The sequence below is a fragment of the Podarcis cretensis genome (assembly GCF_951804945.1).
Source record: "Podarcis cretensis genome assembly, chromosome: 4".
Lineage (NCBI taxonomy): Eukaryota > Metazoa > Chordata > Lepidosauria > Squamata > Lacertidae > Podarcis > Podarcis cretensis.
Window position 1 is genome coordinate 12,423,089 of NC_137173.1, and position 67,660 is coordinate 12,490,748.

General features: G+C 45.7%; 1 protein-coding gene across 1 annotated transcript; it reads right to left on the minus strand.

Moving 5' to 3' along the window:
* Positions 1 to 43,913: 43,913 nt before the first annotated feature.
* Positions 43,914 to 47,170, minus strand: FAM181B (family with sequence similarity 181 member B). The gene has a single exon (XM_079974587.1). It carries the CDS (start codon positions 46,537 to 46,539, stop codon positions 45,370 to 45,372), a length of 1,170 nt encoding a protein of 389 aa, XP_079830713.1. The 5' UTR covers positions 46,540 to 47,170; the 3' UTR covers positions 43,914 to 45,369.
* Between the last annotated feature and the right edge of the window lie 20,490 nt (positions 47,171 to 67,660).

Sequence of the window (67,660 nt, forward strand, 5' to 3'; positions counted from 1 at the left end):
TGTTCTTAACTAGAGGGGTGCTTTCGCTAATGGGGCCTCTTGCTGCTGCTGCTGCGCCGCTGGCACATGATTTCAGTTCTCATCTTGGGGCAAAGTTCTCAACTCGAGGTAACTCTTCCAGGTTAGTGGAGTCTGTAACCTGAAGTGTTTGTAACCTGAGGCATTTGTAACTCAAGGTACCACTGTATTATGACATGGAAACAAACAGAGAGATTCATAGGACTGTAGAGCTGGAATAATCATCTAGTTCAACCCCCTCCAATGGCTATCTTAACTCTGATCAAAAACCTCCAGTGAAGAAGAAGAAGAAGAAGAAGAGGAGGAGGAGGAGGAGGAGGAGGAGGAAGAAGAAGAATTTTATTTTTTATACTCTGCCTATCTGGCTGGGATTCCACAGCACATAAAAAATTGTAAAACATCAGACATTAAAAACTTCCCTAAACAGGGCTGCCTTCAGATTCCTTCTAAAAGTCAGATAGCTGTTTATTTCCTTGACAACTGATGGGAGGGTGTTCCACAGGGAGGGCGCCACCACCACCAAGAAGGCCCTCTGCCTGGTTCCCTGTAACCTCACTTCTCGCAGTGAGGGAACCAGCAGAAGGCCCTCGGAGTGGGACCTCAGTGTCTGGGCTGAACAATGGGGGTGGAGACCCTCCTTCAGGTAGACTGGGTCAAGGCCATTTAGGGCTTTGAAGGTCAGCACCAACACTTTGAATTGTGCTTTGAAATTTACTGTGAGCCAATGAAAGTCTTTCAGGACCAGTGTTATATAGTCTCGGAGGCTGCTCCCAGTCACCAGTCTAGCTGCTGCATTCTGGATTAGTTGCAGTTTCCAGTTCACCTTCAAAGGTAGCCCCACATAGAGTGCATTGCAGTAGTCCAAGTGGGAGATAACCAGAGCATGCACCCCTCTGGCGAGACAGTCTGCAGGCAGGTAGGGTCTCAGCCTGCATACCAGATGGAGCTGGAAGACAGCTGCCCTGTACACAGAATTGGCCTGTGCCTCCTTGGACAGTTGCGAGTCCAAAATCACTCCCAGGCTGCACACCTTCTAAGGTATACTGTTCCATTGTCAAACATCTCTTACCATTTGAAAGTTCTTCCTTTCTCCTTTCTTGTCACTTGACTCCATTGGCTTGGGTCCTACCCTCAGGAGCAGCAGAAAACAAGCTTCCTCCCTCTTCCAGACTTTCCGCTATTTGAGAATCTGAAGGGGTTCAGATCTTCAAATCTTCATCCATCCATAATAACACAGTTGATTACAGAAGAACATAAAAAGAGCCTTGCTAGAATAGACCAAAGGCTCGTCTAGTCCAACATACTCCTTTCACAGTTGCCAAACAGATACCCACGGACAGAATACAAGCAGGACCAATTTCCATCCATCTTTGGCTGTTTTAGTGAGTAGCAGCACTCAACCTCTCCCTTTCCAAAATAGATCGACATAAATGCTGTTTGCACTGTGGGATATCTCCCAGTACCTGACTACAATTGCATTTTCATATTTTTTTTGAGGGGGGCGGAATACTGCAAAGCAAAGTTATACACACACACACATATAGCCATCCATAAGAGAAGCAGCTGACTCCTGGTTTCAGTCAAATCTTCAGCAATCAATTAATAGCTTGATCGATCCAACGTGGTGCAGGGCAGCTTAATTGAAGAGATTCAGCACTTAAGGAGCTCGTATCGTTGGAAGGACGACCACTGTCAGCAAAGTAAGCAGCCTTTTGAAATGCAGCTGCCTCGCTCAGTTCCAGAACAGTGCGAGAGAGAAAGAGAGAGAGAGAAACAGTGTGAAATGAGTTATAAAGGCCATCACAGATAATTGACGTCCAGAGTGAAACCCTTTAACAGGAACATCGCCTACCAATAGTTCACGGACACCCACTGTCTCGACCGGAGATGTTGCCAACATATTGCATGTATATCCACATTCGGTAACTAACAGCAGGAAGGTATGAATTTTTTATCGTGCCATCCCAATGCTGGAGCCAATTCTTCCCGAAAAGCAGCGGCATTCTTTTAAAGACAAAGGGTAAGAAGATAATAAACATCCCTGCAGGGTTTTTTTTTTAATTATGATCTAGCTGTTGCTCCTTGTCAGCCACAGGAGAAGGTATGTTTTATTAAAAATTGTTTACAGTCAACGTGAGGATACAGAGAATTTGAAAGGATGGCAATAAAGAAAGCATAATTTGAGACACGTGGGATAACCCAGAAGTCTTGCCTGTTTAGGGCATCTTTGGAATATATTGCCTGAGATCTAAAGAGCCTGCGGATATGTGTTTAAGTGTTTCTACATGTGTACTGGGATATCACCTTTCAACCTTGCCTAATCGTGTTGCATCAAATGTGAGATCCTCTAAATTCATTGGCAGTGACATTGTTGTTTTTTAGTCGTTTAGTCGTGTCCGACTCTTCGTGACCCCATGTACCAGAGCACGCCTCCCACAGTTTGGTCAAACAAATGCTGGTAGCTTCGAGAACAGTGTCCAACCATCTCGTCCTCTGTCGTCCCCTTCTCCTTGTGTCTTCCATCTTTCCCAACATCATGGTCTTTTCCAGGGAGTCTTCTCATGAGGTGGCCAAAGTATTGGAGCCTCAGCTTCAGGATCTGTCCTTCCAGTGAGCACTCAGGGCTGATTTCCTTCAGAATGGATAGGTTTGATCTTCTTGCACTCCATGGGACTCTCAAGAGTCTCCTCCAGCACCGTAATTCAAAAGCATTATTTCTTCAGCGATCAGCCTTCTTTATGGTCCAGCTCTCATTTCCATACATCACTACTGTGAAAACCATAGCTTTAACTATACGGACCTTTGTTGGCAAGGTGATGTCTCTGCTTTTAAAAAGTTCAGATGTTTAAATAATAATTTATTATTTGTACCCTGCCCATCTGACTGGGTCGCCTCTGTCACTCTGAGTGACTTCCAGCATATATAAAAACATAATAAAACGTTAAAAAGCTTCATTACACAAGGCTGCCTTCAGATGTCTTCTAAAGGTTATATATTTACTCATCTCCTTGACATCTGATGGGAGGGCATTCCACAGGGCAGGCACCACTACTGAGAAGGCCCTCTGTCTGGTTCCCTGTAACCTCACTTCTCGCAATGAGCGGACTGCCAGAAGGTCCTCAGAGCTGGACCTCAGTGTCCGGGCTGAACGATGAGGGGTGGAGATGCTCCTTCAGGTATACTGGACTGAGGCCATTTAAGGCTTTAAAGGTCATCACCAACACTTTGAATTATGCTCGGAAACATACTGGGAGCCAATGTAGATCTTTCAGGATGAACCTTATATGGTCTATCTGCTCCTAGTCACCAGTCTAGGTGCCACATTCTGGATTAGTTGTAGTTTCCTGGTCCCCTTCAAAGGTAGCCCCACATAGAGTGCATTGCAGTAGTCCAAGTGGGACATAACCAGAGCATGCAGCACTCTGGTGAGACAGTCTGCGGGCAGGGAGGGTCTCAGCCTGTGTACTAGATGGAGTTGGTATACAGCTGCCCCAGACACAGAATTAATCTGTGCCTCCATGCACAGCTCTGAATACAAAATGACTCTCTGGCTGAGCACTTGGTCCTTTAGGGGCACAGTTACTCCATTCAGGACCAGGGAGTCCCCCACACCTGCCTGCCCTCTGTCCCCCAAAAACAATACTTCTGAAACCCCCGATGATATCTGTCCCAGCAGCTTAATAAAGTGGTACCTCTGGTTGCGAACGGGATCCGTTCCGGAGGCCCGTTCGCAACATGAAAAGAGCACAACCCGCAGCGGTGTGTCTGCGCATGCGCGGGTTGCGATTCACCGCTTCTGCACATGCGCATGGCGTCATTTTGCGCGTCTGCGCATGCGCAAGCGGCAAAACCCGGAAGTAACCCTTTCCGGTACTTCCGGGTCGCCGCAGGACGTAACCTGAAAGAACGTAACATGAAGCAAACGTAACGTGAGGTATGACTGTATAGATGTTGAATATTGGCTTAAATGTAACACCTACTATGAGTCTAGTACTGACCCCCCAAATAAGAGTATTTTCATACAGTGGCGGACAGCAGGCGGGGCTGGCACAAGTCCTGGGGGGCGTGGCATGCTGCTGGGGGCATGGCACCCAGCGTGGGGGGGCAGCCGTGATGGCACCCCACCAGGATGCACTGCCAGGGGCAGTGAGCTCCCCCCACCCCCATCTTCCTCCACCAGTGTTTTCATAAGTTTTCCCCTTCCTCCATTCCATCCTTGATGCTGTCTGACTTGAAAGATGGAGGTCTTTCCTGCCTGTGCCTCCGAAGCAGGAGATAGCTCTGCCGTCCTCCAGCAACTCACTCTGGAAACCCCACCGGAGGTAAAACAATTATGTATTTCATTTCCTCTTTATTTCTTAAGCGGACCCATCCTCCTCTCTCAGTCCATAAAGGCGTTTTATGGGGCGCCCTAAAAACGCTGGAGATGATAAAGCAGAAACGTATATTTACAGCAGCCTTTATAGGCCGCCCAGCCCTTTCAGCAAGTACATACTGAAATGTATTTATTCCTTCTTTACTGCCTTCATGGCCGATTCTTTTTTCCCCAAAATGTACTCGCGGAGTAAAAGGAAAGCAAGAGACAGTAGAAGGGCAAAGAGCTGGAGTGGAAATGGGAAAAGCATGAATTTGAGGCTGCTGGGCCTTTTTATATCCAAGATGGCCATTTGCCCCAGGGCAGCGATTTAACTGTTTGGCCTCATCTGTCTGTCTGAGATATATGCATTTAGACTGGACAGGTCTGGCTCCAAGATGGCATGCCTTCCTCAGCAGGAAGGCAGGGGCCAATAGTCCTTGCTTACCTGCCCTGCCTCTCTCCACCTGGCTTGGGGCGGGGCCTGACAGGCTCCACAAAGGACAGCTGCTGCTGCTTGACAGAGAGGGCTCCTTTTTCAAATTGTTTTTATCTATGTCATTTTGAATTGTGTTTGATATTAATGTTATGTTTTTAGTTTTAGATTTTTATTATTTATGTGGAAATTGATGACTTCCATTATGTTGGTAATTATGTACCGTATTTTTCGCTCTATAAGACGCGCCAGACCACAAGACGCACCTAGTTTTTGGAGGAGGAAAACAAGAAAAAAGATATTCTGAATCTCAGAAGCCAGAACAGCAAGAGGGATCGCTGCGCAGTGAAAGCAGCAATCCCTCTTCCTGTTCTGGCTTCTGGGATAGCTGTGCAGCCTGCATTTGCTCCATAAGACGCACACACATTTCGCCTTACTTTTTAGGAGGGAAAAAGTGAGTCTTATAGAGCAAAAAATATGGTAATTCTTGTTGTGTTGTGAGCTGCCTTAAGCATTGTTTTAACTATGGAAAGGTGGCATACAAATTAAATGATGATGCTGATACCAGGGTGATGCAATTGTGACTTCTGGGCTGCAGCAAGATCTTGCAAGAGGTCCGTGACGTCACTGACATCTCACTGGAACCCGGAAGCCACCGCCATTCCTCCTTGCTTCTCCAGAGGCAGCAAGAAGGGCAACCCACCGCCGTTGGAACTTAGACCACAGATATGAGAAGTGGTGGCAGTGGCGAGATCTCATGCAAGCTCTGTGAGATCTCGCAAGAGTTCCATGAGATCTCACGAGAGTTCCGTGATAACTCTCAGTACCTCACCGCAAGCTGCTGCCACTACTGCTTCTCCTTGCTTATCCGACAGCGGCATGAGTGCATAGGGCACCCATGGGGATGCTGCCCCTGTGGGATTCTGGCACCCGAGGCAGCTGCCTCAGTCCGCCTCATGGGCGAGCCAGCCATGATTGGATCCCGTCCCAGCGCAGTCCCCTCAAAAATGTGGGCTGAATTAAAACCTTGAGCCTCTCTGTCTATAGCCCTCCAGTTCTGCCAGGTTACAGCGGCTAGCATCCCCAACTCTTGGGTGTTACTAAGCTTTAGTTGTTCCGCCTGGCCTTTGGCTTGGAATCCATTTGATTCCCTTCCCCTCTTTCTTTTTTCCTTTCTCCTTCTGTGTTGGAACTCCTATTTGGGGACTTCCCTGGCTTTTTTCTGGCCCATGTAAGACCAGTCTGGATAGTTAGCCTTGGTGAAGACTTGATATTTTTATCCCCCCAAAAGTTTTTGATTGAGTTTCCACTGAAATGAGGCTGCATTTTAATGTTTTAATGTTGTATTTTAATCTTGTGTTTTAAGCTGTATTTCAATCAATTGTTTTTATATTTGGTGTTAGCCAGCCTGAGCCTCGTTTTGGCTGGGGAGGGCAGGATATTAATAAAATTTATTATTATTATTATTATTATTATTATTATTATTATTATTTAGGAAGAGGTCAGGAAGGTGACCCCTTAGCTCAGTGCCCTGTGGGGGGGACACCAGTCGCGCTTCCCTAAATCCACCTCTGATGGTACAGTGGTTAGAATGTTGGACTAGGACCTAGAAGAACCAGGGTTCAAATTCCCACTTAGCCATGAAGATAACTGGATGTGGCCTTGGGCTAGTCACTAGTTCTCAGCTTAACCTACCTCACAGGGTTGCTGTGGGGGTTAAAATAGTGGGAGGATGCTATTATTCTAGAGTTAAGAATAAAATTGGTTCTGGAAGAACTATGTGTGCTATCCTGAGCACACGAAAGCTCATACCAATAACAAACTTAGCTGGTCTCTAAGGTGCTACTGGAAGGAATTTTTTGTTGTTGTTGTTCCGGAGGAAAGCTGCGATATGAATGTAAGAAATGAATTAATTTTGAAGTGGGGAGAGAGAAACATTGTCATATATAACTCTGTAGAAACAACTGGCTGTGTTTTTAAAACCTCTTCATGTTCCTGAGTGCAACTAGAAGAGATTGCAACCACACACACACTCCAGGGGATAGTCTGTGCAATGGTAATATTGAACACTGCATACCAGGGAAGCAAATTTGCTCTGCCTGCAGTTTCTGTCTCTGCAAAGGGTGTTCGGTTTGGGCACCTTGCAATACATGCCTCTGCCTCTTGTTCCTCATGAAAGAAAACAACTTTCGCACTGGAACTACCAAAGCTACATTTGCAGACACGTTGCTGCAGGTGGAGGAAGGTCAGTTTGCTCAGGGCAAAGTCAGGAGACAATCTTACGCTGCTTCTGTAGGGCCATCCATCAACAAAACCGTGACGTGTGTTCGGGGGGGGGGCGGAGGATGGAAAGTACACACGGTTATAGTTTTATGCGCTGGGGGGAGATAATCATAACCGTATCCCCGTAGGTGAAATAAAATGAAAACAAATAGCTTCGATCTGCAGCAAAACCTACAAACAGGACTGGTTTCCAGAACTCCACAAGTCGGCAGGATGATAAGCAGAAACAGTAGGCCTTTCTCTGCATATCCAACCCAATACCTTGCATCAAGGAATCTGCTGGATTTGTTCGAAGGGCATGTATGCCTGACTGCTTATGTGCTAAGCAACATCAGGAGATTGGGTCAACCTGAATTATCTTACTCTTGGAAGGCTGGCAATACTGGAGGATGCAAAACCAGTGGGCTAGGGAGCCACTAGGTCAGGCATAGGCAAACTCGGCCCTCCAGGTGTTTTGGGACTACAACTCCCATGATCCCTAGCTAACAGGGCCAGTGGTCAGGGATGATGGGAATTGTAGTCCCAAAACTTCTGGAGGGCCGAGTTTGGCTATGCCTGCACTAGACCACTGGAAGTGCATAGATATGGACACAAGACCTACCCACTCTGGAAGAATGGCAGATGAAGGTGATGGACTATATGGGACTGGCAGAAATGACCGGCAAAATCCGAGACCAGGGAAAAGAGTCGGCGGAAGAAGACTGGAAGAAATTTAAAGACTATTTACAGAAATACTGTAAAATTAAAGAATGTTGGAACGATGTTGGACAGAAATTAAGTGGTTTCCAGCTGTAATGCTTAAGAGATATGAAAAAAAGGTTTAGAAATAAGTAAAAACTACTGGTGAGGATTTGCTGAACTAACAATTTGAATGGGAATACAAGAAAGGGAGGTATGAGGAGGTCTGGAAAATAAGTTAAAAGAAAATAAGTAATGGAAATTTTATGTGTTTTTAATTATTTTTGTATTTTTGTATTTTTGTTATTTTTTCTTTTTCTTTTACATTGTATTATTTTTTGAAAACTTCAATAAAATATTATTTTAAAAAAATGGAAGTGCATAGATATGCTTGCGGGAGAGGAGTATCCAGTTTCCAGGACTGGGTCATGTTGTGCCCTGACACATTTTCATATCATGGTTCCATCAGGCTGCCTCAGACACAGAGGTGAGATAGCATCTCCCTGTCAGCTTCATTGGAACACTGGCAAGCCTTGGGGTCTGTGGCATCCTGTGCAATGCCAAAATTTGGGGGGCGCCTCTTGCCTTCCATTCTATATGATAGTTGCGGAGCCCCCTGCAGCACCCCCAAGGCTCTGTACCCAGTGTGACCAAACCAGTAGTGCTCCCCTAAATCTGATTGCAATCAACTCCCATATGGTTCCTCCACTCTTCAGACTGTTCCTTGCAATGGCTGTCATGTCTGAATCAAGCTGTTTCATTGGACCGGTCATGTTGTTCGGATGCCTGATCATCGTCTTCCAAAGCAACTACTCTATTCCGAACTTAAAAATGGAAAGCGTAACGCTGGTGGTCAACAAAAGAAGTTCAAAGACTCTCTCAAGGCAAATCTTAAAAAATGTAGTATAAACACCAACACCTGGGAAACACTGGCCTGCGAGCGCTCCGGTTACCAAAGGTGTCATGGGCTTTGAAGACTCTCAAACTCAGGACACAAGGGAGAAACGTGCTAAGAGGAAGACACGCTTGGCAAACCCTTACCATGATCAACTCCCACCCAGAAACCTAGGTCCCCACTGTAGAAGAACGTGTGGATCCAGAATTGGCCTCCACAGTCATTTACGGACTCACTGCTAAAACCCTGTTTTGGAAGACAATCTTACTCAGCTACGAGTGATCGCCAAAGAAGAAAGAAATGAAGCTATTTCCCTCTTCTCTCTTTGTCACTTTTTTTTCCTTTTGCAGAGGCAGGGCATAAACATTATAGCTAGTAGCCACCGAGAGACCCTCTCCCCCATAAATTTGTCTAATTCTCCTTTAAAGCTATCCAAGTTGGTAGCCACCTCTTGTGGGAGTGAGTTCCATAGTTTAACTCTGAGGACACCAGTCAAAAATTGACACACAAAGCCTACCAAATAATTACTCCTGTGCAACGCCAGCATGAGTAAAGGCTTTCCTTGTCCTGTCCTCAGATCAGGCAGGCCGCAGCAGGTAATTTATTGGTTGGTCCAAATCACATCAGCTAAATCAGAGTCCCATGACAGCACAGTTCCGGAGATATGGGCTGGCACAAAGAGATCTGTTGTCTCAGCAAGGTGGAGAAGGCTGCTGAGACTTAGGAGGTCCAGCCAGTCTGGTCTTGCCATTAGCCCCACCTCAACCCAAAGCTCGATCTGAACCCTTAAAGGACCACTGACAGCATTGGGGGTGCTGGGAATTCCTTCAGGGGTATGTTTGCCGAGACAGAGGAGTCTCACAGGGCCCTATCCTCTGGTCTGGAGGGTCCTGCAATGGCTCTTTGAGAGGCAGCCCTTCCCCATCTGAGTTATCCTCTGAGATTAGGGGTTGAGATCAAGGCCAGAAAACCTTGGTGAAGATTTGACATTTGCATCCCCAAAAAGTTTTTTGATTTGAGTTTCTAATGAAATGAGGCTGCATTTTAATGTTGTATTTTAATCTTGTTTTTAAGTTGCATTTTAATCAGTTGTTTTTATACTTAGTGTTAGTTGCCCTGAGCTCGGTCTCAGCTGGAGAGGGAGGGATATAAATAAATAAAAATTATTATTATTATTATTATTAAAACATGTCATACCCACATCAAGCAAGATTCGGCCTCAGAATCATAGACTCCAGACAAGTCCACCAGCAAAACCTGTAATCTTCATCACGATGCCATATAAAGGTTAATAGAATGTTAAAAACAAAAAGAGCATTCACTCACCGGTTTTTCCTCCAATTCATTGAGATGCGGGCTTCTTGAATGCAGTACGTCAATAACCTGCAGTATATTTTAAGCGATTGAATAAAAAGTTATATTTAATTGGGAAATCAATGAGCAGGAGTAGGGCACTGAGGTCATATAGATCGTCTCATCCCGACCAATCTAAATCAGCTTGCCCTTTCCGCTGGTCTTCCATCATTGCATTTTGCCTGCCAGTCCCTCAAACAACTCTTAATTATGGGCCACGGCAATTTGTCTTCAAATATCACACTACGGTGGAATCTATGCATCAATAAATACAACTCAAAAGCTGTTTTCCACCCCACTGGAGAGTTAATTGCTTCCACGGCTGAAGCAGAGGCAGTAATTCTTCACATTTTTTGGAGTGGGGATTTTCAAGGTCCCACAGTGATTGACGACAAATATGAAAAGCAAACTAAAAGGGGGAGGAGAGCGTTGGTGGGAAATACGAGGAGCTGTCCAGGGTGCTGGATCTATGCAGAACATTCATTACAAACTAAGGGAAGAGGGTCTTCTATCTCAACGGCAAAGAACATGTTTTGCATAAAGAAAGGTCACGGTTTTGATCCCTGGTTCTCTCCAGATGAGAACAGGGGGGGTGACCTGCTTGCAATGGCTCACAAACCATAACGAAGCAGCAATAATCCATTAAATTTTACAACAGTGAAAGACAGCACTGAAAAGAATCTCAACGGAAACAACAAAATGCATCAGAGGCTAAAATTACTATATTTTATATAATGAGTTTTTAGTGTTACTATGTAAAAAAGCAGAGACATCACCTTGCCAACAAAGGTCCGTATAGTTAAAGCCATGGTTTCCCCAGTAGTGATGTATGGAAGTGAGAGCTGGACCATAAAGAAGGCTGATCACCAAAGAATTGATGCTTTGGAATTACGGTGCTGGAGGAGACTCTTGAGAGTCTCATGGACTGCAAGAAGATCAAACGTATCCATTCTGAAGGAAATCAGCCCTGAATGCTCACTGGAAGGACAGATCATGAAGCTGAGACTCCAATGCTTTGGCCACCTCATGAGAAGAGAAGACTCCCTGGAAAAGACCCTGATGTTGGGAAAGATGGAGGGCACAAGGAGAAGGGGACGACAGAGGACGAGATGGTTGGACAGTGTTCTCGAAGCTAAAAGCATGAGTTTGACCAAGCTGTGGGAGGCAGTGGAAGACAGAAGTGCCTGGCATGCTCTGGTACATGGGATCACGAAGAGTCGGACACAACTAAATGACTTAACAACAACATTAGGTGCTGTCAACTGTTGAAATAAAAAATTTGGCCACTTCATGAGAAGAGAAGACTCCCTGGAAAAGACCCTGATGTTGGGAAAGATGGAGGGCACAAGGAGAAGGAGACGACAGAGGACGAGATGGTTGGACAGTGTTGTCGAAGCGACAAACATGAGTCTGACCAAACTGTGGGAGGCAGTGGAAGACAGGAGTGCCTGGCGTGCTCTGGTCCATGGGGTCATGAAGAGTTGGACACGACTAAACGACTTAACAACAACAACATGTAAAATTATGTAAAAATGTCGTATAAAAGTATACATAATAAAATGGAGTGTCCTGGAAGGGGGCATATCTGGCTGGTTGCTTGGCTGGACACCTGAAAGATCATCTCGCCCCTTATATACCCAATAGATTGCTGTGCTCTGTGGGTGACGGACTCTTGAAGATATTGTCTTAGCAGGAGGTCCATTCTGTACAAAAACTGCCCTTTGCAACTGCCCTCTCCTCGGATATTAGATGGGTGTCATCTCTGTTGTTCTTTCAGTGCCTACTCAAGACCTTCCTCTTTCCAAACGCCTTTTAAAGTTGAGATCTCTTTTCCAACCTGCACCAAGCTTTGGAATTGCTGTTAGAAGTTTGAATAGTTTTATCATTCATTCGTTCACTGCCAGAGCCTCCTTTGGGAGGGAAGGTGGGATATAAATTTAATGAAGAAATAAAATAAACAAACAAACAAACCCTGAAGATGAGAACCCTCTTTTTGGGAGAGAAGTGACTGTTGGTTTCTGCTCTCTTCACTGTGCAGCGAAAGGCTTGTCACAAGACAATGTTTACATTCCACAGAGTTACTGTTGGAGTTTTCCCACGGGAAAAGGAGACTGGATGTGACGTACACTGGTTTCCTGTTTTTCACTGTTCAGTGTGATTCTCTCTGTGCTTCAGAGGAGAGAGGATGCATTTTTCTGCTTCGGCAGAGACAAGATGGTTTTCTGTAATCTACCAGCTATGAAATGTAAATAAAGCAATACAGAGCATGTTGGCACGTATTCCTCATCATTCCGCTGTGCACTTGGATGCTACAAATCAACATTCTGGTTATGGCCCAGAAGACGCAGTCATTGGAATTCCGGAAAAAGGATCGGAATGCAGAGGGACGGATCGGACGGTATCTGCGCGTCAAGATGATTGATGAGGTATGTGCTACTGCTCCGGGCAGCCTGCCAGCTTCTATTTAATGGCTTTATGGCTGGACTTTGAACTTTTATGTCCGTTTGCCGGCTACAGGCAGCGGCTATGGCTATGCTGGCGAAATCGAAAGTAACTTTTAAAAGGGCTGAAGCAGCTGCAGAAGTGACGCAGCATGATTTAGGGCAGAGAGAAAGCTGTTTTGAACTTGCCTTTGGAATGAGGCTTGAAGCAGCACAGACGCAGCTTGTATAAAGCAGCTTGTTTAAAGCAGCAGAGATGCTGCAGAAGGCTGGCTGATGCGAGTGGGGAATCTGATGCCAATCAGCCACATGCTCAGCTCAGAGTAGCCTGTGATACTGCCATGATTCAGGATGAAGCAGATTGCCAGGGTGATAGCTGCATGGGTAAGGGGGAGACTTCACAGTCGTCATCCCAGAGTGCAGTGGAACCACCAGATGGCGCCAAAGCTTTGAAGGCAGTGAAATGCTACTCCTGTGGACGTCTAGGCCATATGAAGAGGGAATGCAAATATCCCAGGGCCAAGACAGAGCAGCGCAGCGGAAGCTCATCGCGTGGAAAAGGCCAAAGCAGAGGCAAAGGTCTGGTGTCCAGGACAACGCAGCACAAGGCAATGGTCTCACGCTTCACTCCAAAAGTTGCAGAGGTCCAGAAGACGTCTAGATCTTTCTTCGTTGTTGATTCAGCGGCTACGCACCACATGTGCAATGATAAGCGACTGTTCGTGTCTTTTACACCGCAGGAAGGTGCGATTCACCAAGCGGATGACCACACAATTCCCAGTAAAGGCTACGGAACTGTTGTTCTTCACAGTTTGGACTTATCGATACAGAATGTACTTTATGTTCCGGATGCCAAACATAATCTGCTCAGCGTTGGACAGCTGAATGAGCGGAACATTGACGTTTCCTTTAAGAACAAAAGGTGCATCATCACAAAGAAAAATGATTATGTATTGTATGCTGAATATGTTGATCGTTTATATGTTTTGTATTATGATGATGTTGTGCAGGATGACACTTGTTGCATTGCAGGTTCTAACGAAAGTTTGCATGCAGAATGTATTCATGATTTTCATCGAAAATTTGGACATTTGGGTTTTGAGGCAGTATCTAAAATGCCTGCCTTGGTTGAAGGTATGACTATTAAACCCTGCAGGTACCACATGAAGTGCAAGGCATGCGCAGCAAACAAGGTGAAAATGGCTGCGAAAGGTAAGGTGTCTAGTAGGCAAGCTACAGAACCATACCAAATTGTTCATGCTGATTTGGTTGGACCACTAGCGCCCTCTTTGGGTGGAAATAGGTACTTCATGGTTCTCATTGATGCATTTTCCAGGTATATTTATGTGTACAATCTCAAGCAGAAATCAGAGGCTTTTCCTAGGTTCAAGGAATTCTGTGCTTGGTTGGAAAATGTGCATGGTAAGAAGGTAAAAACTCTTTTCAGTGATCGCGGAGGGGAATTCACTTCTCGGCAGTTTGAAGCTTTTCTGACTGAGAAAGGAATTCAACACGATTTGTCCAGTCCTCGCTCGCCATGGCAGAATGGGCTTGCAGAACGAGCAAATCAGACATTGCTTCAAGGGTTAAAAAACCTTGCTACATGATGCCAATCTTCCAGAGAGTTATTGGGCCGAAGCTCTCTCATGTTTCACTTACAGTTATAATCGCAGGTTGTCTTCAGCGATTGGTTGTACCCCCTATGAGAAGATGTTTGGCAAGAAGCCATACATCAAACACATGAGAATTTTTGGTTCTGACATGTGGGTTCACTCACCACAAAACTCCAAGTTAGACAAGCGTGGTTTGCATGGTATCTTTCTAGGTTATGAGAAAGGTTCTTACAGAATAAGGATGACTGATTCTAAGACCATTAAGCTCACAAGAAGTGTTGAGTACAATGCCAAGTGGGGGGAGAATGTGGGAATTTTCCAATGTTACCCTGATGACAGTGATGAGACTGAGGATAGTCAAAAGCAACCACAACCACCCACACCCACTGATAAAAGTTCTGATTCTGAGACTGAAACTGATTCTGAGTCTGAAACTGAATCGGGTGATTCAGAGGATTTCAAGAGTGCGAAAGCCTCTATGCGACCCTCTGAAAGCTCTGATCAGGAATTGGAGGAACCATTGTTCACAATAGGTCGCTTTTCTCCCAAGAAGGAAGAGGAGAGTGTTGAAGACTTAAGGCTAATTCGCAGGTCACAAAGAGCCACAAAAGGTAGACCTCCAAAGAGATTTGCTGATGAGTTTGCCAAGATAGCAGTAACAGCTGTTAAAAGCTCCAAGAAGGTATTTGAACCTTCAAGTTTCCAAGAAATCCAGGATTTGGATTCAAAGGAAGCTGAGCCATGGTTAAATGCCATGAAGGCTGAGCTTGATTCCTTGGAAAGGAACAAAACATGGGAACTTGTTCCAGTAGTTCCAGGAATGAAACTGCTTGGAAGCAAATGGGTCTTCAAAGCGAAGACTGATCAAAATGGCAAGATAGTCAGACACAAAGCCAGATTGGTAGCCAGAGGTTTTGCACAGGTACCAGGTGAAGACTATCACGAGACCTACTCACCCACAGTAAGGTATGAGAGCATTAGGCTTATGCTCAAGCTAGCTGCAGAGGAGAATCTACACATTAGTCACCATGATGTGAATACAGCTTTTCTGTACGGATCTCTAGGTGAATCACTTTATATGCTTCCACCTGATGGCGTACAGGTAAAACAGGGATTTGTTTGTGCTCTGAAAAAGTCCCTTTATGGTCTCAAACAAAGTGCACGGTGTTGGCACACAAAACTCACTGAAGTATTGTTTTCTCTAGGTTTTAAGCAAGGGAAAGCTGATCCATGTGTCAAAGAGGAGGGGCAAAAGAAACTGTATTGTTTGTTTTATGTTGATGATCTTTTATTCTTTTGGGATGATGTCACAATGTACAATAACGCCCTAGCTCAACTGAAGGAACACTTTGACATGAAAGATCTTGGTGAGGTAAACAACTACCTATCTCTGGAAATAGAGAGAGATCAAGATGGTAACATTCTAGTACACCAGTCACAGAAAATTGCTGATGTGTTAAGCAAACTAAACCTGATGGATGCTAACCCTGTAGACACACCGATGACAACAGGTTATCAGGTAGATGACACTGAAGAAGCATTTTCTGACACTACACTGTACAGAAGTGTGCTAGGCAAGCTAAACTTCATTGCCAGATGTTCAAGACCAGACATTGCTGTTAGCTGTAATTTGCTAAGCAGACAAGTCAACAATCCTACTGTTAAGGATTGGAAAGCTCTGAAACGCATAGCGCGGTATTTGAAAGGCACTATGCATTACAGGCTGAGATTTAACAATCAGAAGTCTGGTGGTCTTGAGATATTTGCAGATGCAAGTTTTGGAAGTGACACTACAGACAGGAAAAGCACGTCTGGAGTTTGCTACATGTACAATCAGGGTCTTTTTGATTGGTCATGCAAGAAGCAAACAACAGTTAGCTTAAGTACTTGTGAAGCTGAACTGAATGCACTGTCTTATTCACTTAAGGATTGTGAATGGTTGTTACAATTGTGCAAAGACATGAAAATTCCTGTCAAATGTCCAATCCAGGTTTACCAGGACAACAAAGCATGTTTGGCTTTGCTGAATTCTGAAGGTTGTAAGCAAAGCACGAAGCACTTGCAATTGAAGTTGCAACATGCTAGGGAACGTATTCAAAAGGGACTCGTAACGGTGTCCTATATGCCAGGTAATGAAATTCCTGCTGATGTATTGTCCAAGATTGTATCAAGGGATCAACACTGCACCTATGTGCAGAAGTTGGGTTTGTACTGATATTGTACGAACATGCTGCCCAGTGGTGTTCACAGAAAGGGGGAGGATGTTGGTTTCTGCTCTCTTCACTGTGCAGCGAAAGGCTTGTCACAAGACAATGTTTACATTCCACAGAGTTACTGTTGGAGTTTTCCCACGGGAAAAGGAGACTGGATGTGACGTACACTGGTTTCCTGTTTTTCACTGTTCAGTGTGATTCTCTCTGTGCTTCAGAGGAGAGAGGATGCATTTTTCTGCTTCGGCAGAGACAAGATGGTTTTCTGTAATCTACCAGCTATGAAATGTAAATAAAGCAATACAGAGCATGTTGGCACGTATTCCTCATCATTCCGCTGTGCACTTGGATGCTACAAATCAACAGTGACGTGGCAACAGTTCCTTGCAGGTCCCAGGCGTTCCACACTAATTGCAAAAGAAGCATTTTGTTCCCTCCACCCCCATTCCCTGGAAAACTCATCCTCTATATGTGATGTGTTTATCTGTTCAACCACCTTGTGGAAATGAGATCTCTTCCCACCTTGCCTTTATAAGTCCTGCCTAATCGCACCCCAGACTCATAAAAGTTTAATTCGGTGGGAAACAATTGCCATCCCTCTCGGTTAACAAGGCTCCTTTGCTTTCCTTCGTAAAGTTTGTTCATTATCTGTTATCTCCAAAAACCTGCGTATCTCCTCTTTCCTTCCTCCATTATCAGACTTTATGGGCTCAGATTTGGGCCTCTGTGATGCTAGAAGCCAGCAGTAAGCTTGACTCAGTAAACAACTTGCATTTATTTCACTGTAACGAGTTCAGCTTTTCCTCTGTGCTCTCACAAGCCTGTACCTCAGTGGGGCAGTGAATTTGTACCAATGGGTCACACCATTTTGGGGTGCAGGTGGGGCTCGGGTGATGCAATTCTCTTCCGTCTGGGCATCCTCTTCCCGCTGGGATGTTAAGGAAAGGGCTAGACTGCAATTCTTCTTCCTGGCATGCTATTTATCGGTATGGAGACATTTTAATTAATTAATTGAGAGCATTCAGTTACATGAGCATTCACCACCACCACCCCAGGCAATATGAAGTGGTACAGCCCAAACACAGCTTTTCCACTCTGGTTAGAATTAGGTCTCAAACACAGGCCTACTTTACACATTCTGCAATTCAATGATTCTATTACAGTGGTACCTTGGTTCTCAAACTTAATCCGTTCCAGAAGCCAAAGCGTTCCAAAACCAAGGTACACTTTCCCATAGAATGCAAAACGGATTAATCTGTTCCAGACTTTTAAAAACAACCCCTAAAACAGCAATTTAACGTTAATTTTACTACCTAATGAGACCACTGATCCATAAAATGAAAGCAATAATCAATGTACTGTACTATAAAATAAATAAGACAGTATTGTAGATGATAAAAATTAAAATTAATTTTTTTTCTTACTTGCACTGATCATTGTTTGGACCGGGGGGCTTTTATCCATTTCCGCAGTCACACAATCAATCAATCAGTAGCTGAACTGGGTTCCACACAGTCACAAAAACAAATGAACCGAAAAAGCCTCAAAAACAAAAACGCAAAATAAATAGCAAAAACAAAAGCACCAAATACAGTAGTACCTTGGTTCTCAAATTTAATCCATTCCGGAAGTCCGTTTGACTTCCGAAATGTTTGAAAACCAAGGCGCAGCTTCTGATTGGTGTAGGCGCCCCAGAAGCAATAGCCAACAGCCCCATCGGCTGTTCAGCTTCCGAAAAACGTTCAAAAACCGGGACACCTACTTCCGGGATTTCAGTGTTTGGGAACCAACGTGTTTGAGAACCACTGTATTCTAAGCAAGTCAAAAGCAGAAAAGAGCAGGAGCCTGGATAGTGAGCCCTGCTGGCTGGAGTTCTCTCCTACTAAGGGAGCTGTAGGAAGGTATTGCCCCAGCAGAGAGGTGAAGCTGTGTAGGCTACATTGGCTCCCAGTACGTTTCCGAGCACAATTCAAAGTGTTGGTGTTGACCTTTAAAGCCCTAAACGGCCTCGGTCCTGTATACCTGAAGGAGCATCTCTACCCCCATTGTTCTACCCAGACACTGAGGTCCAGCACCGAGGGCCTTCTGGTGGTTCCCTCATTGAGAGAAGCAAAGCTACAGGGAACCAGCCAGAGGGCCTTCTCGGTGGTGGCGCCCGCCCTGTGGAACGCCCTCCCATCAGACGTCAAAGAGATAAACAACTACCTGACATTTAGAAGACATCTGAAGGCAGCCCTGTTCAGGGAAGTTTTTAATGTGTGACATTTTAATGTATTCTTCATCTTTGTTGGAAGCTGCCCAGAGTAGCTGGAGAAACCCAGCCAGATGGGCGGGGTACAAATAATAAATTATTATTATAGGCTGACACAGCCTTTGGTGTGGCTAGCTGCATCTTCCTGGCAGAGCTACCTGGGTTATTAAAGGATGCTCCTTTGATTTTACAGTCCTTGAGGCTATGGAGATGGAAGTACTGCTTGGAATGATGGTAAGGCTGAATCACAGAAGAAGGCACCGTCAGTTTTCTCACACACATAAAAGAAAGCAGACACAGCCTACTTATAGCTGTCAACTTACAGATTTGAAAATAAGGGATCAGCAGCCTTGAAAATAAGGGATCAGCAGCCAAAATAAGGGATTTTCAGAGCGCGGGTATGTTCAACTTCTGAGCCCCTCTGAGCCAAAGGCAGAAAGCCCAGCCAGCAGCCAAACGAAGCCTCAAGCGGTGGTTCCCATAGTGCAGCAACCCGGCAAAGGGGATGCAACAAGGAAAACCACCGTCACCTCTCCGCTGGGAAGCGCTGAGCAAAGGCGAGTCCCCAGGCAACACGGCCAATTTGTTCGGCACAAGGCATGCAAGCTCCACCCCCCAGTCGTTCTTAGACTCCTTATTGGGTGAGCAACGCAGCCAAGCAACACAGTTGGAGCCGCTTCCTTTGAAACCCAGGAAATTTAAGGGACATCATCAATAAGGGACAGCAGCGGGACACAGCGCTGGGATAAGGGACTGTCCCGCCAAATAAGGGACGGTTGACAGCTATGAGCCTACTCCACACTGAATTCATCCACTGCACTTGGCAGTGACCAAGGGGGAGGTCAAGCCAGAAAAATAGACACAATCCCACAAAGATATGCAGTGAGACACACGCTGGCTAAGAGTCAGGCCCTCCACACAAGGATGCAGAAGTCTATTGGCATAGTGTAGTCCCTTCAATAAATTATACAAGCCTTTATTAACATATGAAGGCATTAATGCTCCTAAGGAAGACTCCAGCTCAGTCTCCCTTATCAACACCATGGCCCAACAAGCCACACCACGGCGCGTTTCCTGCCACAAATCAATCCAGCCTATCAGATCCTACAAGGGCATCGGGGATGAGGCAGAGAAGCGAAAATAAATAGCTTAATTACCTGCTATAATTTATTGGGTATAGGCAACGGAGTCAATGGATCTCCAAAATTAATGCACGCTGCCCTTGAAAGCACGCAGGAAATATAGCCAAGAATCTCTGTTTTTAAAGGGTGCTTTTTTAAAAGGGGAAAAAAAGGAACAACTTTAAAAGTTCATTTAAATACATTGGGCTCCTCTGGGGGAAAGGGTGGGATACAGATTAATAAATAAATAAATAGCATTTCTCCTACCAGTCAAGAACTCCTCGGACAGCAGAAGCATTTTTGTGGATCATTTCTCTCCTATTTCCAATGAACATGCTCTAGGTGCTAGGGTAAATGTTTCCATCCATGCACAAGAGGAAAGTATCAGCAAGCTTGGGTGGACCCCGAGGTTTGCAGAAGTATGCGAAATCTTTAGCAGGGAATGGGAGCTCAAAATAGCCCAACAATAAGTGAGCCTACTCAGGGGGCACAGAGTGTTGATGGGGGTGGGGACAAACCAAGGCGAAGAGGAATGGAATCTGGTTCGCTTGTTTCCCAGACGCATCAGATTGGCCACTATGATAACAGAATGTTGGTCTAGACGGGGCCATTGGCCTGACCCAGCAGGTCTCTGCTTATGTTTTTATGAAGTGATATGGCCAGAATCATGAACAGGGTATCTGAAGGAGCATCTCCACCCCCATCGTTCAGCCCAGACACTGAGGTCCAGCGCCAAGGGCCTTCTGGCGGTTCCCTCCCTGCGAGAAGTGAGGTTACAGGGTAAACTGGCAAGAATGTACAGGACGAGTAGTAAGACATGTTGGAAATGTAAAGATAAAGATGGAGATTTTTACCATCTGTGTTTTGGGAACAGATTTATAACAAATTGAAAAAAGATATTTAAATACACTTTCCCAAAAAAGCCAGAAGCTTTCTTGCTAGGCTTGATGGGAGAGGAAATAGAAAAAGCAGATCAAAGGCTACAACTGCTGCCAGAACTTGGTTAGCCCAAAAATGGAAAGTACCAGAATTACCAACAATAGAGGAGTGGTAGACGAAGATGGTTGATTATGTGGAACTAGCAAAACTGACCTGTAAGATCCGAAATCAGGAGGAAACAAAATTCCAAAGAGTTTGGAGTAAATTTATGGATTATATAAATTTATGGATTATATAAATAATAACTGTAAAAATTTGAAGACTCTGGCAGGATGGAAACAAATCTTACGACGTAGATAGGATTGGATACAATAAGAAACTGTGGGAAAGTAACTGACATAATAAAACCTGTTGAAGGGAAGGAAGGAAGTCAATGCTCAGCAGAGTGTGGGGAAAGAATGTGGGTAAATGATGGTTGAATTTTACTGTATTTTGTTTGTTTGGATTAAATGAAACACCAATAAAAAGCATTTTTTTAAAAAGAGAGAGAGAGAGAGAGAAGTGAGGTTACAGGGAACCAGGCAGAGGGCCTTCTTGGTAGTGGCACCCGCCCTGTGGAACGCCCTCCCATCAGATGTAAAGGAAAGAAGCAACAATCTGACTTTTAGAAGACTTCTGAAAGCAGCCCTGTTTAGGGAAGTTTTTAATGTTTGATCGTGTTTTTAGTATTCTGTTGGGAGCTGCCCAGAGTGGCTGGGGAAACCCAGACAGATGGGCGCGATATAAATTGTTGTTGTTGTTGTTGTTGTTGTTGTTGTTGTAGCAGAGTGAAACATAGGAAGGTGTTTTTGGAACTTCCTCCCACACAAACAAGCAACCCATCTAGCTCAGTGTTGTTGACACTGGCTGCCAGCTGCTCTCCAGGTTTTCAGGCACAGAGTCATTTGCAGCCTTCCCTAGGTGCCCTAATTGATTTTTGCAGGTGGCAATGGCATCGCCTCAATGCTACTGCTAATCATCTCCCCTACTACTGATAAAGCACATTGGAAACGGAAGGAACAGTTAGTACTGATGTAAAAGTCGCATCTACAAAAAGCAGCTCAATTTGTGGCGAGTGTCTCCAAGCTTGGAATGTCTGTTTCTTAACTTTATGGGGCCCCTTTAGGCTTATCTTTTATAAACTGGAAGCACTTTGCATGCCAGCAGAAGAACCTTTGCCTTCAAGCGTGCATGGAGCAACAATTCCAGCTAGGGAGGGCAAGATTTGGATTCAAGAGCCAGAGACAACTTTCTGAAGCAAGTCCCCAACCCAATACCAGCCAACTTGCTCTCAGGTGAGCATTGAGAAGGAATGGTAATGTACACAGCATTAAAATGTTGTTCTTGTTTAGTCGTTTAGTCATGTCCAACTCTTCGTGACCCCATGGACCAGAGCATGCCAGGCACTCCTGTCTTCCACTGCCTCCCGCAGTTTAGTCAAACTCATGCTGGTAGCCTCGAGAACACCGTCCAACCATCTCATCCTCTGTCATCCCCTTCTTCTTGTGCCCTCAATCTTTCCTAACATCAGGGTCTTTTCCAGGGAGTCTTCTCTTCTCGTGAGGTGGAGGCTCAGCTTCAGGATCTGTCCTTCCAGTGAGCATTCAGGGCTGATTTCCTTAAGAATGGATACGTTTGATCTTCTTGCAGGCCATGGGACTCTCAAGAGTCTCCTCCAGCACCATAATTCCAAAGCATCAATTCTTTGGTGACCAACCTTCTTTAAGGTCCAGCTCTCACTTCCATACATCACTACTGGGAAAACCATAGCTTTAGCTATATGGACCTTTGTTGGCAAGGTGATGTCTCTGCTTTTTAAGATGCTATCCAGGTTCTGCGTTAAAATAGACTTCCCAAAAAATCAAAATTTGATTCAAGATGCATGATTTCCCCCCAAATATTCCTAGGAAATGTAGTTTACCCCCTCACAGAGTGACAGTTCTAAGTACCCTTAGCAAACTACAGTTCCCAAGATTCTTTGCAGGGAAGCCATGTGCTTTTAAGATGTCATTTAAAGGTACGAAGTTGGGTGTGCCTTTAGGCAGCGGTTCTCAACCTGTGGGTCCCCAGATGTTGTTGGACTACAACTCCCATCATCCCTGAGCTCTGGCCTTGCTAGCTAGGGATGATGGGAGTTGTAGTCTAACAACATCTGGGGACCTACTACTTGAGAACCGCTGCTTTGGAGGGTCCTCCCCACTGACTTCTGGAAATCACCCAGCAACATTTTTTTAGCGTGTGGGATTATCCACACAACAGCAAGAATATCTTAACATCCTTAACGGCTAGAAACTTGCTTTTTAAAAAAATGAAACCTAACAACCAACACCATGTTCAGGACTCCCCACCACCACCAACCTTGCATTCTGTGAAATTTCAGCATACAGTGGTACCTCGGGTTAAGTACTTAATTCGTTCCGGAGGTCTGTTCTTAACCTGGAACTGTTCTTAACCTGAAGCACCACTTTAGCTAATGGGGCCTCCTGCTGCCACTGCGCCACCAGAGCACGATTTCTGTTCTCATCCTGAAGCAAAGTTCTTAACCTGAAGCACTATGTCTGGGTTAGCGGAGTCTGTAACCTGAAGCTTATGTAACCTGAAGCGTATGTAACCTGAGGTGCCACTGTACACCCAGCCAGCCCTGGATCTAAGGTCTGAATGGAGGAAGAGCTACAGTTTGAGAGGGAGACATAGATAAATGATTTTTACACCTCTGCACCATGTTAAAGCGTTTCGGTACTGAGATTTCCACACACCCAGACCATTTTTCACTGACTTCCCGATATCAGCACTCCTGGAATTGGCTCTGTTTCACGTTTCTTTCCTTCTTTCCCAGGAATCACGGGGCCTCGTCCATCATTCGAGAAGAATAAAACCCTTGCCTCTGTTTACTTGCCTTTTCTACAACCTCACTTGCATGTTAATCCCCCATAAAGCTCTGGTTGCATAACTTTTCCCAAGGAGAAGTCAATAAGCTCCTCCGGTCCTCATTTATCCACATTAGCCGGCAACTCGGTAGATCTGTAAACAGGAGTATGAATGTATGGAAGAGCATAGGTCACTGGTTCTCAAACGTTTTTCTCTGGGCCACACTTTCAGGATAAAAAAACATTTTTTTATAACATAGAGCAGTGGTTCCCAATTAGCTAAGTACTGCCGACTCCCTGTTTTTCAAAAGCCAAGCCATCTCTATGGTAGTTTTAGTTATGTGAATGGTGTTAATTTTATATATACAGTGGTACCTCGGGTTAAGAACTTAATTCATTCTGGGGGTCCATTCTTAACCTGAAACTGTTCTTAACCTGAGGTACCACTTTAGCTAATGGGGCCTCCCACTGCCGCCGCGCAATTTCTTTTCTCATCCTGAGGTAAAGTTCTTAACCCGAGGTACTATTTCTGGGTTAGCGGAGTCTGTAACATGAAGCGTCTGTAACCTGAGGTACCACTGTGTATTAAATTTTCTGTTTTACAATCTAGAATATTCATTTAAACAACCTTAAAATATCAATGACTTCCTTTCTTCTTTTTCCATGGTTCATTTTACATAGCATAAATCCCGGCATATTTTATATAAACTAGACCAGACTTCCGCAACCTCAGCCCTCCAGATGTTTTGAGACTACAATTCCCATCATCCCTGACCACCGGTCCTGCTAGCTAGAGATCATGGGAATTGTAGTCTCAAAACATCTGGAGGGCCGAGGCTGAGGACGCCTGAACTAGATCATTCAGTATTCCATTATTACATCCATCGAAACTTATTTACACCATTCGATTTATCTTAATGCTGCCAACATTTTCCATTGTGCACAATTCTCCCCCATATAGAGTGGTACCTCGGCTTAAGTATTTAATTCGTTCCGGAGGTCCCTTCTTTTTTTAAATGTATTTTTATTAAAGATTTTCTTGATTTACAAAGGTATGTGCAATGTCTCTCTCTCGTATTTTATTTTCCACGTAATACTTTTTTAAAAAACCAAAAAAACCAAATTGGTTTCATTTGTTGAGACATTAGGAAGAATAGGGGGAAAGAGGTGTAGGGGGGAAAGATGAGTGGGGGTGGGGGTGGGTGGTGATGTTCGGAGGTCTGTTCTTAACCTGAAACTGTTCTTAACCTGAAGCGCCACTTTAGTTAATGGGGCGTCCTGCTGCTGCCACACCGCCGGAGCACAATTTCTGTTCTCATCCTGAAGCAAAGTTCTTAACCTGAGGTACTATTTCTGGGTTAGCAGAGTCTGTAACCTGAAGCGTATGTAACCTGAAGCGTATGTAACCCGAGGTACCACTGTATTCAATAAACATTTTCCAATCTTCTTTAAATGTATGTTCTTCTTGTTCTCTTATTCTATAAGTTAGATCTGCAAGCTGCGCATATTCCATCAGTTTAAGCTGCCATTCTTCTTTGGTTGGGACCTCGCTCGTTTTCCAGTGCCACCATACCCTCCAACAGGTCCCAGCGCAAAACCAGAACATGTGTCTTCCAGGCTGTGCCTGCGCAAGTCACATGACCCACGCATCCAGCCACGATCTCACGTGTTTTGGGGCACCGTGCTCTCACATGAAAGCATGGCCACCCAAAACGGGATGTCCCAGAGAGTTGATGGGCATGTGCTATGGACCTCATGGAGTGGTTTACGCAGACCCCTGGGGTCCACGGACCACCAGTTTGGAACCACTGACACAGAACACAACTACTTTATATTATAATTAAACACGAAACCCCCAAATCTAACAGAATCTCATCACCTACAACTCACATTACTTCCAAAACTTTTTGCCACACCCCTTTTTCTTTTCTCTTTTGCAATTTCAACACATGGAACAACAATACTTTGTGTTTACTTTATATTATAACAGGGGTCATATAACACCTGAACATTTATTTTTTAAAAGTTTTCCCTTATTTTCATTTTCAGCAAGCGTCTATGAGCTGCAGTCCACAGTTTTCCTGGATAACCTATTCCTGGAAAAGTTTTTACCTATAGCCTGAGCCTATTTCACTATGTATATTTGAACCTGCTCTGGCTCCATGTCCTATTGTAATAACAAACTGTAGTTTTTAGATAATGTATGCGCGCTAGTTTTTAATGATTGCTTCTTCAAACGATCAATAAAATTATTCAGCTGTTGATGGACCCTCAAATACTTCTGCAGGAAGTATTTGACCATATGTCAGGAGTGCTCTGATGGTGTTTCCTGCTTGGCAGGGGGTTGGACTCAATGGCCCTTGTGGTCTCTTCCAACTCTATGATTCTATGATTCTAGGATGCAGCTGGTCTGAAATGAATATGTAAATGTTTTAGCACCATCTGATGGAGACAGGGCAGAACTGTACCATTTTATAAAGCAGATCGGACTAAGATTGCTTCCAGATAACCTGTTCATTCAGCATTCAACCTGATTTGTTTGCACAAAGTTTGTGGGAAGGTTAAACTACATCTACTGTTTATTGAGAATTATTTCTATTTTGTCAAACAGTTCAAACCCCCCCCCCCCCGACTTCCCCGACCGCAAACGCACAAACATTTTCCCATTATTTTCCTTAGAGCAAAAAGTCGATTGGTTTATTGTGCAAGAGTGCCAAATCCACTTTAATTGTACAGTGGTACCTCAGGTTACATACGCTACAGGTTACTGACTCCGCTAACCCAGAAATAATACCTTGGGTTAAGAACTTTGCTTCAGGATGAGAACAGAAATCATGCTCCGGTGGCGCAGCAGCAGGAGGCCCCATTAGCTAAAGTGGTGCTTCAGGTTAAGAACAGTTTCAGGTTAAGTACGGACCTCCAGAACGAATTAAGTACTTAACCCGAGGTACCACTGTAAAGAGCTTACAGCCCACCTATTCTCTGCAGCCAGAAGCATCATAGCTAGACACTGGAAGGAGCTGCCGGGAGTGAACATGGGCCACTGGTATCAAATCATTTGGGTCTTTTTTTCAGGGGGAACTCACTGGAACTCAGTTCCGGCACCTCTTTGGTGGGTTTCATTGCCATTATAAGAGAACGAGGGAGGTGTTCGTGGTGAGTTCCAGCACCTCTTTTTCTAGAAAAATAGCACTGGGTAAGTTACTTATAGGGACGCAGGTGGCGCTGTGGGTTAAACCACAGAGCCTAGGACTTGCCGATCAGAAGGTCGGCGGTTCGAATCCCTGTGACAGGGTGAGCTCCTGTTGCTCGGTCCATGCTCCTGCCAACCTAGCAATTTGAAAGCACGTCAAAGTGCAAGTAGATAAATAGACACCGGTGTGGCGGGAAGGTAAACGGCGTTTCCGTGCGCTGCTCTGGTTCGCCCGAAGCGGCTTAGTCATACTGGCCACATGACCCAGAAGCTGTACACCAGCTCCCTCGGCCAATAAAATGAGATGAGCACCGCAACCCCAGAGTTGGCCACGACTGGACCTAATGGTCAGGAGTCCCTTTACCTTTTAAGTTACTTATCTCCTTGGTTCGGGGATCACATAACTCCATACCCTCCAACAATTCTCTGATGAAAATAGAGACGTCCCAAGAAAAGGCGGGACATTCCGGGATCAAATCAGAAACTTTGATGGTTTCTATAAATCTGGGGCTGTCCCTGGAAAATAGGGTCACTTGGAGGGTCTGGGCATGGCTTAGACGTGCAGTGTAAATATATGCAGCCCTCAGCACAGATCCCCCAGAGAAAGAAGAAGAAGAGTTTGGATTTGATATCCCACTTTATCACTACCCTAAGGAGTCTCAAAGCAGCTAACAATCTCCTTTCCCTTCCTCCCCCACAACAAGCACTCTGTGAGGTGAGTGAGGCTGAGAGACTTCAGAGAAGTGTGACTAGCTCAAGGTCACCCAGCAGCTGCATGTGGAGGAGCGGAGACGCGAACCCGGTTCCCCAGATTACGAGGCCACCGCTCTTAACCACTACACCACACTGGCTCAGGTCCCCCAGTTAAGAGGAAGCTCACGCACTTGCCCATAGCTCCTGGGTCGTGCATGCACCCAGAAAGCCTGGTTATGGGATGTGGGAAGGCCTATATTGATGGACGCTTAAGAAAAATTGTTTCCTGTTCCTAACAGCCTGCTTGATCCGTATAAGAGCTGAATCTATGAGAACAGCTCGTTCCATATCTCTCTCTCCACACACACACACACACACACAGAGAGAGAGAGAGAGAGAGAGAGAGAGGGAGAGAGAGAAACATGGCTCTGCGATTTCATTCCTTAACAGTTGCGCCCAGCATTATGAATATGGTAATTGTCGCCATCTGGCTTTGTAAATATCACCTGCCAAGAAGGAAGTGCAGCCATTAGCAAAGTCAGGACAATTCATAATCAGCAGTCGGTTTTGGGCCTCCTGAGGTGGCGCATGCCAATTAAGGAGAAGTAATTAGACTTTAGTCCAACCGCCCTTTCCCTGGAATTTATTAGAAGGAAAGCCTTTCAGAACAATTTGTCCCAGCACATTTAAAGGGGGAGAGAGATAATGCAGAGGGGGAGCAAATGGAATGTAGTAAGCACAGATTTAACTTTTAAAGACCACTGAAGCATATTTCACAGCAGAATCGTATCCATCAAGAACATCTAGCTGCCTCTTCTGATCGTCAGCTGTTCAAAGCAAGCCGGCACCAGAAGCGTATGTAACCCGAGGTACCACTGTATAAGGGTCTGGTAACTTCTGTTTCAGTGTATGACGTGTGTATGCACACGAAAGCTTGGGCCCATAACAAACTTAGTTGGTCTCCAAGGTGCTACTGGGGACGCTGGGTGGCCTGGATGGCGTTGTGGGTTAAACCACTGAGCCTAGGGCTTGCCAATCAGAAGGTCAGTGGTTCGAATCCCCATGACAGAGTGAGCTCCCATTGCTCAGTCCCTGCTCCTGCCAACCTAGCAGTTAGAAAGCACAAAGTGCAAGTAGATAAATAGGTACCACCCCGGCGGGAAGGTAAACGGCGTTTCCATGCGCTGCTCTGGTTCACCAGAAGCGGCTTAGTCATGCTGGCCACATGACCCGGAAGCTGTACGCCGGCTCCCTCCGCCAGTAAAGCGAGATGAGCGCCACAACCCCAGAGTCGTCCGCGACTGGACCTAACGGTCAGGGGTCCCTTTACCTTTAAGGTGCTGCTGGACAATTTTTTAAAAAAATTTTATATAGAAATATTTATTATGAACAATTCAAGGGACACTAGTTAGGGCTGCCAGCTGAATAAAGATGATCAATTATCTGAATTTTGGCTGATGGATGAGGGGATGGGCCCCTCCTGTTGCTCAGCAATGTGCAGGATGCTCCTCAAGTGGGATGTTAGAGGCGGAGGAGAGCCAACAGGACTGGACAGCAAGGGTAACCTCTGACTCCTTTCTGAGTCTGCAATCACGTTGAGACTCTCAGCCTCTAGCTCTGTTCTGGAAGACCTTGTTCTACCTGGAAAAAGCATGCGATACCAGGGTCTTGGGTTCAAGCCCCAAGGCTGGGTGAGAGATTCCAGAATTGCAGGAGGTTGGAGCAGACAGCCCTTGTGGTCCTGTCCATGTTGATATTTTCACCCCTCCCATTGACAGAATCTCCTGATCTGATGTTTTGAGAAAGGAGGGGGAGGAAACTGCTCTTCTGCTCTTCCACTCCTGACTGAGTGGGAGATGTAAAACTCATGCAAGCCAGTACAGTGGTACCTGGGGTTACAGACGCTTCAGGTTACAGACTCCGCTAACCCAGAAATAGTACCTAGGGCTAAGAACTGCCTGACTCTGTGTGTGGAGAGAGTCTTATCTATGTAGAATCATAGAATCATAGAGTTGGAAGAGACCACAAGGGCCATCGAGTCCAACCCCCTGCCAAGCAGGAAACACCATCAGAGCACTCCTGACATATGGTTGTCAAGCCTCTGCTTAAAGACCTCCAAAGAAGGAGACTCCACCACACTCCTTGGCAGCAAATTCCACTGTCGAACAGCTCTTACTGTCAGGAAGTTCTTCCTAATGTTTAGGTGGAATCTTCTTTCTTGTAGTTTGGAGCCATTGCTCCGTGTCCGCTTCTCTGGAGCAGCAGAAAACAACCTTTCTCCCTCCTCTATGTGACATCCTTTTATATATTTGAACATGGCTATCATGTAGTGACCAGACAGCTGAGTGGGAGATGTAAAACTCATGCAAGCCAGTACAGTGGTACCTGGGGTTACAGACGCTTCAGGTTACAGACTCCGCTAACCCAGAAATAGTACCTAGGGCTAAGAACTTTGCTTCAGGATGAGAACAGAAATTGTGTGGCAGCAGGAGGCCCCATTAGCTAAAGTGGTGCTTCAGGTTAAGAACAGTTTTAGATTAAGAACGGACCTCCAGAACGAATTAAGTTCTTAACCCGAGGTATCACTGTAGTTTGTTAGTTTGTAGTAGCTATTAGAAATAAATAGAGTTATGCTTCACAGCTAGTTTCCGCGTTATTTATACTTTGCTGAGTCTGGCGCTCACAATGCACACTTGTGGGTTCAGTGCACTGGGACCTGCTTTCCAGGATTGGAAGGTCTCTGAAAGTGCTCCAGTCACCTTGCCCAGTAGGGGCAGAACCAGCTATCAAGTCCAGTCGCTGACATCGGTTGAAAGGTGTACTGACATCCCAAACTCTACAGTACTATGATTCCATGAGTCGCTTGACTCCTCTTGATCTCTCAACCCCCTTGCTTCTATCACCTCCCACCTCGTCCCAGTTCTGCAGACTGCTCTTCATTGTCCCACCACCGGGATCCGGGATCTAGGGGCGGATCTACACTTGTGGTTTTTAACGTTAAGGAATGGTTTCGATAACCATATGGGCTCATGAAGTTCTGCTTTTAACATTCATAATGAGTTAGTAAAAATGTGACACCAGAGGGCACTGTAGAGCAACCAGTGACTAGCAATAGGGAAGCTTTTAATGTTTAATAGGTTATTGTATTTTAATATTCTGTTGGAAGCCACCCAGAGTGGCTGGAGAAACCCAGCCAGATGGGCGGGGTATAAATAATAAATATTATTATATTATTACGGAGATAACCGTTTTGACGGGGGGGGACAGAGGTAAGAAACCCTTTAATTTACAAGTATGCCCAGCGACATTTTAGAACAAGGTATCTAATATCGTTCCAATAACGTTAAGGAAGTCAGTGTAGATCCAGCCTAAGTCGTCATCTTCTGTGCCCTCCTGGGGCAGCCGACTCCCACCACTCTTCCTTATCCAGCCAGTCACATGTGGCAGACCAAACATAAGACTGAAAAAAATGGGGAACAGGGAAAAACCAACATCAATGTATTCTTCCAACCTTGTGCTGTGAATTTTCTCATTCCCTGCTCAGTCTGTTGGCGTCATGACCTCGTCATGACAACAGGACACTAGTAGATTGAACTCAGGGGAAGCAGGACTCGTTCCTGGGGCTGCCATTTGCCTTCTTCATAACATGCAGTTCAAGCCTTAAAACCTCACATTGAATGAATTGTTATTATTTAAAGCCGGAACTGAAAATAAAGTGGGCTGTAATTTTCAGATGTAGCCACATGGTGGCACCAAAGGACTTTGTCCCTAGGCATTCCTGAAGGTGTTCTATTCAAAGTTTTATTTACTCAAAAGTGAGTTCTGCAGAGCAGGACTGCATGTTTGATGTGTGTGTGTGTTGTATTCATCCACAGTGAACCGACAACCCAGTCTTTGGACTGTCCCTTCCTTCCTTTCCCTTGGCTTATTAGAAACCGTGCAGCAGCCTGCATCAAAAGCCCAGCTAGGGAACTGCCAGGAACCATATTGACATAATTGATTTGGTACCTGAATTGATGGAGATGGTTCTAAAACCAGGAAGTTCTCCCATTCAAGCCCCACGGAAGTGAATGGGAGTAGCACCACAATGCAGTGCGTGGAAAGGAAGTTGATAAGCTGTGCAACAAGAATAAGAATCAAGTATTGGGTGTTCCAGGCAGCAGGTTAGGTTCATGGATGTTACGGGACTACAACTCCCATCATCCCCACTGGTATGTACTAAGCTTGGATCCTAGAACAATAGGCAAGTAGGATCCTAGAATGCAGTGGCGTAGCATGGGGGTGCAGGGGGGCCAGGCGCAACATCGGGGGGGGGGCGCTCGCCGCCTCCAGAGTCACCGAAGAGCCTCGGGCACAGGCTGTAGCAGAGTCCCATGTCTCGCGGAACCGACGAGCTGTGCACGCGTCCGGGCTGAAGGCGTCCGGCAGGCAGCGGCTCTCAGCGCTCACCGCAGTCCCGCGCGTCAGGGCCGCGGAGGGTGCGCCAGGCAGCCCCTCCTCACAGCCCCGCTGCCGCTGCTGCTGCTGCAGCTGCTGGGCCATGTTGCATTTTCCTCGCCTCTCTGCCCTCCTCCTCCTCCGGGCAAGCGGCGTCGTTTGGGTGGCAGCGCCAGCAGCAACTCGCCTCAGATCACCTGACACGGACCCACCGCCGCTGCCGTGGCTACCTTACCGTAAATACCCCAGCCCAGGCAGCAGCAAGAAGAAGCTGGCAGCGGCAGCAGGTTAGGGGTTAGGGGCGCAAATTACTTGCCTTGCCCCAGGTTAGGGGGCACAAATTACTTGCCTTGCCCCAGGTTAGGGGGCGCAAATTACTTGCCTTGCCCCGGGTGCTGACAACCCATGCTACGCCACTGCTAGAATGCAACAACTGGTTGGCTTGCAGCAGCTGCCCAATCAGGCTCCAGGAGGGAAGCATAATCAGCCAATCAGACAGGACTCATTGTGTAAATAATGTACAGTCATACCTCAGGTTACAAACACTTCAGGTTGCGTTTTTTCAGGTTACAGACCACCGAAACCCGGAAGTACCAGAACAGGTTACTTCCAGGTTTCGGCAGTCGCACACGTGTAGAAGTGCTAAATCACGCTTTGCGCATGCGCAGAAGCGCCGAATCGCAACCCGCACGTGCGCAGATGCACCGCTGCGGGTTGCGAATGTGCATCCTGCACGGATCATGTTCGCAACCCGAGCGTCCATTCTATATAAAAGCCTGAGATTTGGGGGGAAATTCAATCACCGTTTCACAAGCTGCAATAAAGAGCATGAAATCACTGCAGGACTCTAGTATATTTCACCCACCTAGCTGAGACAATGGTCAGGGGGGATGAGAGTTGTAGCCCGACAACATCTGGCGACCCAGTTTTGAAGGAGACTGCCTTAGGAGGCCTGAGGAGATGGGATGGTGGAGAAAGGGCCCAATTCGCACACTGAGTGCCTTGAACATCTGAGGATGCTGCCTTGAGTGTCATGGCATTCAGGGGATGTGGGAACTATAGGGACTGAATTTCCCACGGAACAGAGTACGCTGGACACACTGCCAATGTATGGTGACATGCTATGCTCCCCAGCACCCTGGGTCTTCAGGCAATAATAATAATAATAATAATAATAATAATAATAATAATAATAATTTATTTATATCCTGCCCATCTAGCTGGGTTTCCCCAGCCACTCTGGGTGGCTCCCAACAGAATTAAAAGCATAATAAAACATCAAACATTTTTTTAAAAAAAAACCTCTGTAAATTACTTGAAGTCTGATGGGCCTCTCTGGTATTATTTTCAGGCCTGGGGGTAGGGTGCTGATGTAATCTGGGTACAGCTAATGCTGCCTTGAAGCCCCTTTACACTGGGTGAGCTCATTCCAAAGTGGAACACTTAAAAAGAAAAAGCAGGCCCCAGATTTTGCTGCCAGATTCCTATCGCAGACCCAGCCTTACATGAAAGTGGTTTGGAAGCTGGTGTAGAATGCTGCAGCATGAATATTGACTTGCTGAATCCATATACAGTGGTGCCCCGCAAGACGAACGCCTCGCAAGATGGAAAACCCGCTAGACGAAAGGGTTTTCCGTTTTGGAGGCGCTTCGCAAAACGAATTTCCCTATGGGCTTGCTTCGCAAGACGAAAATGTCTTGCGAGTTCCTGCGGGGGGTTTTCCCTCTTTTTCCCCCTTTTCCTAAGCCCTAAGCCGCTTATCAGCTGATCCGCTAAAAGCCGCTAAACCGCTAATAGCGCTAATCCGCTAAGCTGTCAATGGGCTTGCTTCGCAAGACGAAAAAACCGCTATACAAAGAGCCTCACGGAACGGATTAATTTCGTCTTGCGAGGCACCACTGTAAAACCAGTTCTGAAGAGCCCGCGCCGGCCGCCATACCTGCTTTTACAACCATAAATGACTTAGGATCCAGTTACGTGAAAGAGCACCTCGCCCTGAGTGAACCTGCTGAGGCATGAAGATCTGCAAACGATGTATTTGTTAGTTCATTGCCAAGTGAGGGTCATATTTCTACAGGGACTTCCCAGTGGTGGCTCCCTGTCTTTGGAATCTGTCTGGCTCCGCAGTACAGTAGATGCTCGGGTTGCGAACATGATCCATACGGAAGGCACGTTCACAACCTGCAGCATTCGCAACCCACAGTGGCACGTCTTGCGCACACGCAGGTTGTGATTCTGCGATTCTGCTCATGCACAACCCCCAAAACCCGAAAGTAACCCGTTCCAGTACTTCTGGGTATTGGCGGGTCCATAATCTGAAAAAGCATCTGTAACCCAAGGTATGACTGTAGTTAGTTTTCAGTGCCATCTAAAATAATCTTACCCCTTTAACCAGACTTTGAATTATGAGGGGTTGTGATGTGTCAAGCTACTATACTAAAGAGAATGACTTACTATACTGATTGATTTTGTGTTGTTTTAATGGGAATTTTTTTTAACCTGGAATTGATTTTATACTTGATGTACCCTTCCCTTGCATCGCGTGAAATGACACAAACAAGCCTCACTCTGATCCAGGAAGGCAAATCTGAGTCACTCTTTCGATCCTACAAAAATAACGTCTAAAGAAGGAGGGGAAACAGCTTGTGCCACTGGTTTTAAGTGAACCGCATGGCCCTAGATCCCCATTTTATTTATTTTCATTTTCATTTGTAAGGACCGATCATCTTTCCAAGCTCAGGATGTTCCCTTTCATGCTGTCCTTGGAAGGCGACCCATTCAAGGGCTTGTCTTAATCCCACGCTTTGTTGCTGTTCTCTGGCTTTTGTTTTCGCAAGCACTTCATAAGACCACTGACCTTTCCGTCCGGGAAAGGGAATCTTGATAAAATGGCTAATTAATGGCCTGCTTTGGCTCACCCACTGGAGAGATTACGAGAAAACACACAGGGGACGAGGATGTTAAATGGGATGGCAACAGGGAGGAGGGCAGTATAGAGCCAACCTCTTACTTACCTCCTAAGAACCTTTTACTGGGACATGGGTGGTGCTGTGGTCTAAACCACAGAGCCTAGGGCTTGCCAATCAGAAGGTCGGCGGTTCGAATCCCCGTGACGGGGTGAGTTCCCGTTGTTTGGTCCCTGCTCCTGCCCATCTAGCAGTTCGAAAGCAAGTCAAAGTGCAAGTAGATAAATAGGTACCACTCTGCAGGAAGGTAAACAGCGTTTCCGTGCGCTGCTCTGGTTTCGCCAGCCTTCCGAACTCTCCTGCCCACACCACCACCCTTCTCATAAGCACATAAGAAGAGCGTGCTGGATCAGGCCAGTGGCCCATCTGGTCCAGCATCCTGCTCTCACAGTGTCGAGCCAAATTGCCCCAACAGGAAGCCTCCAATCAAGATTTGAGCACAGGTTCCCTCTCCCCTTTCCCAGCAACTGGTACTCGGATAATTGCTGCCTCCAACCATGTAAGCAGAGACAGGTAAAAAGGTCAAGGACCCCTGGACGGTTACGTCCAGTCAAAGGCGATTATGGGGTTGCGGCGCTCATTATTGATTTGTTGCCCTAGCTGGAGCAAACAGAAGAGAATACCATCCATCCAATTCTGCCTCCACAAAATTTTAATACTTTTGATGTAACTCTCAAACTTTTCATTTTCATGTAGTCAGGGGAGTATTAGATTAGTTTAATTAGTAACATTTAATGCATGGCTGGGGGACGCAGGTGGCGCTGTGGGTTAAAGCCTCAGCGCCTAGGACTTGCCGATCGAAAGGTCGGCGGTTCGAATCCCTGCGGCGGGGTGCGCTCCCGCTGCTCGGTCCCAGCGCCTGCCAACCTAGCAGTTCGAAAGCACCTCCGGGTGCAAGTAGATAAATAGGGACCGCTAACCAGCGGGAAGGTAAACGGCGTTTCCGTGTGCGGCTCTGGCTCTGGCCAGAGCAGCGATGTCACGCTGGCCACGTGACCCGGAAGTGTTTCCGGACAGCGCTGGCCCCTGGCCTCTTAAGTGAGATGGGCGCACAACCCCAGAGTCTGTCAAGACTGGCCTGTACGGGCAGGGGTACCTTTACCTTTTACTAATGCATGGTCACGATTACTCCTATACAGATGGTGCACAATTTTGGTTAATAATAATAATAATTTATTATTTATACCCTGCCCATCTGGCTGGGTTTCCCCGGCCACTCTGCGCGGCTTCCAACAGAACACCAAAATACAGTAACCTATTAAACATTAAAAGAGTATATGTCAGGGGATCCACCAGACTCCTTAAAATCCCATGTTTCATTTAGAAACCAATGTATCTAGTGCTCATGAATGCTGAACTAAGTTACTGAAAGCAAGATCAGTCAGAAAAAATCCTGTTTATTTCACTCAAGGGTAAGGGTAGGTAAAGGACCCTTGGATGGTTAAGTCCAGTCAGATGTGACTATGGGGTTGTGGCGCTCATATACCTTTCAGGCCGAGGGAGCCAGAGTTTGTCCACAGACAGCTTTCCGGGTAATGTGGCCAGCAGGACTAAACCGCTTCTGGTGCAATGGGACACCGTGACAGAAACCAGAGCACACGGAAACCCCATTTACCTTCCCGCCAGAGCAGTGCCTATTTATCTACGTGCGCTGGTGTGCTTTTGAACTGCTAGGTTAGCAGGAGCTGGGACAGAGCAATGGGAGCTCACCCCATTGCAGGGATTCGAACCAGCAGCTTTCTGATCAGCAAGCCCAAGAGGCTCTGTGGTTTAGATGCAGAGCATGGCCATCATGGTTAGTAGTCCCTGATCTCCCTCCCTTCCATGAATTTGTCTCCTCCCCTATCAAAGCTACTTGAGTTTGTGACTATCACTGTCTCCTGTGGGAACAAGTTCCATGGTTTAATTCTGTAGTGTATGAAGTGCTTTCTTTTTTCTTTCTTTTTATCTGTCCTGAACCTTCAAACATCCAACTTCTCCCCTCCCCCCCAAAGATCATTTTCAAAGGAACAGGAAGGAAATTGAAGGGGGCAAGGTGAATCATTTTGTGCCTGGTTTACAGACCCCCTGAAGCCCATCTATGGACTCCTGCCCCGCCAGGTCCATGTTGCCACCCTCTGAACTTCCCTAGGGTGGGGGACATAGAGAAGGGCCTCAGAAGACAAGGGCAGGGTATGGGTAGGTTCATACGGCTGGGGGGCGTATGGCTCCCTTCCATTGTACTGAAAAACAGCCAATCGTTTCATGGCAAAGCCTGAACAGGAGGATATTCTGAGAAGCTGGAAGGACTAGGTTCTGTCTTCAAACTGTAAAGCAACAATGAAAACCCCCTCCATAGCTGCCACTTCCCAAAATTGGATTTCAGGAATATGGAAAGCTTTGGGATGGAAAAACAGCCGTCCGTTTTCATGCAAAAGGGTTTGGTACAGAAAACAAAGCCCTGAGCTGAGCATGTATTCAGAGGCATTGCTGCTCCTCTATTCTGGGGACCAAACTAGGTGATAAACCCAGTGTCATTTCATGTGTCTTTAAAATAAATTTTAAAAAGCTGCCTTGCTGCTTCAAAGTGTGTGAACTATGCAATTTGCCAGCACAACAAGAGGCAGTGATAGCCACCAACTCGGATGGCTTGAAAAGAGGATTGTGGATTTGTGGAGAGCTACTGTTGGCTACAGGGACACAGGTGGCACTGTTGTCTAAACCACTGAGCCTAGGGCTTGCTGATCAGAAGGTCGGCAGTTCGAATACCCGCGACGGGGTGAGCTCCCATTGCTCTGTCCCTGGTCCTGCAAACCTAGCAGTTTGAAAGCATGTCAAAGTACAAGTAGATAAATAGGTACCACTCCGGCGGGAAGGTAAACAGCGTTTCTGTGCGCTGCTCTGGTTCGCCAGAAGCAGCTTAGTCATGCTGGCCACATGACCCGGAAGCTGTACGCCGGCTCCCTCGGCCAATAAAGCGAGATGAGCGCCACAACCCCAGACTAGACCTAATGGTCAGGGGTCCCTTTACCTTTACCTTACTACACATGGTCACATGTCCCTTTACTTTACCTTTACTACACACGGTCACATTTTAACCAAACGAGAGGATAATTCAGATGGGCGATCCAGAGATCTCTGTCATTTTGTTTGGTCTCAGATCATTGTTGCTGAATTTGGGCAGACACATAAAATGTGTTGGCATCCGCCTGTCTCAGGAGACAACGGAGGAGTGTGCCTTTGGGGGCAAAGTCCAGCTGTTAGAAGATCACGGCGCTTGCTGTGGCTGTAGAGGGACATGTTTTGTTGCAGCTGGGGGCAGATGAAGATGTCCGGTTGTGCTGACGCAACATGCCGTTTCTTCTCTCTGCACTTCTCCCAGAGGTCATTCCTCCTCTATAAAACCCTCAATATCAAAGAGCCTTTCAGCCCCACTAAATGGCACTGCTGAATCTGGAAATGATCAAATATTGGTTTATCTTCACCAAAGCATCTAGAACAGGGATGGAAAACCTATGGCTGCCCAGATGTTGAATTCCCAACTCTCATCAACCTCAGCCAGCATGATCAATTATCTGAGATGATGGGGTGTTCAACATCATCTACAGATCCACAAGTTCCATTCTACCCAATCTAGAACCCTGGAGGAACTGAGTAAATATTATATATTGATTACATATTTTGTGGTTTTATATTTTGATTTTGTTCTGAGACCTCTGCGTATAGGGTGGTATATAAATAATTACATTACATTAGAAGACATCTGAAGGCAGCCCTGTTTAGGGAAGCTTTTAATGTTTAATATTCTTTTAATATTCTGTTGGAAGCTGCCCAGAGTGGCTGGGGAAACCCAGCCAGATAGGCGGGGTATAAATAATAAATTATTTAATATGGACTAAGAATTTGCTCCTGGGTTCTGTCACACTCAAGAGCAGAATTTTTTCAGTGGCAACAACTAGGCTGTGAAACCTAGAATGATTTGGGCCTTCTTAGTCTAGGTGGAAGAGAAAGATCAACAAATAAAAAACAAACCATAGAAGAGATTTATAAAACTATGGACTGTATGGAAAGAGGGAATAAGGAGGGTTTTTCCTCTTATTCTGTATCCAAACAAAAATACCCCTGAGGAAGAATTCAAACCATATTGCTCAATACAGCCGTCCATCTCTCAAGCACTGTGCGCCATGTAAGTTTTATGACATCTCATAGACTTTAATGAACATAACTTTGATGAACATAACTTAATCGTCAAATTATATTCTGCACGCAAGAGAACACAACGACATTTGCTTTTACTGCCTTGGAAAGTCCGTGAAAGCAGTCTGACGACTTCCATGCGTGTTGCCATTGACATAGATGGTCCAAGCTTGCTTTTGTCTTGCTGCGCAGAGCAAGACATTACTGATTGCAGTATCTTCCGATACGTTGTTAACAGGGCGAGCCTAAACAGGTATGCTCAGGAGTAGGTCGTACTTAAGCCCTGCAGATATCACTCCCTAGGAAGCGTGTTTAGGGCAGTGTGCGCTAAAGGGTCTACTCAGGAGCAACCCTGCCTGAGGTTCATGGCCCACGTTTTAGTAGCAATAGGTGTGAGTAGATGTTGTTTCTTTAAATTAGAAGAAAAGATTCACATTGAAAGGTCCGGCGAAATTCAGGGATGAAAAGAGAGTTACTTGCAAAGTCAGAAAGTCACGTACAATTAGTCATGGCTGCCGTCGAAAGAACAGCCCCCGTCATAACAGGCTAACGTCAGACACATCTAGCAATTGATCACTGGACTAGGAGTTAGAACAAACACTGCGCCCTAAGGAAAAATATAACCAGGGACTTCTCACATTCAGTAAAAAATAATGCCCAAATGAATTAAATATGTTTCAAAATGCACAGAAATGTCATCAGGATTAAGGAGGTGTAAAGTCGGTGTCATAATTTAGCCACTCTTGGATATGGTTGTATTTTCCCCCCCAACCAGTATAAGCAACATTTACCCCATTGGAGATGCCATGTACATTGGTACCTTGGTTCTCAAACACCGAAAACCCAGAAGTGTTCCAGTTTTCGAACATTTTTCAGAAGCCAAACGTCCAATCCGGCTGTCGGCTATTGTTTCCGGGGCACTTGCACCAATCAGAAGCCGCGCCTTGGTTTTCAAACAGACTACCGGAACGGATTAAGTTTGGCGCTTTTGTTTTTGCTATTTATTTTGCATTTTTGTTTTTGAGGCTTTTCCAATTAATTTGTTTCTGTGACTGTGTGGAACCCAGTTCAGCTACTGATTGATTGATTGATTGATTGATTGTGTGACTGTGGAAATGGATAAAAGCCCCCCATCCAAACAATGACTATCATCAGTGCAGGTAAGAAAAAAAATTAATTTTGATTTTTATCATCCACAATACTGTCTTATTTATTTTATAACGCAGCACATTGATTATTGCTTTCATTTTGTGGATCAGTGGTCTTGTTAGATAGTAAAATTCATGTTAAACTGCTGTTTTAGGGGTTGTTTTTGAAAGTCTGGAACGGATTAATCCGTTCTGCATTACTTTCTATGGGAAAGCGCGTCTTGTTTTTGGAACGCTTTGGTTTTAGAATGGACTTCCAGACTGGATTAAGTTTGAGAACCAAGGTACCACTGTAGATGCATCTAACAAGAGATGCAGAGGAGAATTGCACCATCCCACCATGGCAACATGGACATTCCTGGTTCCCTGCTGATCTTCCGGAGGCATCTTTTAATGCAAGGACACCTCTCTCTGTCTCTCCAGGAAAGTCACTGTTGCATAGGACTCGGAGTGCACGCCTAGTTAGATGTGTTTCCTGAGTTCTCTTAAGTGCCCCATCAGAAGCGCTCAACGCCTGATACTTCAAGGGAGGGGTCATCCACAAAGTGCGACATATCCCAAGGTCCTCTTTAATGCCCGCTTGCCACATGTCCCGCCCTTTTGACCAACGCCCAATTCTCCTTCGATGGCACTTTTGCCAACTCATCACACACTCCCAGGTGCAGGGTGGGCCCTGAAAGCGTATTTGCTCCTTGACTTTGCAAATTTCTCTTTTAAAAAGTTGCTGGCCACCATGGGAAGGCAGAGCGGAATACCACAAGATCGGCTTACGGAATGGCTGATGGACTCCATCCTTTCACCAGCATATTCCATTCATCATGCCACTACTAAGAGCACCTCAGACCCATATGAACACTATTTCATGTGCCAATCCATCGGTTGGCAATTAATTCTGTTCCTTGGGCATCCTCCCTGACCAGATAATTCTCAATTCTCTCAATGCGACAAGAGTACATTTATTTCTCTTTTGCGGGGGAAGCGTTGTGCCAGAAAAAATAACAGACACTGGGCATATTGGTCGTCTTTTCAGTGAAGGCCAGTTCCGTTTGCCAATTCTCGTGGCACCAGGTAAACCACACTGGGCACAATCCAACAGGGAAGTACTCACTGAAACACATTTTGTAAAAGGACTTCTGTCCCATGCATTTCAATGGAGCACAATGCCATGCGTTCCTAGCAGACTGATGTCCCTAAAAGGACCTGGTGTGGGCAGAGGGCTTGCTGTGTCACTAGCAACCTGAATAGTTCAAGGGAACTGGAGCTGGCAGTCATCTCTGACTCAAAATGAAGACCTGAATTATGGCTGCTTCAGATGTGAACCGTTTTCTTACAGGCTATAGGAGAAAAGCTAATCGTGCGCATTCCACCTGCATGAAAAACGGCCTGGTGTATACACTCCTTATGACAGCAATAACAGCCAATCTACACTTTAAGGACAGAATAAGGTAGTAAAATCCTGGAATGTACCACTTCAGCTGGCCCCCGGGGGGGGAGAGGTGGGCACCTTTGTGGGGGAAGGGAGAACAGCACCCAAACCAGAACATCAGGGTAAGGAATAATCTAAACCTCGCTCTTAGGTATTGGTTTGCTCTATGCAGAGAGGGCTTGTTGTGGTTTTGTTTCGCATGGGAAACTTTCAAAAGTACATACAGTGGTACCTCTGAACTTAATTTGTTCTGGAGGTCTGTTCTTAAGCTGAAACTATTCTTATCTTGAGGCATGCTTTCGCTAATGGGGCTTTCGCTTATGTGCGCGCGCCTCTGGTGCACGATTTCCATTCGCATCCTGGGGCAAAGTTCGCAACCAGGAGCAGCTACTTCCGGATTAGCGGAGCTCGTGACCTGAAGTGTTCGTCACCAGAAGAGTTCCTAACCAGAGCTACCACTGTAATACTTCACACACTTGCACCCCTGCACTCTGAATTGGTCAAGTCCATAATTCTACAGCTTTATTCTAGGTCATGTGTAGCCTGAATCTAAGATGTCAAATATAGAGACGAGAGGGTTTTCAGTTTTGTGGGAAGAGTTTATCATTCTTTCCCCTGCATCATTCCTCTAAAATCAACTCACACAAACCCAGTTAGTGTTGGCCCCCATGGAAAAGAAAATCCAGGTGCAGTTAGGTTACACCAGGGATGGGTAACAGTACCTCCCCATGCATTGCTGAACTACAGTTCCCATCAGCCCCTGCCAGAACAGCCAAGAGTCAAGGGACTTGTAGTTCAGTAACATGTAGAGGCACACAGGTTACCCACCCCTGTTTGAAAGGAAAATCAAATAAGTCAGGAGATTCAGAAACAGGTCTCCCACGTTACAGACAAAGGCTTCCATCCCAAATGCTTACTTTCCCATCCGATCACTCGTACCTACGTTAGTCGCGACCGAAAACAGGAAAGAAGCAGCTTTCGTAACCTGGTTGCCTGGAGGAAATCCTTAACTGACCGCAGGCGACCAAACAAATGGCGTTTTATAGCCCTCCTTCACACAGCAAATGGGTTTCTCCGTGAGTACGCCATGTTGTCTCCCAATGAACTAGTTGAGTGTGGAGAGACGTGCATTTGTAAACACACAGGGCCATGCGCCAGGGATCTGCAGCTGGTCAAAGCTTCCGGCAAAGCGTCCTCCACACGTCCACAGACCTGCATCTCCCCTTACAATTTATAGCACCCATCCAGCGAAGGCACTACAAACATGTGTGCCACGTGGAAGTGCCAGCCAGGCCCTACAGTGGCTTCCAAACTACAGTGGTGCCTCACAAGATGAAAAGAATCCGTTCCGCGAGTCTCTTCGTCTAGCGGTTTTTTCGTCTTGCGAAGCAAGCCCATTGACGGCTTAGCGGCTTAGCGCTATTAGCGGTTTAGCGGCTTAGCGGATAAGCGGCTTAGAAAAAGGGGGGGGAACCCGCAGGAACTCGCAAGACATTTTCGTCTTGCGAAGCAAGCCCATAGGAAATTCGTTTTGCGAAGCACCTCCAAAACGGAAAACTCTTTTGTCTAGCGAGTTTTCCGTCTTGCGAGGCATTCGTCTTGCGGGGCACCACTGTACACTGCAAATATGCAGCAAAAGTGGCGCACCATTTCCACATGCGACACGGATGCACACTTTTCTCACGCAGACCCATGTGTTAGGTGTACCTGTGTGAAGCAACCTGGGTTTCTCCCCCACCACCCTCGCTCCAAATATTCAGAGTAAGTAAGTAGAAATCAAGTCAGCTCAGGAGGGGAGGTATTCTGCATATTCCTGAATAGCACCGGGAGCCTAAGAATGTTATAAATCAGATGTGCTGGACACCAGAGGCTGCTTTATACAGAGTCAGACCATTGGTCCATCTAGGTCAATATTGTCTACACTGACTGACAGCAGCTCTCCAGCGTTTGAAACAGGGGTCTGTGCAACCTGGAGATGTTGCGGACTGAACCTGGGTCGTTCTGCATGCAAAGCAGGTGTTCTGCCACCCCAATCCTACATAGGTTTATGCAGAAGTTCATCAAGACTTACTCCCAGGTAACCAAGCAGAGAACCACAGCCTTAAACTCTTGGGTGGGTTTTCAAGTGAGTTGCAGGTTTCTGTTTTGGCCTTTGGCCAGCAGACCTTCCTTTCTGCTAGCAGGGAGCTTTTAAAACACGCAAGACGCTGGGAATCAGGATTTCACACGAGCGAAAACCAAGAGGCATAATAAACAGGGGAAACAAGAACAATTGGCATTTTCATTTCAGAATCTCACCAAAAAACCCAAAACCCTTTTTATGTGTAGGGCAACCAAAGACAATCAGGAGATAGTTAAGAACTGATCCCATACGGCAACAAGCAAGATATGTATGTTAACGCACCCAACAACCTCTAACGTTATTCATTGCTGGCAACAACCCATGAACCAGATGGTGCTTGTGTCAAAACATAACCACCGTATGAGCAGGACAGCCCTGTTGGATCAGCCCAAGGCCCTGCCATCTAGTCCAGCGACCTGCTCTAAGAGTTGGCCAACCATGTGTCTGCAGAATAGCACTCTCCCTCAATTTGTGATCCTCAACAACTATATAGAGGCCGGTTAGAAGTATGGCAAGACAGGCTTTTGTGCTCAACTGAACTTCCATGGTTTCTAGGGTGAAAATCCGGACACAAAAGGTTTCGAACTTTTTTTTGGCAAAGCTGTTGAACTTTTCCGCCCAGACACCATTACTGACTGCCGTATTCCGACTATGTCCGGGGAGTTCCAGACATATGTCAACCCTAACGGCGTCCCGCCCAAAGGATCCGGGAACTTTAGTTTCAAATCCTTGCTAGGATCCCTCGCCAGACTTCCGCTCTCACAGGGGCTCCTTGGACAAAGACATTGGTTGCTATGCCAATTTAATGAGAGCCAAACTTAACATGGCTAAAAGGCATGTCAGGGATTTGTTTTATTTAATCATAGGGGCATTGGGGGGGGGGTTTATTGGGACCACAACATGCAGGGCGGCAGTGGGGGGGAGTTTAACCCTTCCCACCCTGGCTGTTATTCTGATAAAAAAATCCCACCCACCCCAATTAGCCTTAGGGGGGATTTTTCCTCCCTCATTCCAAGTCTCATAGATTGGAATTGTATCATGGTAGCGTTGGAAGGGACCCCCAAGGGGCATCTAGACCAACGCCTTGCAATGCAGGAATCACAATGAAAGAATCGCTGGTAGCGATGGTTTTCATCAGAATCGTGGGAGGGAAAGGAAGGGTTAAAGATATCTGGCATTCTGTGGTCCCCCTGAGCTGCTTTCTAATGAACGTCACAATCTGAGCGGACCCACTGAATTAAACAGCGCTTACTTCTGAGTAGACACAGCTAGGGTTGCACTGTAAGTCCTGCATATGCCCAAGGGAAGAGGGGATAACGATAAAAGACTACAATCCTATGCACACTTACCTGGGAGTAAGCCTCACTGAACCCTTGGCTTACTTCCAAGTAGGCATGCACAGGGTTGGCAGCATGCCTCCCAAATGCCAGTTGCTGGATGGGGATCACTGCACTGAGTTCCCCCCTGGTATCTGGGTGGCATCCACAAAATGTTGGACTGGGTGGGGGGCCCCTGGCCTGATCCTGCTACAGAGCTCTCCTGATGTCCTTTACTGCTAAGGTGTAGATCTGCCCAGGGGCTATTAAGCAGGAACTGGAACTTCTCCAGAGCCATTTCTGCCCTTAACAGACGCCCTTTATTCGAGGCATTTTCTATGGGATCCATTAAACTCCAAAATAAAAAAGCGCCAGTGCCTCCGAAATTTGGGGGATCTGCCAATCCCCACAACCCTCCAACCCCCTTCTCTTTCAGAGCTCAACCTCCCTCCCTCTAAAGGCTGGAATAAGCAGGAACCCCCCTACTATACCCCGGGGCGTAATCGTAGGGCATGGCCGGCGGCGCAGGCGGGAGCGCGCACTCGGGGAAGAAGGGCGCAAAGGCCGCGGCCGGGACGTGCGCCCCCGCCGCGGCGCCGCTGCTGCTCTCGGGCGCCGCTGCCGGGTCCGAAGGGGCGGCGTAGAGGGCGGCGAGGGGCCGCAGGGGGGCGTCGGAGAAGAGCAAGTGGGGCAGCGGGTGCAGGGGCTCGTAGAGAGGCGCCTCCAAGCCCAGATCCGGCGGCTGCAGGCGGCTGCTGGGGAAGACCGGCTGCTCCGGCTCGGCGGGAGGGAGCAGGGCGCCGTAGTCGGGGACGGCCAGCAGGTCGAAGAGCTCCTCCGACGGGACGGGGCCCGCGGCGTCTTTCGGGACGGAGCTCGCCGCGGCCGGCTCAGTGAAGAAGGAAAGGGGCAGGTTGCGGTTGCGGAGAGGCACTTTCTTCCCGCCGATGGAGGCAGAGGGACCCGGGCCGCCTTCTTTCTCTCCCGACGGCGCGATCGAAGCGGCCCCAAGGGCGCGATCGAAGCCCGACGGGCGCACGGAGCCGAAGAGCGCCGCCAGGCTTTTGCTCTGCAGCGCGCTGGCTTCGCGCTTCTGGGGCGCTTTGCAGTGCGCCGCGGCGCCGCCGGGGGGCGAGGCGGACGCCGACGCCGCGCCATGCGCCGACCCAGCCGGAGTCCTCTTGTTAGCAGGATGTGGCTGCTGCTGGGAGCTCATATTATTACTATTATTACTGTTGTTGTTATTATTATTAGGCGCCTCCTGGCTCCCGGGCGTTGCAGCAGCCGTCTGGGCTCCCCCAATCATGCCGGTGCAGCGCTTGATCTGCTTCTGCAAATATTTCCGGTGGTTGACTTTGCGCTTGGATTTCACCGGCTTGTCCAAGGCTAGTTTGATGTTGCTGCAAGCCGAGTCGATGAAGCTCAGGAGGTCCCGGGTGGCTTCTTTGAAATCCCCGGGGTCTCCCCCTCCTGCTACTCCGGCTCCTCCGCCTCCTAGCAAGAGGGTCCCCCCGTCCTCGTAGCTCTTTTCCAGGTCGACGAAATCCCCCAGCCCCGCGGCGCCGGGGAAGCAAAACGGGATGAAATGGTGGTGCGGGTGAACCGCCGCCGCTTGCACCGCCATCGCCGTCGAGTGCTTTGCTCCTTAAAGAAGCTTTTTCTTCCCAAAAATAAAAATAAAAATGCAGGAGATAAAAAGCAAACGCTGCTTGTCCGGCAAACACCCCTCGTGGCTACTTTCGGTATCCGGGAGGAGGAAACGGCCGTCGAGGCCAGCAGCCGGCGCAGCGCGGTGGCATTTTCTCTCTCCCTCTCTGTCCTCTCCCGAGCCTTTTTGTCCAGCCGCAGCCGCGCGCAAAGCAGCCTCCTTGGCTCAATCTCGTTGCCTGGGTCACCGATGCAAACTGGGAAGAGGCTGGACATCAGCTCTTGGCCTCGCTCCGACGGCTCTCCGACGGCATCCTCCCTCCTCCCCGCCCCATCGCGCTTTTACATTTGGCTCCCAGAGGAGGAGGAGGAGGAAGAGGCTGCTGGTGCGTCGTGGGGAGGAGGGACCACCACCCTTTTCAGATGGTGGGGGGTTAACCCTTTCTTGGGCCTGCCTTTGAAATAAATAAGCACTCCTTTCGCAAGAAGAGCCCGGCTGCTGAAGCAGGCTGGTAGCACGTCTAAGTTCAGCAGAATTCCAACTGTTGGAAACCGCAGGACGGGAGAGGAAATGCTGCTCGCTGGTTTGCCACTGGCTGCATCTATCCTGTTGACCTCTGTGAGAACAGGATGCCAGACTAGGATCATAGAATCATAGAGTTGGAAGAGACCACAAGGGCCATCGAGTCCAACCCCCTGCCAAGCAGGAAACACCATCAGAGCAATAATTTCACCATCAGAGCACTCCTGACATATGGTTGTCAAGCCTCTGCTTAAAGACCTCCAAAGAAGGAGACTCCACCACACTCCTTGGCAGCAAATTCCCCTGTCGAGCAGCTCTTACTGTCAGGAAGTTCTTCCTAATGTTTAGCTGGAATCTTCTTTCTTGTAGTTTGGAACCATTGCTCCGTGTCCGCTTCTCTGGAGCAGCAGAAAACAACCTTTCTCCCTCCTCTATGTGACATCCTTTTATATATTTGAACATGGCTATCATATCACCCCTTAACCTCCTCTTCTCCAGGCTAAACATGCCCAGCTCCCTTAGCCGTTTCTCATAAGGCATCGTTTCCAGGCCTTTGACCATTTTGGTTGCCCTCCTCTGGACACGTTCCAGTTTGTCAGTGTCCTTCTTGAACTGTGGTGCCCAGAACTGGACCACATGGGCCATTGACCTGATCCCGGAAGTTTGGTCTTAGCATCCTGCTCTCACCCGGTGCAGCCAAATAAACCCCAATGCGAAGCAGAACTAGCAGGACCTGAGTTCAAAAGCTTTCTCCCCGCTTGTGATTCCCAGCAACTGTGATTCAGAGATGGTGGTCTTCATGGCTAGTAGCCATTGATTGCCATCCTTGGACCTGGGATGGCTCAGTTGGTAGAGTTCGGGGTTGTGACATTGGGCAAAATATCCCTGCATTACAGGGGGTTGTACTTCTTCTTCTTATTATTATTATTATTATTATTATTATTATTTATACCACACCTATCTGGCTGGGTTTCCCCAGCCATTCTGGGTGACTACCAACAGTTTAAACATGGTAAAACATCAAACATTAAAACCTTCCATAAACAGGGCTGCCTTCAGATGTCTTCTAAAAGTCAGATAGTTGTTTATTTCCTTGACATCTAATGGAAGGGCATTCCACAGGGTGGGCGCCACCACCGAGAAGGCCCTCTGCCTGGTTCCCTGTAACCTCGCAATGAGGGAACAGCCAGAAGGCCCTCGGCGCTGGACCTCAGTGTCCGGGATGAACGATGGGGGTGGAGACGCTCCTTGAGGTATACAGGGCTGAGGCCGTTTAGGGCTTTAAAGGTCAGCACCAACACTTCGAATTGTGCTCAGAAGCATACTGGGAGCCAAGGTAGGTCTTTCAGGACCGGTGTGATACGGTCATGGCGGCTGCTTCCAGTCACCAGCCTAGCTGCCGTATTCTGGATGAGTTGTAGTTTCTGAGTCACCTTCAAAGGTAGCCCCACGTAGAGCGCATTGCAGTAGTCCAAGCGGGAGATAACTAGAGTATGCACCACTCTGGTGAGACAGTCCACAGGCAGGTAGGGTCTCTGCCTGCGTACCAGATGGAGCTGGTAGACAGCTGCCCTGGACACAGAATTAACCTGTGCCTCCGAAGACAGCTGTGAGTCCAAAATGACTCCCAGGCTGAGCACCTGGTCCTTCAGGGGGCACAGTTACCCCATTCAGGACTGGGAAATCCTTCACGCCTGCCTTCCCCTGTCCCCCCAAAACAGTGCCTTCATAATTCTATGAATCTGTCTTTAGAGCCATCCAAATTAGTAGCCATTGCTAATGGATCCCAAAAGGAGCTTCTTAATTAAGGATCTTCTCAATGTCTCAGCAACCTCAAAGGGGGGGCACCCCCACCACCCTAAATCCCTCACTGGTGGGAGCACGGGCATAGCCAAGGTTTATCTTAGGGGAGCAGAACCAAGCTATCTGCAACATGATTGGTCAGTTAATGAAGTATGTTATTTATTTACTTGGCTACAACCATGGGTGGGAACGAATCCCATAATTCAACTAGGTAAAGGTAAAGGGCCCCTGACCATTAGGTCCAGTCGTGGCCGACTCTGGGGTTGCGGCGCTCATCTCGCTTTATTGGCCAAGGGAGCTGGCATACAGCTTCTGGGTCATGTGGCCAGCAGGACTAAGCCGCTTCTGGCGAACCAGAGCAGCGCACGGAAACGCCGTTTACCTTCCTGCTGGAGCGTTACCTATTTATCTACTTGCACTTTGACGTGCTTTCGAACTGCTAGGCGGGCAGGAGCAGGGACCGAGCAACGGGAGCTCACCCCGTCGCGGGGATTCGAACCGCCGACCTTCTTCTGATCAGCAAGTCCTAGACTCTGTGGTTTAACCCACAACTAGGCACTGGGTGAAGTAGTACTTCTTTAATCCTGAATCATCTAACATTCAGCTTTATTGGGTGGTCCGGAATTTTATCCACTTTCTCTACACCATATATAATTTTGGAAGCTTCCATCATGTATTTTCCTACTTGACTTTTCCAGCCTGCGTTCCCTTTCAAGGCACACTTCCGGTAGCCATAACCTGGGCGGTGGGTGGGGCCAGAGGCATGTGGGCGGAGCACTGAATCTGACCTTGAACAATAGGCTACGTTCCAGCCACACAGAAGTCAGAGGTTTGCACACGTAAACCCCTCCATCCGCCATCCTGGAAAGCAAAAGGCATTATCAGATTTCAAGGGCGCTTTCCAGCCAGGCAGAAGAAGCACCCAAAGAGTGTGAGGGGCAGGGCAGGTGAGGGTTGCGGTGGCCTGGGGAGACACCCGAGGGCCAGACAGAGAGGATCAAAGTGCTCCCTTCGGCCCCCAAGTCTGAAAACCCACAAGCCTGTGCTAGATTGTACACCATTGCTTTGCAGTACGTACAGGAAAAGGGGTCTGTAAATAAATTTTTCTTTGTAGGATTTTTTGGGCCGCAAACTCCCAGGAGAGCATGGTTCAGAAAGGTGGTCTATATAAACTTTGCAACACTAGCACTACTTGTTGTTGTTGTTGTTTAGTCATTTAGTCGTGTCTGACTCTTTGTGACCCCATGGACCAGAGCACGCCAGGCACTCCTGTCTTCCACTGCCTCCCGCAGTTTGGTCAAACTCATGTTAGTAGCTTCGAGAACACTGTCCAACCATCTCGTCCTCTGTCGTCCCCTTCTCCTTCTGCCCTCCATCTTTCCCAACATCAGGGTCTTTTCCAGGGAGTCTTCTCTTCTCAGGAGGTGGCCAAAGTATTGGAGCCTCAGCTTCAGGATCTGTCCTTCCAGTGAGCACTCAGGGCTGATTTCCTTCAGAATGGGTTGGTTTGATCTTCTTGCAGTCCATGGGACTCTCAAGAGTCTCCTCCAGCACCATAATTCAAAAGCATCAATTCTTAGGTGATCAGTCTTCTTTATGGTCCAGCTCTCACTTCTATACATCACTACTAGGAAAACCATAGCTTTAACTATACGACCAGCACTACTACAACAACCTAAATAAATGCAGTAATTAGGTTGTTCTTGTTGTTGTTGTTACTAATTACCCACCCTTCATCCTAAGGTCCCAGGGTGGGTTGCAATGATCGAAACACAGTTTTAAAAACGGTTTGTTCAAACCATCACAGAAATACCGCTTCATATTTCAACGATAAAGGTAAAGGTAAAGGTACCCCTGCCCGTACGGGCCAGTCTTGACAGACTCTGGGGTTGTGCGCCCATCTCACTTAAGAGCCCAGGGGCCAGCGCTGTCCGGAGACACTTCCGGGTCACGTGGCCAGCGTGACATCGCTGCTCTGGCAAGCCAGAGCCGCACACGGAAACGCCGTTTACCTTCCCGCTGGTAAGCGGTCCCTATTTATCTACTTGCACCCGGAGGTGCTTTCAAACTGCTAGGTTGGCAGGCGCTGGGACCGAGCAGCGGGAGCGCACCCCGCCGCAGGGATTCGAACCGCCGACCTTTCGATCGGCAAGCCCTAGGCGCTGAGGCTTTAACCCACAGCGCCATTATCATTTAATAATATGCCAATAATTTCAAATCCTTTCCCATGATGTGTCACATATTATTTATACGATTGCATATTAATAATCTGAATTATTAATCTTTTTTTAAAAAAAGAATTAATATATATATATATATATATATATATAAAAACTTTCCCTCTGAAAAGTGCTTCGCCGTGGACTGGATCATCCATATCTTTTTTTGCTATCGGTGAACCACCCTGGCTTTCCGCTTTGCTGCGGTTATCAGGGTGGAAGGAAAGGGACCTTGCCATGTAGCAAGGAAAAGGCAAATAGATTAGAGTTTTGGCTTTTTGATGAAAGTGATGTGGATTTTCTCTCCCCCCCCCCCCAGCGATGGGAAAATGAGAGGGGCCAAACAGGTGTTCCAAACACACATTCTCATTTCCTGCTTGCGTCTTAATCTGCTCATCAATCCGGCAAGTCGACTCCTGGCGCATTCTTCCAGCAGTGGGAATTTCTGCCCTTCCCTGACAAGTATTATGGGGAGGCTTTGACATACAGCCTCGCAGGACCTAAATAGGCCGGTCTATTCTTCGCCTTCCCTGAAAGAGAGCTTTGTGCCAAAGCTTCATTAAACTGCACCACACAGGCCTCCAGAAACCCTCCGAGGGGAGGAGGGAGGGGCTCTCAATAATGAACAGTCGATTTAACTGGAAAAGCTGCGAGAGCTGTTAAATTAAAAGGAAATAAACTGTGCTTTGCGCTCGGTGACCTAAAAGGGGAGGGAGGGTCTGTGCGGGCTTTGCAAAAACCGGACAGGAAGTCTGGACTTTGCAAGAACTTGCCATGCTCGCAACCCAGCTCTCGGGAGGCCCCTTCGAAGAAGCTGGCAAAATCTGGAGCTTTGGAGAGTCCGTGGTGTGGTGTCTCACATTGCAGACCAGGCAAATGGGCAGTGCGGTGCATCAGTTAAAGGCCATTGGACGGGGAGTGAGAAAATCCAGTGTTCAAATCTCCAGTTGGAGGAGAATGACAGTCAAAGAAGCAGCATTTTTAATAATAATAATAATAATAATAATAATAATAATAATAATAATTTATTTATAGCCCGCCCATCTGGCTGGACTTCCCCAGCCACTCTGGGCAGCTTCCAAGAAAATACAGTGGTGCCTTGGGTTACAGGCGCTTCAGGTTACAGACTCCGCTAACCCAGAAATAGTACCTCGTGTTAAGAACTTTGCTTCAGGATGAGAACAGAAATCGCGCGGCGGCAGCGGGAAGCCCCATTAGCTAAAGTAGTGCTTCAGGTTAAGAACGGACCTCCAGAACAAATTAAGTTCTTAACCTGAGGTACCACTGTATTAAAATACAGTAATGCATCAAATTTTAAAAGCTTCCCTCAACAGGGCTGCCTTCGGGTGTCTTCTAAAAGTCTGGTAGTTGTTCTCTTTGACATCTGGTGGGAGGGCGTTCCACAGGGCGGGCGCCACTACCAAGAAGGCCCTGGTTCCCTGTAACCTGGCTTCTCGCAGGGAGGGAACCACCAGAAGGCCCTCAGCCCTGAACCTCAGTGTCCGGGTAGAATGATGGGGGTGGGTATACTGGACCGAGGCCGGTACTGTTGTCGGATTTAAAGTTGGACTGAATGACCAAGGGTCAACTAGTGCAACCCTCTACAATGCAGGAATTGCAGCTAAAGAATCCCTGACAGATGACCATCCAACCTCTGCTTCAGAACCTCCAATCCAGATATGCAGGATGATATGAAAAAAACGGGGAGGGAAAGTAATAGTCTTCCGAGTTGGGCAAAACATCATTCCCCCAACCCTAATTCTGAGCTCTGTAAAGTGTGGTGCACGTTAACAGAGCTATAGAATCACAGAAGTGTTGAATTGGAAGGGACTCCAAGAGTCCAAACACCGAATACAACCACCGTCTATCTAGTAATATCAATCTCAGGTCCAATTATGTAGGCAAAACCACAGCAAAAAAAAAGCTAAATAAAAAGTTGCAGTGTGTAATTACTAGCAGAAGGTGGTGCATTTAAGTTCCACCACTCCTGTCCCTTTACATATAGGTAACTGTGCACATAAGATCCATGGGCAACTTGGAGACTTTCTGAAATAATTAATAATAACTATATGCACACTTCATTCCAATACTACATTTTGTACTTAGTCTCTTTCCCATCATCTGATGAAATGCTTTGATAAAAGTTGCTGCATATGTCCTTGATTTATATAATACTTTTTATTTTATTTATACCCTGCCCAACTGGCTGGGGCTCCCCAGCCACTCTATATACGAAATAAACTCTACACTCCATAAAAATAAAATATTTTAGCTTTGCCTTTAATGAATTTAAGTTGGTAAGACCATTTGTCTGCCATGGCTGTTTGCCACAGTTTGCCAAACCCAAAAGATCAATGTCAAAAGTCCTGCAGTTTTCCAGTCTTTAGTTATTACCCAGCAAGCAGCTGTCAGCACAAAAGCTTAAAGTTCCTTAGATATTGCATTGTTATTTTGTTCTTCCAGAATTATTGAAAGAGAATGCTGGAACAGTATATACAGTTTGATGCTTGCCATTTCTGCAAATACCATGCTCTAAAACTGTGATACAGCAGGCCATGACCACCACATAGGTATATATGTACCTTGCAAGTTGCAATTTCTCCAACTCTGAAAGGAGCATGGATGGGTCTGAGAGTGGTGTGAGGAGTAAAAGGTGTTAAGAGATGTAAGAAGGCATTGATTTCCATTCTAACCTGTATTCATCGCATGCAGAGCTGTTTCTGTTCTGCTGCAGTGCTACTTTCAAAAACCTACATTGTTTATCTCACTGCCCACTGCAGTGGAATTTTACAGAATGAATTAAGTTATTGCTATGTCATTCTGCAGGTGGCGCTGTGGGTTAAAGCCTCAGCGCCTAGGGCTTGCCGATCGAAAGGTCAGCGGTTCGAATCCCTGCGGCGGGGTGCGCTCCCACTGCTCGGTCCCAGCGCCTGCCAACCTAGCAGTTCGAAAGCACCTCCGGGTGCAAGTAGATAAATAGGGACCGCTTACCAGCGGGAAGGTAAACGGCGTTTCCGTGTGCGGCTCTGGCTCTGGCTCTGGCTCTGGCCAGAGCAGCGATGTCACGCTGGCCACGTGACCCGGAAGTGTCTCCGGACAGCGCTGGCCCTCGGCCTCTTAAGTGAGATGGGCGCACAACCCCAGAGCCTGTCAAGACTGGCCCGTACGGGCAGGGGTACCTTTACCTTTTTACCTTTACCTATGTCATTCTACACGATACAAAATATGTTATTCAATACAAAGGAAACACAGTGCAAATTGTGGTGGGTGGAATATAATCCATTACGTATAACAAACTGTTGTGGAAATAGAGAAAACTGAATGGAATGAATGGAAAGAATGGAAAAACGAGGAACTGGAATTGACAGATTTGCTCATCCCAAGCTCCCCATCAGTGAAACTGTCGAGCCGCGTGTGATTTGCGATAAAGAAACTCTGGATGAGTTTTCAGACAGTTTTTTTTTCTTCAGCCATTTTCTGCAAGAGCTGGCCTATGGACTGCAGAAGTCTTGTAGATCAGAAAAGCTAGAGATCGCCCTTTTGGTGGAAAACCGTTAGTGAGACTGAAACAGAGAACTCTAATCTTTTATCCCCTCCTTTCTTTTTTCCCTCGAACTGAGAGCAAGAAAAATGCTCATAAAATGGCCCTTTGTGCATGGGAAGAATTTGTGAGTTAGAGGTGTGTGTGTGTGTGTGTGTGTGTGTGTGTACGTCTTATACTGTTGCTATGTTCCTTTTTTGTTTTCAAGTCTGTGTTTTGTGGTTGGAGGGCAGCCTTTATTATGGGCCTCTTTCAGTGAATTTGGCTATTTGGGTCTGCAGATAATTAGATCACGGCTATCATTTTCACTCTTCTCTCCCCCGACCCCCAACTACTGTCCCAGTCGGGCTTTATTTGCATCAGAATGTTCCCTCCCTCCTTTCCTGACCCATTTTGCTCCCAAAGAACTGCAATGCAAACAGGAAATAATACAGTGAAGGGTATCCTATATAATGCATATGGCTTCCACTTTCCAAACAGGGGGTGATGGATCACATGAGATGTGATAGTCACATGTTCCTCCTCCCCCTGCCTGAAAGTTCTTCCAAGGTGGTGGAGGAGGGGGCAATATCTGCAACATCCCCTTCTCACAATAAAATAGGAAGCAAGTGCAGGAAGAAGAAGAAGAAGAAGAAGAAGAAGAAGAAGAGGAGGAGGAGGAGGAGTTTGGATTTGATATCCTGCCTTTCACTCCCTTTAAGGAGTCTCAAAGCGGCTAACAATCTCCTTTCCCTTCCTCCCGCACAACAAACACTCTGTGAGGTGAGTGGGGCTGAGAGAGTTCAGAGAAGTGTGCCTAGCCCAAGGTCACCCAGCAGCTGCATGTGGAGGAGCGGAGACGCGAACCCGGTTCCCCAGATTACGAGACTACCGCTCTTAACCACTACACCACACTGGCTGGTGTAGGAAAATGGGAGCTTGCGGCTGCTCATGTTGTGCTCTTCACTAGTCTGCAGAGGTTCTCCAGCCACTGTCTACAGAAGTTGGGTTCACTCTAGGAATGTTAGCAATACCGGGTCCTTGCTCTATTCTGAAGCAGACAATATGTCAGGGACTCCCAAAAAATCATATATATTTTTAAAGGCAGGAGGCAGTCTAATATTAAATTAGGTTATTTATTCATTTTAAGAAACCCCAACAGTTCATGGATATTCCAGAATGGCCGAACCACCAGACTGTCCCAAGACGTTTTGCTGCCTCATGGTGGAGCAGCAAATTCTCGTCCTCTGAATCAAAGTACAGTGGTACCTTGGTTCTCAAACGTAATCTGTTCCAGAAGTCCGTTCCAAAACTAAGGTACACTTTCCCATAGAAAGTAATGCAAAATCGGATGACTTCCGGTCGCAGCCACGGACCCGACGCAAGCGGGATTTTCTCGGAGAGGGAAAATCCAGGCTTTCGGGGGAAATCGCGGGTGCTACAGGGCGCGGTAGCCCCCCAAAACCCCTCTGGAGGGAGACCAGAGGGTCAGGATCCCAGCGGAGCCAACAGCGGATCGCCTGGCCGTCAGGTAACTCTGTAAAAAGGAGCGAAGAGAACGGCGGGCGGAGAAGCAGGCACCAGGAATCCATTGTCTTCCCCCCAAAAGCGCAGCCCCAGGCTTGCAAGGCGAGTGGGCGATTCTCAATTAACAAGAAATTCGAACCAATTTGGATTTATAATTGGATTTTTACAAAAAGGAAGGTTTCGGAGTAAAAAGAAAGATTGAAAAATGGAGGTCAGCTTCATCTGAGATTGAATAGCAACGCACGACTGAGAGCGGAGTCGGAAACGAGAGGTTGGTGAAACAGCAAGCGGTTTGAACTTCTTCCTCTGAGAAAGTTTGTAAAAAAGTTATATACAGTGTTGCAAATAGTTGCAAAAGCGGGTAGAGGAAGCAGAAACTTGTTTATGTACGACTGTGGAGGGGTCTTTCTGTAACGATTGGTTTGACAGAAGGAAAATTAATAGAGGCTTCCCGATACTTTCAGTTTAAAAAGAACTGCGCAACAAAATAGTGCTTTTGTATCTCCATTTTGCTGAAGTTTAGCGCGATCTAGCAACAGAAGGAAGAAAGTAGAAAAGAGATAAAAAGATAGATTGATGGATTGACTGGATTACATTGAGCAAAGCACTTCCCTTTTGGCACCTTCTTATTTTTCTTTTGTTTAAGTCCTTCTAAGTTTAATTTCCAACTTTCTAAGGATTGCTGAGTCTGCATGAAGGTTTTTTGCTAATCCCCTCCTCTGAATGGTCTGTCTGGTTACATTTTGACAGAGCCACTTGAAATATATAGGGACTAGATTCCTATTCGGATTTGATTTAAACTGAGATTTAAACTTTTATAATTTTGGATCATTTTTAGCTCCCTCTTTGTGTTTTTAGGGGGATCCTGTTCTCATTTTTATTTTTCATTTTTTACTCTATTTCCCCCCTCTTATTTCTGTTTTTTTATTTTTTATTTTTGTTGTTGTTGTTGTTGTTATTCTTTTTTCTACAAATTAAATGCATGATTTGCTAAGTGGATTTTTACAAGTATATTGGGACATTTAGGCAATTGGAAAATATTCAACATTTGGACTTTTAATATAATTGAGCTCGGGATTATTTTTTCATTCCCTTTTGCCTTTTTAAACAGTTAGTGAACTGAAAGGACAATTAAAGGACTCAAACTTTGGAGGAGGGAATGAAAAGGAATAAATTGGAGATGAGGGAGGTGAAAAAAAGAAGAGGAGAAAATAAGAACAGGAATGTTGGAAATTAATAAGGCACAGGAGGAGATCTGGGACGCAATTGCCATGAATGAACTGAGACAGCGTGAAGTGAATCTGAGATTTAGGCTTGTCCCAGAGGTACAAGGAGAGAATATTAAAGAGAAATTAATAAAGGAGATTGCACAATGGATGGAGCTGCAGAGGAGGTTGCAAGGACAATACAAAATGCATTTCGAATCAAGACAAAATCAGTGAAGGCAAAGAAGTCCCCAGGAGATTGTCTGATTACATTTAAAGACAAAGAGATGAGAAACTTGATACTTCAAAAAAATAGAGAAAAGAGATTGAACATAGATGGAAATTACATTATTATTTTTAAAGATATCCCAATTAGGCTGTTAAAACGAAGAGACCCATACAAAGCAACGATACAAATCCTCAAGAAAAACAACATAGAATTCAGATGGGAATTTCTTTCTTCTACAAAAGCAAAAGACACAGACTTACAAGTCCGGAGGAAATAAGCAAATTTTTGAGAAAATATAAAGAGCTACGAAGTGAAGATGACGAGACAAGAGGTGCAGAACCAGGAATGGAGGCTGCAGGAGGAGTAGGCTTGAAACAGATAGAAGAAGAAGAAAGGAAAAAGTTAGAAGAAGAAGAGGAAGAAGAAGAAGAAGTAGACAGATTATAAAATTTCTAATAAAATTTCCAATATGGCAAAGATGGCGTTGAAATTATAGACATGGAATATTAATGGGATTAATGATAAAAAAACGGAATAAGATTGAACAATATTTAAAAAAGAAGAATTTGGACATTATTTGTTTTCAAGAAACTCATGTGGCAAGAAGACATAAAAAAGTTTTGATTAACAAAAGACTAGGAAATGAATTTATATCATCGGATAGGACTAAAAAGAGAGGGGTAGTATTGTATATCAATAAAAAAATTGAAACTCAGCAAAATTTTAAGGATGAAGAAGGCAGAATTATTGCAGTCCTCAAATGGCAAGGAGAAAAAATAGTAATTGTCGGGATCTACGCACCTAATGGTAACAAAACAGACTTCCATAAAAGTCTAGAAGAAAAATTATTCAAATACATGGACCAGAAGATCATAATAATGAGAGACCTAAATGGAGTGGTGTCAACGGAAATGGATAGATTAAGAACAACAGGGATGAGCAAAGATGGAAAACTACCTAAGACTTTTTTTTCAGTGATAAAGAACTGTAACTTGATTGACATCTGGAGACTTAGACATCCCCTGGAGAAACAATTTACATTTTACTCTAAGTCAAATCAATCCATGTCGAGAATAGATCAAGTATGGGTCTCGAACGAATTAACTCCAAGAATCACAGACATTGAAATTCAACCAAGAGTGATTTTGGATCATAGTGCAATAAAATTTGAATTAAAAGGTTATGAGGAAAAAACCTTTAGATGGACCACCTTTTAGATGATCAAAAAGTTTTGGATAGTGCACGAAGGTGTTTGATGGACTATTTTGTAAATAACTGCAATAAGGAGACAAAAATGAACACGGTATGGGATGCCAGCAAGGCCGTGATGAGAGGTTTCTTTATCCAGCAAAATGCCTTGAAAAACAAAAATAGAGAGAAAGTAAAGAAGGAAATTTTGAGACAAATAACAGAGAATGAACAAAAATTGATAAAGAAACCTAATAATGAGAAGATAAAACAGAACATAAAGACTCTACAAACACAATTTGCAATGATAATAAACAAAGAAGTAGAAGGAAATATAAAAAGGTTGAGACAGAGAAATTTCGAGTTCGTGAATAAATCAGGAAAATGGCTGGCATGGCAGATAAAGAAAAGAAAGGAACAAAACACAGTGAATAAGATCATCATTGAAGGTACCGAGATAGATAATCCGAAAGAGATTAGAAAAGGATTCCTGGACTTTTACAGACACCTATATAGTGTTACGAAAAAGGAGCAATGCAGCAGCGAGCTGCAGCTGGCTGGAAAGCCAAACAGGATGTTGATGTTTGGGACTGTACCGTGGGAAAAAAGGGACAGTCTATTCACTGTACTGAGCACCGGATGTTAGCTCAGAGTGTCATCTGACCTGTACTGGAAGTACAGGGGTGGAGTCTCTCTCTCTGCTGTTGGTGTTTGGAGAGTGCAGACGTGTTTCTCTGTACTGCTGCATAGACAGAAATAAAGGCATGTAAATACATTTCTGTCTGTCTCTTTCCCCTTCCTGGGGAAGGCAGGGAGGAGGGCAGAGTGGTGTGTTCTTCTCACGTTTGAGGAGGATCGCCGATAGAGACCTCACCTGCATCCTGCCGGGAGCCGCAGACAGGGAGGTCAACAAGGAACTCAAGCCAGGTGCCTGGAGAGTGGCAAATTCCTCTGACAAGGCTTAAGATTCCAACATATAGAAGTAAAGGCAAGAACAACATGAGAAAAATAGAAAGATTTTTAAAGGATAAAGAGGTGCAGAAGATCCCAACGGAAAAAAAAGATAATTTGAAGGCCCCGATTGAAACGGAAGAAATAAAAGAGGCAATAAAAGAGATGAAAAAAGGGAAAGCTCCAGGTCCAGATAGATTTACAGCTAGTTACTATAAAGAAATGAAAGGCATCCTAATTGTACCTATGAAAGAAGTCATGAATAACATTATGAGAAATAGAGAAATCCCAGAAACATGGAAAGAGGTGTATATTACATTCATTCCAAAACAAGACTCAGATTTAATGCAACTTAAAAATTACAGGCCTATTTCATTGTTAAACACTGACTACAAAATTTTTGCAAGTATTTTAGCAAATAGAATTAAAAAGGTTCTACGAGAAATTATACACAAGGATCAGACAGGTTTCCTTCCTGGCAGACAGATGAAAGATAATATAAGAAATATAATTAATATTTTAGAATATCTGAATGCCAGGAATGAGAAACAAGCTATGATGATTTTTGTGGATGCTGAAAAGGCCTTTGGTAATATATCATGGGATTTTATGTTAAAGAATTTAGAACATATGGAAGTGGGTAAGGAATTTTTTAACGGAATAAAAGCAATATATACAGAGCAGAAAGCAAAGTTGATAGTAAACAATATTATGACAGAAGATATAAAAATAAACAAGGTACAAGACAGGGATGCCCGTTATCGCCACTATTATTCATCTTGGTTCTGGAAGTTTTGTTAAAGTCAATAAGGAAAAATGAAGAAATAAAAGGGGTGACTGTGGGTAAAAATGAATATAAAGTTAAAGCGTTTGCAGATGATCTGGTAATAACAGTGGAGGAACCACTGGGAAGTGTTGAAATAGTACTAGAAGGAATAGATCAATTCGGTCAAGTTGCAGGGTTTTATTTAAATAAAAAGAAGACAAAAATTATTGCGAAAAATATGAAACAAGAACCAATAGAGGTAATGCAACAACAAACTGGAATAGAGGTGGTGAACAAAGTGAGATATTTAGGAATTTGGTTAACCCCCAGAAATATAGATTTGTTTCAAAAAAATTATATAACTGTGTGGAGTGGTATAAAAAGGGATTTGGAGGTGCTACCAAAGATGTTATTTTTATTTCAATCACTCCTGATAATTAAGGGGACATCAATATTTAAAGAATGGCAAAAGATAATATCAAGGTATATCTGGCAGGGTAAGAAGCCAAGGATTCAGTTTAAGTTACTAACAGATGCGAAGGAAAGAGATGGCTTCGCCCTGCCAGATTTGAAACTATATTATGAAGCATCTTGCTTATGCTGGTTAAAGGAGTGGATTAAATTAGAAAATGGAGAATTGTTGGATCTGGAAGAGTTTGATAATAGATTTGGTTGGCACGCCTATATATGAAAAGAAGAAAATTCATAAAGGGTTTGAAAACCACATCTTCCGAAGGTCGTTAATATATGTATGGGACAGGTATAAAAATTTGTTGGAATTTAAACTCCCCCACTGGATTTCACCCTTAGAAGTGATGAGCGTAAAAAAGATCAATATGAGGGGGAGGTGGATAACATATGGAGAATTGACAGTTAAAGAAGGGGGGAAATGGAAAATGAAACCCTATGAAGAAGTAAAAGAATTTGTCTATGATTGGTTGCATTACTATCAGGTCTGTGAAATGTTTAAAAAAGACTGTAAAATGTATGGATATGGAGAAAAAGAATCAAAATTTCAACTAGAGATATTGAATAATGAGTATAAAAATTTGTCTAAAATGTATAAAATGTTGCTGGAGTGGTATACAAAAGAAGAAGAGGTTAAATCAGTAATGATACATTGGGCCAGAGATTTTGGTTATAATATACAATATGATGAATGGTCAAAATTATGGAATGAAAGACTAAAATTTACGGCATGTACTGCGTTAAAGGAAAATGTGATGAAAATGGTATATAGACGGTATATAACGCCAGTAAAACTAGCTAAAATGTACAAAACATGTAATAAGTGTTAGAAATGTAAAGAAAAAGAAGGGGCATTCTATCATATGTGGTGGGAGTGTAAAAAGGTGAGAGGCTTCTGGGAAATGATATATAATGAATTGAAAAAGATGTTGAAATATACGTCTATTAAGAAACCGGAGACCTTCTTATTGGGATTGGTAGGAAATGAGATAAGTGAGAAAGATTGTAAACTTTTTCAATACGCAGTTAAAGCAGCGAGAATACAGTGGTACTGTACCTTGGTTCTCAAACGTAATCTGTTCCAGAAGTCCGTTCCAAAACTAAGGCACACTTTCCCATAGAAAGTAATGCAAAATTGATCAATCCATTCCAAACTTTTAAAAACAACCCCTAAAACAGCAATTTAACATGAATTTTATTATCTAATGAGACCATTGATTCATAAAATGAAAGCAATAAACAATGTACTGCAGTCACACAATCAATCAGTAGCTGAACTGGGTTCCACGCAGTCACAAAAATAAAACAAAAAAGAGCCACAAAAACACAAAATAAATAGCAAAACCAGACAGACCTCAGCGTTATCACTCAAATCGGAAGCGTGGCACTCAAAAAAGAGCACGTTTGGCTTCCGAAAAAAAGTCCACAAAAGTGTTTGAGTTCCAAGTTGTTTGAGTACCAAGGCGTTTAAGAACCAAGGTACCACTGTACATGTTACATGATATGTTTTTTCAGGTTGCATCCCGCAGCGACCCGGAAGTACTGGAAAGGGTTACTTCCGGGTTTTGCTGCTCGCGCATGCACAGAAGCGCTAAATCGTGCTTCACGCATGCGCACAAGCGCCAAATCGCACCACATACCTGTGCAGATACAGCGCTTTAGGTTGTGGGCTTTTCATGTTGTGAATGGGCCTCCAGAACAGATCCTGTTCGCAACCAGAGGTACCACTGTATATCACAAGCTAGAGAAAGAAGTCTCTGAGCTTGTTGTTGTTGTTGTTTAGTCGTTTAGTCATGTCCAACTCTCCGTGACCCCATGGACCAGAGAACGCCAGGCACTCCTGTCCTCCACTGCCCCCCGCAGCTTGGTCAGACTCATGCTGGTAACCTCGAAAACACTGTCCAACCATCTCGTCCTCTGTCGCCCCCTTCTCCTTGTGCCCTCCATCTTTCCCAACATCAGGGTCTTCTCCAGGGAGTCTTCTCTTCTCATGAGGTGGCCAAAGTACTGGAGCCTCAGCTTCAGGATCTGTCCTTCCAGTGAGCACTCAGGGCTGATTTCCTTCAGAATGGAGAGGTTTGATCTTCTTGCAGTCCATGGGACTCTCAAGAGTCTCCTCCAGCACCATAATTCAAAAGCATCCATTCTTCGGCGATCAGCCTTCTTTATGGTCCAGCTCTCACTTCCATACATCACTACTGGGAAAACCATAGCTTTAACTATACGGACCTTTGTTGGCAAGGTGATGTCTCTACTTCTCAAGATGCTGTCTAGGCCTGTCATTGCCCTTCTCCCAAGAAGCAGGCGTCTTTTAATTTCGTGGCTGCTGTCACCATCTGCAGTGATCATGGAGCCCAAGAAAGTAAAATCTCTCACTGCCTCCATTTCTTCCCCTTCTATTTGCCAGGAGGTGATGGGACCAGTAGCCATGATCTTCGTTTTTTTGATGTTGAGCTTCAGACCATATTTTGCACTCTCCTCTTTCACCCTCAATAAAAGGTTCTTTAATTCCTCCTCACTTTCTGCCATCAAGGTTGTGTCATCTGCATATCTGAGGTTGTTGATATTTCTTCCGGCAATCTTAATTCCGGCTAGGGATTCATCCAGCCCAGCCTTTCGCATGATGAATTCTCTCTGAGCTTAGTGTGAAGGAAATGTGTGGTGTCCTGTAAGAGTAATAGGCCAGGAATTAACTGGGAGGCTAAGGCTGAGCCAGGAGAAGTAGAAGCTGTGAGGATATGGTCTACTTAGGTCTCATTCCAGTCTGGAGGGGAGAGATTATTCTACAAAAAAAGAGAAGACTCCCAAACCAGGGATCCCTTGGGTCTGTTACTTGGAGTACCTCGGGAGTAGGGTTGTCAAAGGGGTGTGTTACTGACAGGAAGTACCACCTTGTTTAAGAACCAAAGTATTAAGCAGCAACAACTGAGAAAGAACTGAAGTGAAATAACATTATAATCTGAAGTATCCTACGTTTTACCCACTTTGCATCATAAACTTCCTTTGTTTAATAAAATATTTATTGTTTATTTGATCAAATCGTGCCTGAGACTCCAAATCATTAACTTTCCCTCACACAAGTCTCCCACTAGATAATCTGGGGTAATTTATAGAAATTGGTGTCATTGGTGTACTGTGAGGTGGGGGCACTGCATTCAGGTGAAGGCAGGCCCAACTATTCAGTTTACGAACTCCACAAAACCGGAAGAAATGTTCCAGTTTGCGAACTTTACCTTGGTCTACGAATGGTGGAAGGGCACCGGCGGTGGGAGGCCTCATTATGGAAAGCATGCCTCGGTTTAAGAATGGACTTCAGGAACGGATTAAGTTCATAAACCGAGGTACCACTGCATTAGGAAGCAACGCTCTGCAAAAATGTGTACAGTGGGACCTCAGATTACATACGCTTCAGGTTACAGACTCCACTAACCCAGAAATAGTACCTCGGGTTCAGAACTTTACTTCAGGATGAGAACAGAAATCGTGCTCCAGCGACGCAGCAGCAGGAGGCCCCATTAGCTAAAGTGGTGCTTCAGGTTAAGAACAGTTTCAGGTTAAGAACGGACCTCCAGAACAAATTAAGTACTTAACCCGAGGTACCACTGTATATATATGGGATGCAGGTGGCGCTGTGGGTTAAAGCCTCAGCGCCTAGGACTTGCCGATCGAAAGGTCGGCGGTTCGAATCCCTGCGGCGGGGTGCGCTCCCGCTGCTCGGTCCCAGCGCCTGCCAACCTAGCAGTTCGAAAGCACCTCCGGGTGCAAGTAGATAAATAGGGACCGCTTACCAGCGGGAAGGTAAACGGCGTTTCCGTGTGCGGCTCTGGCTCGCCAGAGCAGCGATGTCACACTGGCCACGTGACCCGGAAGTGTCTCCGGACAGCGCTGGCCCCTGGCCTCTTAAGTGAGATGGGCGCACAACCCCAGAGTCTGTCAAGACTGGCCCGTACGGGCAGGGGTACCTTTACCTTTTTACTTACCACTGTATATGAAGCAAGATTGCATACGCATTTGTTTATGGTATGAGAAATTCGCACTCAAATGCTGGTGAATTATCACAATAACTTTTTATTCCAGCAAAGCACAGAACGATGTGGATATGTGAAGAACTGAGTTTAAGATTGGGGAAATCAGAGAAAATGATAAAAATGGAAGCAGACAGGTTCATCCATACTCAAGTGACGTTGGGGCTGTGCAGGCAAGCCATGCCAACATGGTAATGGTCAGAATTCTGACAGGCCCAAGCTCCTTCTCCCGGTGTGTATACGTTGATATAGGTAAACAGCCCTTTCTCATGTGCATCAAAACACAAGGATGACAGCGGGTGTGATCACGAGGCATATGGCCCAGTTCTCAATGAGACAATAAACCTATGTCTGGACTTTCAGAGTGCAGGTGGGGGTTCACATGATGATGGAACACATATCCATGCAAGTTGGGAGTGAAATCTTTGAGATATGCAGTGCTTTAGAACTGTGGGCATGTCTATGATTTTGGTAGGCATTCAATAGTTCATGTCTCCAACATTCTCAAATGCCAAGTTCAACTGCCCAATACAGTCAAATGTTAAATAATAATAATAATAATAATAATAATAATAATTTATTATTTATACCCCGCCCATCTGGCTGAGTTTCCCCAGCCACTCTGGGCGGCTTCCAATCAAGTGTTAAAAACAATACAGCATTAAATATTAAAAACTTCCCTAAACAGGGCTGCCTTCAGATGTCTTTTAAAAAGAAGATAGCTGCTTATTTCCTTCACATCTGAAGGGAGGGCGTTCCACAGAGTGGGTGCCACTACCGAGAAGGCCCTCTGGCTGGTTCCCTGTAGCTTTGCTTCTCTCAATGAGGGAACCACCAGAAGGCCCTCGGCGCTGGACCTCAGTGTCCGGGTAGAACGATGGGGGTGGAGACGCTCCTTCAGGTATACAGGACCGAGGCCGTTTAGGGCTTTAAAGGTCAGCACCAACACTTTGAATTGTGCTCAGAAACGTACTGGGAGCCAATGCAGATCTATTAGATGTCGCCTATCAGGCACTGTCAACTGTTGAAATAAAAAATTCTCATCAGGTGCAAATGCAGGTTATCAAAAATGGTCAGTGAATGCTTGCAAATACTTGACTATTTGGAGAATATCTGATAAGCATTTGGCGTCAAAATTTACAGAGGGGAATCGCAGGGAAGCAACGTTCATTGTAGGAGCAGAGATTAACTGTGCCGTTGCTGAGGTTTTGTGCTTATTTTAATTTGAGACCTTAATATTTCCTGTGCCCTTAAAATTCGCTGCCAGACCCTCCACGGTCAAACTCCCTGCATCCATGCTAAAATAGAAACAGTGCCAACTTCATCCATTGACTTGCTACAACTCATTCCAGCTCCCATGCAAGAGACACTGTTGTATAATCCTCGCCTCTCCACTGTGTGGTCTTATTTTGGGTTCTGTCATGCAGACAGTAGCAAGGTCAGACAGGTCATCAGAATGCTAATAAGAAATCTGATTGATGATTGTGTGCCAAAGAAGTGAATGGGATATTTAATTTGACGACTATGTGCCAAAGAAATGAATAGGATATTTAATTAATGTCTCCTGCTCTTTGAGAGAGCAAGTTCCCCTTAATTCCTGTTCTTTCCCTGCTGCTCTGTTTTTTACTCCGCCCCAAACCCCCCCCCCACCCATCCCAAAGTTTTCCAAACAACACAGAGAGAACTTCAAAGACAGACATGGCTGGGTTTTTTAAAACTTTAGCTTGGTTTGTTGGTTCTCCCTTTGTTTAGAAGAGCAGTCAGGCCCACATCCAAAGCCGAAAAATAAAAGGACATCTTGTTCAATGAGAACTGGGATAGTTAAAAAAAAAAATCCTCTCCACAGTGGGACAATTAACTACTTAAGTTCTGGATTTATAAAGGATGCATGCAGCAAAAAGCTTACTGTTTCCCCCTCTGAAGTGAGGTGCTTTAGCAGCCAGAGTCTTTGGAAGTCAGAGAACGAAAGGCAGGAATCGGGAGCAATTGAATTTACATATTTGCCACTTTTGTGAGGGAGAGGAGGAGCTTGGACTTTCCATTCAAAGTGGTTTGCCAGAGAGTAGTTGGCAACTAAGGATTTTAGACAACGTGGTGCCTTCCAGACGTTGTTGGACTACAACTCCCATCATCCCAGCCATCGTGGCCAAGATGGGACTTGTAGTCCCAGCAACAGCTGGAGGACACCATATTGACTTTCTGTGTGCATGGGGACAGCTAAAGCCACTTCATAAATGGGGCTCACCAATAAATATTATATTTAGGTATTTATTACATTTTTCTGTGTCATGCACAGTTTGTTAAGTATGGTGATTTAATTTACTGAAATTGGGGGTGATTAAATGCATTGCTGTGTATTTAATTCTGGAATGTTCCCCAGTAACTCTCATGTGATTGGTTAACTTTGGCCACATGGGAAGTATCTTATTACATTCTCCATTTTGTTTTGTGCATGAGTGACTTGACTGTAAGGGCTGCATCTCCATGAACACTGAAGGAAGAAGAGATCATGTTAGATAACTCTCTCTCTCTCAACATAATAGAGGAGAGGATTGCTAATGTTTCTGTGTCAACATATGTGACAGAAAGAAGTACAGAAGTTGATGTTTTCCCAAAGAAGCATGAAGGAGAAGTCTGCTGGAAGGAGAAAGTGGAAACTTCTCAGAAGCAGCTG

Coding starts and splice junctions, on each gene's coding strand:
- FAM181B (XM_079974587.1), bottom strand. CDS start 46,539: ATGGCGGTGCAAGCGGCGGCGGTTCACCCGCACCACCATTTCATCCCG.